Raw genomic sequence first — 66,558 nt, forward strand, 5'->3', positions numbered from 1 at the left:
CCCCCCAGGCACATGGCTGGCAAGCCATTCCCACAAAGCATGCCACACCTACAGAAGAGGTTCTTAAAAAAATTGAAACCACCACTGCTTTGAACGGTCACTAAATGAATCATCGTAAGTCGAGGACTACCTGTATTTATTTACTTGCATCCCACCTTTTTTATTTCTACAAATAACGCAAAACCTTTTTTCAACGATCACCACCAGTGCGCCTTGTTTAGATTTCAGGCGTTGTACAAATCCAGCCAGGAAAACCGACCCACTGCTGTTTTTAAGCCCCATACAGTGGCTTGTTTTTGCAACTCCCCCTAACTTGGAGGTGCAATGCCTTGGGGTGACAGGGGTTCCCACATCAGGCTAAGTAACAACCCGCCTTCCCTGGTTTGTGCTTGGCAGGCGGTGGAAAGCAGCTGCTGTGGTTGATAAGCCTTCGTTTGTGGTTTCCCACAAGGAGAGCTCCGGCCAAGGTCACCAGTGTTGTCCAACTCAAACCAACTGTGGTTTATCAACTGTGGAGATGGTTAGAGGCATCACATTTCTGGATGTGCAGCTAACAAGTAGGCTGGCTTGGCTGCTCAACATCGAGACGCTGGTGAAGTGGGCACAGCAACGCATGCATTTTCTGCAGCGCATGAGAAAAGCACCTCTTCGTCCCCCTGTCCTCACCACTTTCTATAGAGCAGGGGTATCAAACTCGATTTCATTGAGGACCACATCAGGGCTGTGTTTGATCTTGAGGGGTGGGTATGGCCAGGGTGGGCTTGCCCAGCTCGACGTTATTCATGTCAGGGGGGTGCCTATGGTGGCACAAGTGCTCTGCCAGCGAAAATGGAGCTCTTTCCTTTGGTCCTTTGCTGTCTCAAGGGCAGCCCTGCGGGCCACATCTAAACACCCCATGGGCCAGTTTGACACGCCTGCTGTAGAGGGACGATCGAGAGTATCCTGTCATATTGCATGACAGTCTGGTTTGGAGGCATTACTGCCTCGGACGGAAAGAGCAGAGAGTGGTGAGGACAGCAAAAAGATAATTGGCAGTTCGCTCCCTTCTATCCGACGTGGCATATAAGCGATGCTTGAGCAGGTCCCAGGATTGTCTGGGACGCTACACCTCCTCTTCACGACCTGTTGACCTTCTGGGAGGAAGTACTTTGTGGTACCCGAAGCAGAATATCTAGAATTCAGTCACAGTTTTGTTCCATATACCATCCACCTTGTGAACTCTCAAGTTTCCTCTTTCCACTATGCATTCAAGATGAACGCTGATTAACATTTATATGTTAGGATATAGTATATACATTAGGAGGGTAGCAGTTATCCCGTTTGCCTCACATGTGAAAGGTCCCAGCTTCAAACACTTTGGTTTTCCCTGCTTGAGCAAGGGGCTAGACTAGAAGACCTCCAAGATCCCTTCCAACTCTTCTATTCTGTTCTGTTCTAATTCCTATTCCTATTCTATTTTATTCTATTTACTATTCTACACCTGTGGCAAGAATAGAATTAGAATAGAATTAGAATAGAATAGAATAGAATTAGAATAGAATTAGAATAGAATTAGAATAGAATTAGAATAGAATTAGAATAGAATAGAATAGAATTAGAATTAGAATAGAATAGAGCAGAGCAGAATAGTATAACAGAGTTTGAAGGGACCTTGGAGATCTTCTAGTCCAATCCTCTGCCTAGGCAGGAAACCCTAAACTACTTCAGACAAATGGTCATCCTCCAACATCATTGGGGCATTCACAACTTCTGGAGGCAAGTTGTTCCACTGATCAATTGTTCCCACTGTCAGGAAATCTCTCCTCAGTTCTAAGTTGCTTCTCTCCTTGATTAGTTTCCACCCATTGCCTCTTCTCCTGCTCTCAGGCTTTGGAGAATAGTCGGACTCCCCTATTCTTTGGAAAATTTATAAATCGGGGCAAACCCGCTTACCAAATGTCTCACTTAGCAACATACATTTTGGGCTCATTGTGGTCAAGGACCACCTGTATATGGTAACAAAATTGTTCACAGGAAAAAAAAACAATAAGAATGAACATATTCTATAAAAGCGCAAAAGTAATAAAACGGTGAACAAGAATAAGAGAAAGACACGATTGAAATCCCAAAAGCTTATCTAAACCCACGAAGAGCACTGGGCAAATCAAGTGTAATACTCTTTTTCCGTGGATAACTTAGCAGCTCGGCAAAATTTAAGAGTTTTGCAACAAAAAGGGGACAGAAGGAGATAGAAAGCTTGGGGCGATGTTTTGCTTAGTCCTAATAATTCTGTGCCCATATATCTTTTTTCTATTTTTAAATCCCCTCCATTTGAAAGACTCCAAGAAGTCTGCTGTGTAAAATATTGCAATATTATCTCAATCTCTGAGAAGGCTGGTGCCTGGCGTTCCAGCCAAACTTGCATCCCCCTGGACATTTCGATTTAATCCCCTCTCCAAATTTGCTTCTCCTTGATTAGAAATCAATTTTCTAAGTCCACCAGTGTGCTGAGCCTATATTGTGGTATGTATGTGTGTATATATATATTTAAAGTCACAAATACAACATATATTATATATATATATATATTATATATATCTATATATATATATATATTATATATTATATATCTATCTAATATATATATCTATATATATATCACACACACACCTTAAAGTCACCAACCCCTGGTATTCCCAGTATGGAGGAAGGTCACACTTCCACTCTCTGTCATTAGGCTCGTCACAAGAGTCCATCCAGACAGAAACCCATATTTTTTACTGTTGCCTTTTTTGTTACATTTGTTATATTTCTGCTGATAAATAAATAAAGGAGACTAGTATAGATTCTATTCAAGCTATTTAGCTCTCATCAGCTAGCCATACCCAATTTTTTGGGAATCGAACCTGTGCTCCATTGCCTCCCAGGGAAATAGCTTGAAATAGATCTATACTAGTCTCCCTTTATTTATTTATCCCATAAATATACATATATATATATATATATATATATATTATATATACTATATATATATATATATATATATATATATATTTGTGATTTTGTGATTTATTGACATTTATAGGCCGCCCTTTTCCCTTACAATCAATGGGAAGGGAGTGTAAGACAAAACACAATAAAGAAAAAAAAATGTGAATAAAAAAAAATAAACCGATAAAACACAACATTCGTTCAGCATTCGGGTGGGGCGAGGTTCGGATCTCATCCCCAGGCCTGACGGGATAGCCAGATCTTGAGGCTGTGCGGAGGCCTGGACGGTGGTGAGGGTACGAATCTCCACGGGGAGATCGTTCCAAAGCGTCGGAGCTGCAACCGAGAAGGCTCTCCTCCGCGTAGTCGCCAGTCGGCACTGACTGGCGGATGGAATTCGGAGGAGGCCTACCCTGTGCGATCTGATGGGACGGAGGGAGGCAATTGGCAGAAGGCAGTCTCTCAGATAGTCAGATCCACTACCATGGAGGGCTTTGTGAATGGTGAGTAGCACCTTGAAGCGCACCCGGAGATCAACAGGTAGCCAGCGCAGCTCACGGAGGATCGGTGTTATGTGGGCGAACCGTGGTGCGCCCACGATCACTCGCGTGGCCGCATTCTGGACTAGCTGAAGTCGCCGGATGCTCTTCAAGGGCAGCCCCATGTAGAGCACATTGCAGTATTCCAGCCTAGAGAGTCACAAGGGCTCGAGTGACTGTTGTGGGGCCTCCCGATTCAGGTAGGGCCGCAACTGGCGTACCAGGCGAACCTGGGCAAATGCCCCCCCTGGTCACAGCTGACAAATGGTGGTCAAAAGTCAGCTGTGGGTCCAGGAGGACTCCCAAGTTGCGGACCCTGTCTGAGGGGTATAAATTTTGACCCCCCAGCCTGAGTGATGGATATTGGCCAAATTGTTGGGAGGGAAGCACAACAGCCACTCGGTCTTGTCCGGGTTGAGTACCAGTTTGTTAGCTCTCATCCAGTCCTTAACGGCCTCAAGACCCCGGTTCATCACGTCCACCGCTTCATTGAGTTGGCACGGGGCGGACAGATACAACTGTGTATCGTCCGCATATTGATGGTATTTTATCCCGTGCCTCCGAATGATCTCACCCAGCGGTTTCATGTATATGTTGAATAGTAGGGGGGATAAGACCGAGCCCTGTGGCACCCCATAAGTTAGGGGCCTCGGGGACGATCTCTGCCCCCCCCACCACCGACTGCGACCTGTCCGAGAGGTAGGAGGAGAATCACTGCAAGACAGTGCCTCCCACTCCCACCTCCCGCAGTCGTCGCAGAAGGATACCATGGTCGATGGGGTCTGCTTCAACCTCCTGGTGGGGTGGCTTCGGGCGAAGGCTGGAGGGAAGCACTGCTGGTGGCAAAGAATCGGAGGGCCTCGTTCCAGTGGGACTGCATCATGGCCCGAGTGGCTGACCATCTCAGCCTGCTGAGCCTCCAGGTGCTGGAACCTGATCTTGCACTCCCGCAGGTCTTCCCTCTGCTTGGAAAAGCCTATGCTCCTAGTCCTCAGTGAGCTGCTTCTGCTGAGCCTCCTTCTCGGTCAGATCCAATTTGAACTCAGCTGTTTTGCCAACTCTTTCTCATGGGGGCTGCTTAGCTCCAGCAACTGCTTCCTGTTGGGAACCTTAAGGAGCCCAGGAGGGCAGGTGAGAAGTGGCTGGGAAGGGAGGGGCAAGTAGAGACTGGCGAGGGCGCCGCTCAACGTGAGTGACATTGAGTTGGCCAACACCCTCCAGTCACATGCCCATCTAGCCACGCCCACCCAGCCGGTCATTAGGCAGATCGTATTAGTGGTCTGCGGAATTTGAATTTGAGTGGTCCCTGAGATCAGAAATGTTGGGGATCCCTGGACTAGAAGACCTCCAAGGTCCAGTGGTGGATTCCGGGCGGTACGGCCCGGTACGGGTGTACCAGTGGCCGCTGGGAGCAGCGGCCACCGTACCAAAACGGTGGCTCGTTGGGCCCACCTGCCCGCCCACGTTCCTTACTGGTTTTTGGAGGGAAACGGGCCAATTGTGCATGCATGCATAGCATACGGCGCCTGTGCGACCTCGCCGAACAGCTGGGGCGTTGCAGGGGCAGTGGCGTGCGCATGTGTGCGCATGCCCGAGGTGGACGTCTGGCCCCGTCGCAGCGTACCGGTTTCCAACAGGATCCAGACCCACAACTGCCAAGGGGCCCTTCCAACTCTGTTATTCCGTCTCTTCCTGATTTGACACTCATAACAAATGCTCCTTTCCCCAAAGAACTGGGCAGGGAAATCCTTCCTGGCGGGCCGGAAGACACAACCCAGAATCTGGTCCTTTATCCCACCGACGCAGCCGAAAAGCCGGCCGTGAATCTTCCGGTGTGCCTAAGCTTCCTTGCCGGCGTACCTAAGCAGTGGCTCGGCCTTCAGAGATGCCATGGGCCTGCCTGCTTGTGCCGAGGATAGATTTGCGAAAATTGTTCACAACGCTTGAGAGAGAGGCTGGCTCGGCGCCCAGTCAGGAGTCCTGCTCCCGAGTTGGCAAAGGCAATTGGCAATTTATCTTGCCTCGCTCCCCACCTCGCGCTGCTGCGAAGGCCTCTTGAGTGGGGTTTCAATTATTGATGATCCCTGCCTTGCTGCCTCCCCCCCCCTACCCGTTTTTTCCCAGCCAGCATTTGCATTAGCCACGTTGGGAGAGAGGAAGGAAACCAGGCCGCCCTGCGTTATTTCAAGCCAAAGTTCCCGCCGTCGCCTTGCTTCCAGAAATGCCCCCCCTCTCTCCCCCCCACCCCCCACATCAAGCCATCAAGGCAGGGCACAAATCCAGGAGGAAGAAAATATTCTGCAACGCGGCTGGATAGGTTTCAGATGTGCATCCTTGGTCCAAGAGGGATAGCCGAGCCTTTGTCTTCATGGCCTTCCTAGGGCCCAGAGACCTGTGCTTGGCTACACTTTGTGTCAAAATTGGGGTCACCCTTGCAGACAAATGATGGGATCATTGCTTGCTTGGATCATTCACAAAGGGGTTTTTCTTTCCCTGATGATTTTGTTACGATTTTTTTGTCCGACCGTTGTTACTTTAGAAGTTACTCGAGGGTGGTAAATGTGCTATAATACTCCTTCCTCCTCCTCCTCTAGAGCCGAGGGGCGCAGTGGTTAGGGTGCAGTACTGCTGGCCACTTCAGCTGACTGCTATCTGCAGTTCGGCGGTTCAAATCTCACCGGCTCAAGGTTGGCTCAGCCTTCCATCCTTCCGAGGTGGGTGAAATGAGGACCCAGACTGTGGGGGCGATATACTGACTCTGTAAACCGCTTAGAGATGGCTGAAAGCCCTATGAAGCGGTATATAAGTCTAACTGCTATTGCTATTGCTCTTTTCCCCATAACAACAATCTTGCGAGTAGGGTTGGGCTGGGAGAGAGAGGGATTGGCCCAAAGTCACCCAACCAGCTTTCATGGCTAAGGAAGGATTAGAACTCCCAGTCTCCTAGTGATTGGCCCAAAGACTCAGGCCAGCTTCCATGCTTAAAGTGGGACTAGAACTCCCAGTCTACGGCAATTCGCCCAAAGTCACTAACTGGTTTTCATGCCTACAGTAGGATTAGAACTCACAATCTCCTGTGATTGGCCCAAAATTACCAACTGGTTTTCATGTCTACGATGAGACTAGAACTCCAGTCTCCTGGCGATTGGGCCCAAAGTCATTAACTGGTTTTCATGCCTAAGGTGGGACTAGTACTCACTATCACCTGGTGAGTGGCCCAAAGTCACCCAATTGGTTTTCCTGCCTGCAGTGGGGACTAGAACTCCCAGTCTCCTGGCAATTGGCCCAAAGTCATTAACTGGTTTTCATGCCAAAAGTGGAACTATATAATTCACCGTCACCTGGTGATTGGCCCAAAAACATCTGGCCAGCTTTCATACCTAATGTAGAACTAGAACTCCTGCCTCCTGGCGATTGGCCCAAAGACATCAGGCCAGCTTTCATACCCAAGGTAGGACTAGAACTCTTGGTCTCCTGGCGATTGGCCCAAAGACATCAGGCCAGCTTCATGCCTAAAGTGGGACTAGAACTCTCTGTCTCCTGCGATTGGCCCAAAGACATTCAGGCCAGCTTTCATACCCAAGGTAGGACTAGAACTCTCGTTCTCCTGGCGATTGGCCCAAAGACATGCAGGCCAGCTTTCATGCCTAAAGTGGGACTAGAACTCCCGTCTCCTGGCAATTCTCCCAAAGCCATTAACTGGTTTTCATACCTAAGGTGGGACTGGAACTCACCATCGCTTGGTGATTGGTTCAAAGTCACCCGGTTTTCATGTCTACGATGGGACTAGAACTCCCAGTCTCCTGGCAATTCTCCCAAAGCCATTAACTGGTTTCCATCCTTAAGGTGGGACTGGAACTCACCATCGCTTGGTGATTGTTCAAAGTCACCCAGCTGGTTTCATGCCTACGGTGGGACAACAAACTCCCAGTTCTCCCTGGTGATTGGCCCAAAGACATCAGGCCGGCTTTCAAGACTAAAACAAAAATTTGAACACACCATCTCTCGGTTTCTAGGTTAGCCGCTTAAGCGTACAACTAATTCATTGATTTCATGGCTGCTTTGGTCTATTCCGGCAAGCATTTTAAATATTCCTGACAAAATTGGGCTGCGGGGGAGCAGAAAATGTTAAAAATAACTGGAACGCTAAGACGCAATTAATGAATAATGAGATTTTGCCTTTAGTATTCCGTCTGATGGGACAACTCTTGAATCGATTATTATTCCCTAAGTCCCTCTTGACCTTCTCTCCCCTAAGCAGGATTGCTGAAACAGATTCTCTTGAGCTGTAGGCAGATGAAAAACTATAGCATGATAGAGCCGAGGTGGCACAGTGGTTAGGATGGAGTACTGTGCAGGCCACTTCAGCTGACTGTTATCTGCAGTTCAGCGGTTCAAATCTCACCGGCTCAAGGTTGACTCAGCCTTCCATCCTTCCGAGGTGGGTGAAATGAGGACCCAGACTGTGGGGGCGATATGCTGACTCTGTAAACCGCTTAGAGAGGGCTGAAAGCCCTATGAAGCGGTATATAAGTCTAACTGCTATTGCTATTGCTATTGCTATTGCTATCTTTAGGTAGGAGAATATAGGTACTCAAGTTACAGCCACCTTTCTTGGGCCTCAGGCTGATTTTTGACCAAAACAGGACACAAGAATTCCAGCTGTAGCCTCACTAGAGTTGGAAGGGACCTTCAAGGTCATCTAGTCGAACCCCCTGCCCAAGCAGGAGTGTTTCTCAACCTATACCAGGTTTCTCAACCTTGGAGGACTTGAAGTCCTGTGGACTTCAACTCCCAGAATCCCCCAGCCAGCACAGGACTTCAAGTCTCCAAGGTTGAGAAACACTGCCCTATACCATTTCTGACAGGTGGAAGTCCTGTCTCTTCTTGAAAGTCTCTGACAACTTCCGAAGGCAACTTCTGTTCCATGGTTGATTGTTCCTTGTCAGAAATTACTTATCTCTAGTTGAACCTCTCCTTGATCAGTTTCCATCCATTATTCCTTCTCTGGCCTTCAGGTGCTTTGGAGAATAGCTTGAGCCCCCTCCTCTCTGGGACAGCCTCTCAGACCAGTACTATCGTTTACTAACTCACACCCTCGTGACCTCAAGCCTGGACTACTGTAACGCGCTCTACATGGGCAGCCCTTGAAGAGCATTCGGAGACTCCAGCTCGTCCAGAATGCAGCCGCGCGAACGATTGTGGGGTGCACCTTGGTTCACCCACGTAACACCTATCCTCCGCGAGCTGCACTGGTTACCGATTGGTCTCCGGATACGCTTCAAGGTGCTAGTCATCACTTATAAAGCCCTTCATGGTATTGGACCTGGGTACTTAAGAGACCGCCTCCTGCCAATTACCTCCCAAAGACCCATTAGATCACACAGATTAGGCCTCCTCCGGTTCCATCTACTGACCAATGTCATCTGGCTACTACCCGGGGGAGGGCCTTCTCTGTGGCTGCTCCGGCCCTTTGGACGAACTCCCCGCAGAGATTCGGACCCTCACCTCTCTCCAGGCCTTCCGGAAAGCCGTTAAAACCTGGCTGTGCCGGCAGGCCTGGGGTCGATGAGTTCCCTTCCCCTCTCGAATCGTGTGGCTGTTGGTTGTTTTTAAATGCCCTGTACTTTTGTAGTTTTTGTGTTTTTCCCTTCCCCTCCTTGAGTTTGTGCGCCGCCCTGAGTCCCGCCGGGAATAGGGCGGCATATAAATAAAATGAAACTCGAAACTCGTTTCCTGTTACTCTGGAACTACCCCTTTGTTGATGCAATCTAGGATTAGCATTAGCTTTTTTTTTTTAGGCCTCTAGCACATTGCTGGCTCATATTTAAGCAGGGCTTCACTAGGACTAGGGGACGCAGTGGCTCAGTGGCTAAGCTTGTCGATCACAAGGTCGGCAGTTCGAATCCCTAGCGCCACGTAATGGCGTGAGCTCCTATGACTTGTCCCAGCTTCTAGCAGTTCAAAAGCACGTAAAAATGCAAGTAGAAAAATAGGGACCACCTTTGGTGGGAAGGTTAACAGCGTTCCGTGCGCCTTCGGCGTTGAGTCATGGCGGCCACGTGACCACAGAGATATCTTCGGACAGCGCTGGCTCTTCGGCTTTGAAACGGAGAGGAGCATCGCCCCCTAGAATCGGGAACGACTAGCACCTCTATGCGAGGGAAACATTTACCTGTACCTGCTACATTTCTGAGTTACTATAGTTGAGCTAGGTACCACATATAATGTACCTGTGCTTTTTGTTATTCTTCCCCAAGTGTAAAACCTGACTTTTCTAACCACCAAATTTCATTTTGCTGGATTAAGGGTCCAGCGTTCCAAGTCTGTCGAGATCCATCTAAATCTTGAGCCTATCTTCTGGGGTGTTGGGTGTCCCTGCCAGGGTGGTATCTGCAAATTTGATGATTTCTTCTATCCCCTCAACTAAATTGTTTATGAAGGTGATGAGTAGTCGGCTTGAGACAGAATTTTGCTTCTTTCTATGTAGATCTTGTTGTGGACAACCATTTAAATATGAGCCAGCCGTGTGCAGCAGCTGCCAAAAAAGCCAACACAGTTCTAAGCTGCATAAACAAAACTGCATCCAGTTTTGTTCGCCACGATGTAAAAAAGATGTGGAGACTCTAGAAAGAGTGCAGAGATGAGCAACAAAGATGATTTAGGGAGTGGAGGCTGAAACATATGAAGAACGGTTGCAGGAACTGGGTATGTCTAGTTTAAGAGAAAGAAGGACCAGGGGAGACATGATAGCAGTCTTCCAATATCTCATAGGCTGCCATAAAGAAGAGGGAGTCAAACTATTCTCCAAGGCACCTGAGAGTAGAACAAGAAGCAATGGGTGGAAACTAATCAAGGAGAGAAGCAACTTAGAACTGAGGAGAAACTTCCAAACATTGAGGACAATTAACCAGTGGAACTTCCCTCCAGAAGTTGCAATTGCTCCAACACTGGAGGTTTTCAAGTTGTTGGATAACCATTAGTCTGAAGTGGTATAGGGTTTCCTGCCTAAGCAGGGGGTTGGACTAGAAGACCTCCAAGGTCCCTTCCAACTGCGTAGACCTGTGTCTATAAAACTACGAACAACTCCCATTGGCTCTTTTATATCACCTGACCACTGATCTGACTGCAGTACCACCCCCTGCCAACAGAGGCACTTACACAGAACACGTGATAAAGCCACAGTGCCCTCTAATGGTGTCAATAGTCATAGAGGATTCCAAACACTGGATCTTTATGCGAGTTTTTTCTTCCACTGGAGACTTTAACCGATATATTTCAACCATCATTTTTATTTTCCAGCCGCAGAGGGTTTTGCGTGCTTTGGCCAAAGTAAACAAAACCGAAGGAAATGAAGGAATCTACGAAGGCAATAATGAAGCGGTCACAGTTTAACCAACAATCTGATTTCTTTTATTTGAAAAGGCACAGCTATTACATTTTCAATACAGAATTTGTCTCAGTTCCTCTTAATATAGGGTCAAGTGATTAATAAACACACGGAGCCAACAAGATTTTTCTCTTCTCTCTTCTCTATCTCTAAAGGAATATATACAAACACGGGAAAAAAAAATTCTCTTTGTCGTAAAATTTTATTCGGGAAATCGGAGGGGTGGGGGAAGAAGTCGAGAACTAGCATTACGGAAAGATAGAATAGCTGCAGGATCCTTGGGGGGGGGGGTTTGTTTTAAGAAATGGGAAGGGGCATCCAGGAGCCCCCTTCACATCCTTTTCTACCACCCTCCAACCCCTCAACCCCCTGAATTTCAAACCATCCGGCTGAGAAAAAAGGGAGCCGAGCCATCGTTGGAGATAAAAAGTTTCCAAATTCCAGGTTTTTTTAACCCGAAAAAAAAATAAAAGAAGGGCAGGGAGAGGAAACAGCAAGGCAGGTTAAAAAAACAACACGCCATTGAGAGGTTCACCCAGAGGCAGAGATACCCAACTAATATATTTATATATTTATATATATTTATATATATATGTATATATATAAAATTTTTGCTTCTGTGCTACCTTAAAAACGAGACATGCATAATGACAAAGGTGCTTGCTTAGCTAAAACAGTGCTGGTGGGAGCAGAGGAGGGCCAGCAAGAGAGGAGTCGAGCGGGGCGGGAGTTGGGGGGCTGGGGGGGGGGCTTTGCAAAGCCCAGATGCTGCTTGCTAGTGTTGGGGGTGGGGGTGGTCAGTGGCGATATGGAGCAAATTTAAAGCAAAAAAGTTCTGCAGAGGAGTCCCGTCCCCCCCCCCCAAATCGGCAGATGTGAGCTAAGTGCCGCCAAGGAGGGAGAAAAGCAAATGAAAACTACCGACGTGGAATCCGGTGGGATCTGGCGGTTTGCAAATTATCCAATGCGGAGGTAGTCCGACAGGGTCGGCCCCAGCCAGAACCCTTGTAACCCCCCCCAAGGAATCAATCGGGCTTGCTTTTCAAGGGAATCATCGGTGGGACGTTATCCGTTCACGTCTAGCTGCTTATGTGACCGCCCCAAATTCAAAACAGACAACCTTGCAGTGCAGGACAAGTGTTTAAAAAGGTTTATCCCATTGAGCGCAGGAGGTATGTACGGCCACAATGGAGGACAGAACTTCCACAGCTAAGCGAGACAGGGAGGGGTTAAGGGGGGGGGGAAGCACCCCATGTTATTTACCCGTTTGCCATTGTTGTTAAGCAAATCACCGCGGGGTTCTTAAGCGAATCTGGCTTTCCTTATTGGGTTAGCTGGTTGGATGTCAGCTGGGAAGGTGGCAAACGGGGATCACGTGATCCCCGGGGGCGCTGCAAACTTCATAAATACATGCCCATTAACACAGCGCCCGGATTCTGATCACGTGACCACAGGGATGGCTGCGATGGTGGTTGTGAGTGGGAGGGCTGGTTAGGTTAAGTTTTTTCACTTCCATTGCCATTCGGAATGGTCACTAAATGAACGATTTTAAGTCGAGGACTAGCTGTAATGAGTTTCCTGGCTGGACGTAGCTGCTGAGGACTTGCAAGTAAGGGTGAGTTAATGGATCTAGATTTTGCTTTTTTTAAAGGGGGGGGGTTCACAAGGAGTCTAATCCACATGGGGAAGTTGTGCTGTTGGGGGAGTGAGCTTGGCCCTTTATGGGACCTCCGCTAGAATACAGGTAGTCCTCGACTTGCGACGGCAATTGAGTCCCGCATTTGTTGTTAAGTGAGACATTTGTTACATGAGGCCTGCCCCATTTTACGACCTTTCCTAGCCACACTGCAACTGTCAGAAATACGAACCAGTTGTCAAGCGCCTAAATTTTCATCACGTGACGTTGGAGATGCCGCAGCGGTTGTTAACTGTGAAAAATGGCCATAAGCCACTTTTTTCCAATGCTGCTATACCTTCAAACGGTCACTAAATGAACTGTTGTAATTCGAGGACTACCTGAAGATTGGGGAACGGAAATGTGGGGGCGGGGGGATTTGTTCTTTGCATTTCAGCCATTTCTCTCTTTTTGGGGGGCATTTTTAAGAGGTTGGCAGGTATCAGAAAGTTTGCCAACCCATTTTGTACCTCGCTCTGTCGGAGTGCCCTCTACCAATGGGGTCTGGCCTTGCCCATTGGGAGAGGGCTGCCCTCCATGAGCACAAAACTGTGGTGCCGCCGTGCTAGGGAGCTGAAATCAGACGGGGAAGGTCAGAATTATGGTTTTCTTGGCGCTGTTTTTCAACGGCAGCCATTTTAAGACGTGCGGACTTCAACTCCCAGCATTCCCCCCCCTCCAGCGGTGATTGGATTAGCAGCCGCGGGGCAAAACAGTTCATCAGGCGCGAGTCACTTAGCAAAGGGAAATTGGATCCATCAGTCGACGAAAACCTGTACACAACCATCTTAACCTCCACACTACCCACCTAAGGGGTCACAATTGAGTCAAATGGGGGATTCTGGGAGTCGAAGTCCACCCGTTTTAAAGCAGCTGGGAGGGTGCCAGTGACTGGTCCTCCCCAGCTGTGGATGAAAACTTTCCAGCTGTTGGATGGGATGGGGATTTTCCAGGATCTCTGGTTTTCCCACAAATCTAGGATCGGGCAAACCCACATCCTTTCTTCCCCCCCTTGGATAACTAACCCAATTTGTTAGTTTTTTGTGCGACAGGGCCAAGCAATCGCAAAAAAAAAGCCTGGGAAAGGATGGAAGGATGGATGCATGGAGGGGAGGAACCCAGTTTAACAATGCATCGTGGATATTCTGATGCTGGCTTAACCCTTTGGAATTAATTTAAAGGGAAGAGGGGAGATAGAAAAGGGCGGGGGAGGTCAAACCCCTTCCTCACCTAACCCCCCCTCCCCAACATGCATGCAAAAGGCCCCCAATTGCTTGGGGAAAACCGTTCCTGCCTGCTATCGAGCTGGAATGAAGGAAGGGCAGGAAAAGAGAGGGGGCTAAAATGTTATTGCTGCAATTTTGTCTCGCTCCTCGTGCCCCACTGAAGAACCATGGTTTGCCTGCCAGCCCCGGAATTGGATTAAATGCGGCATCTTCTGCCCCCACCGCCAGGATCGCCTCCCGCTGCACCCCCCCCCCCAACCCGAGATCCACCTAGTCGGATTTTTCCCCGTCATCTTCTTGGTGGGCGTCTCCGTCGTGACCGTTCTTGTCTTCCTTGCAGAGGTGGGCCTGGGAGCCCAGCGCCGAGAGGGAGAGCAGGCCGGTGCTGGCGCTCACGGCGGGCAGGGAGGGGGCCTGCAGGCCCACGGAGAGCGGGGTGAGGGGCAAGGCCAGTGCCTGCAGCTGAGAGAGCTGGTGGGCTTGGAGTTGCTGCTGTAGGGGAAACCCGGGAGAGAAAAAACAGACGAGAAATAAAAATAAGACACTTCCATCCCCACCTAGGCAGTCCTCGACTTACAACCGTTTGTTAAGTGACCGTATGATTACAACGGTACTGAAAATAGCAACAGGAATAGCATTTAGACTTGTATACCGTTTCACAAGGCTTTACATCCCTCTCTTAAGCGGTTTACAGAGTCAGCCTCTTGCCCCTAACAATATGGGTCCTCATTTTACTGACCTTCGAAGGCTGAGTCAACCCTGAGCCAGTCAGGATCGAACTGATGGCAGTGGGCAGTCACCCTGCAATATTGCATTCTCACCACTGTGCCATCATGGTCCGTCCTTCCTTCCTTCCCTCCCCCCCCTCCCACTTAACACCTATTTTACAGCCCTCTCTAAGCAGTTTACAGAGTCATCCTATTGCCCCCAACAATCTGGGTCCTCATTTTACCGACCTCGGAGGGACAAAAGGCTGAGTCAATTTTGAGCCTGGTGAGATTCGAACTGCCAAATTGCAGGCAGCCAACAGTCAGAAATAGCCTGCAGTAGTGCACTCTAACCACTGCGCCACATGGCTCATAGAAAGTGTGACATAACGACCGTTTTTCATACTTGGGACCGTTGCAGCAACCCCAATCCTCAAAATTCAAGTCCACATCTTAAAAGCACTTAAAGGTAGTCCTTGACTTACAACAGTTCATTTAGTGACCATTCAAAGTAAAAGCGCCCCCCTATAGAGAAACATCCGCCAGCTGCTTAAGATTGAACGCTTAACCTTCTGAGTGTGAGGTTGAGTGTCTTCAATTCTAGGCCAACACACTACTCAATATCAAAATACATATAATTATATAATATACAATTATTAAGTTTGCATGCTCAGATGTGGTTCTTGCCCAGTAAAGTAATATATTTGTTGATATGACTGGACACATCAATCAAATTAAATTTGGAGTTTCCCACCTAACCACCCGCTTCCATACAATTCTGTTCTCCGTTTTTAAATACAGTGTTTCTCTAACAAGCATATATTTTAATTTTAATTTTCTCTCTCTTTTTTTCCTTCCGGAAAATCCACAACTGCGTCTGTTTCTAATCTTGTCGCCCATTGTTCGCCTTAGAGAAGCTGTGTCTGGCCATGATCATAATATGGATTACTTCTCTTTGTAAAATTGGGAGATGAGTTCAAATCCTGCATGGAGAACTCCAGAAATTAGGAGACAGGCCTAGATTTTCATCTAACAAGCATATATTTTAATTTTTCTCTCTCTCTCTTTTTCCTTCCAGTATTACAAGATGTCCTATGGCCTCAACATCGAAATCAATAAGCAGGTGAAATTTTAAGATTATTCTTCTTTCTTCTGGGGGCTTTTAAGGCCGCCTCACACAGGTAGTCCTTGACTTACGACCACAATTGAGCCCAAGAACTCTGTTGCCAAATGACACATTTGTTAAGTGAGTTTGACCCCATCTTACGACCTTTCTTGCCAGTGTTGTTAAGTGAATCGCTACCATTGTTAAACTAGTCGGTGGCTCAATGAATCTAACTCCCCCATTGACTTTGCTAGTCAGAAAGTCGCAAAAAGGGATCGCGTGACCCCAGGACACTGCAGTTGTCATAAATATGAGTCAGTTACCAAACGTCTTCAGTTTTGATCACGTGACCATGGAGATATGGTCGTTAAGTGGGGGAAAGGGCCGTAAGTCGCTTGGCCTTATTTTTGGGGAGGTCTTATTATTTTTGAGGTGCAGGAGGTGAGCATGCTCACCTCACGGGTGCTGCTGTGTTGCAAAATTTTCACGGGAGGGCTTATTTTAGTGCATGCACTCAAAAGCCCGATGGGGCTTATTATCCAGGGAGGTCTTATTTTCGGGGAAACAGGGTAGGCACTGCTGAACATAAACCTCCCTTTTTCCTCCACGGAGAAATTCAACAGCATTCCCGATTCTTTGCTATCGTGCTCACAACAGCCCTGTAAAGTAGGCCAATCCACGCAGGAAAGCATTCTGATTTGGAGGTCAGCAAGATACTGTCAGTATTTCTCAATCTTGAGTCCTTTAAAACAGGGGTCTCCAACCTTGGCAACTTTAAGGCCTGTGGACTTCAACTCCCAGAATTCCTCAGCCAGCTTTGAGGTCCACAGGCCTTAAAGTTGCCAAGGTTGGAGACCCCTGCTTTACAAAATGTGCGGACTTCAATTTTCTCCCTTAGTGCGGGGGAATTCTGGGAATTGAAGTCCACAAATCTTAAAGCCAACAAATCTATGGAGACTCTCAGTCATCCAGGTCATGGTTTTCCCAAAGGTGCTGCCAACTTCGAATTGGATTGGGCCTGCTGCAGCCATTTTCCTCCGTTTTTCAGCTTGTCACACTTTAGTGGGGGGAAAGGGAGCTTAGGAATGTCAGACCAGATATCAACTACTAACTATCTCGTGGGAACGAAGGTCATCCCACCAGGTGCTGGCCAGAGATTGGAAGCAGTTACCAAGGAGATGCAAAAAACACCTAATTGGACAAAGTGACCTGCGATGATGGAGGGAGGAAGGGAGGGAGCTATATAATCTTTAATTTACAATAGCAGAGTTGGAAGGGACCTTGGAGGTCTTCTAGTCCAACCCCCTGCCCAGGCAGGAAACCCTATACCGTTCCAGACAAATGGCTATCCAACATCTTCTTAAAGCCTTCCAGTGTTGGGGCATTCACAACTTCTGGAGGCAACTTCTGTTCCACTGATTAATTGTTCTCACTATCAGGAAATTCCTCCTCAGTTCTAAGTTGCTTTTCTCCTTGATTAGTTTCCACCCATTGCTTCTTGTTCTACCCTCAGGTGCCTTGGAGAATAGTTTGACTCCCTCTTCTTTGGGGCAACCCCTGAGATATTGGAAGACTGCTATCATGTCTCCCCTAGTCCTTCTTTTCATTAAACTAGACACACCCAGTTCCTGCAACCGTTCTTCATATGTTTGAGCCTCCAGTCCCCTAATCCAGTCCCCTGAGTCCCCTTCGGGGAAAAGGGTGGCATATAAATGTAATCAATCAATCAATCCTCTTTGTTGCTCTTCTCTGTACTCTTTCTAGAGTCTCCACATCTTTTCTACATCGTGGCGACCAAAACTGGATGCCGTATTCCAAGTGTGGCCTTACCAAGGCATGATAAAGTGGTATTAACCCTTCACGTGATCTTGATTCTACCTCTCTGTTTATGCAGCCTAGAACTGTGTTGGCTTTTTGGCAGCTGCTGCACACTGCTAAAATTTGTCAAAACCATATTTTTTAAAAGAAAAATATATTTGGCTTTTAATTACACTGAAAAAGTGCGGGAAATAGCCAGAGCTGGGTTGCATGTCAAATGTGCTGAAGAGATGTACTCAATAAAGTAGTTATTTGAGAAAGCCGAAAGTCTCGAGAGTTGCTGGGGTTCATTACGTGACAGGTGATTTTTCAAAATGGATACCTAAAAATGACATTAAAAATCCACGACAAAGAATGTTTTTTCTGCGCCAACTCAGGAAGCTCAAATTGCCCAACAGAGCTGCTGATTCTGTTCCACGGAGGAATTATTATTGCAACTCTTATAACTGTCTGGTTTGGTTCTGCAACCCAACAAGACAGACACCGACTTCAGAGGATAATCAGAACTGCAGAAAAAACAATGGCTACCAACCTGCGGACTGAGGACATGTATATTTGCACGAGTCAAAAAGAGGGCTGTGAAAATATTTATAGACCCCCTCGCATCCTGGACATAAATTGTTTCAACTCCTACCCTCAAAACGACTGCACACCAAGACAACTAGACACAAGGACAGTTTTTTCCCCCCAACGCCATCACTATTAAACAAAAAAAATTCCCTCGCCACTGTCAAACTATTCACTAAGCCTGCGTTACTATTACTATTAATCTTCTCATCGTTCCTATCACCCATCTCCTCCCACTTATGACTATAACTTTGTCGCTTGTGTCCTTACAATTTATAGATTGTTTCCTAGTATGATTTGATTGCTTATTTGTACCCTATGACTATCATTAAGCGTTGCATCTTATGATTCGTGACAAATGTCTATTTTCTTTTATGTACATTGAAAGCTTATGCACCAAAGACGAATTCTTTGTGTGTCCAATCGCTTGGCCAATAAAGAATTCTATTCTATTTGTTTTTTCCTTATCAGATATTTCGCTTCTCATCCAAGAAGCTTCTTCAGTTCTTACTGAGTGGTGGAAGTTGGAAGGACTATTTCTTGCAGTCACCTGGACATTAGCACGCTTTCTGAGTGTCGTTGAGGTCACTTGGGACGTTCACTTGTGCCCTCGAGATCACCTGAGTAGTGCAAATGGATGTGGAGCCTTCTTGGAACTGGTCTGTGTTGTAAACAGGAGAATCCCTCCCCCTCTGTGGAGAGAGGGCTGTTGACCTCTTTCAAACCAGTGGTCATCTCTGTCCAGAATATGGACTTTGTCTACCTTGAAAGGGGAGTCAAGAGGCCCTCTATGTCAAAATTGACTAGCCCTCCCTCAACAGAGGGGGAGGGATATGACACCACCTTAGCAATAGCCCTTAGACTTTTATAATACAATACAATAGCAGAGTTGGGATATTGGAGGTCTTCTAGTCCAACCCCCTGCCTAGGCAGGAAACCCTATACCGTTTCAGACAAATGGCTATCCAGCATCTTCTTAAAGCCTTCCAGTGTTGGGGCATTCACAACTTCTGGAGGCAACTTCTGTTCCATTGATTGTTCTAAATGTCAGGAAATTTCTCCTCAGTTCTAAGTTGCTTCTCTCCTTGATTAGTTTCCACCCATTGCTTCTTGTTCTGCCCTCAGGTGCCTTGAAGAATAGTTTGACGCCCTCTTCTTTGTGGCAGCCCCTGAGATATTGGAACACTGCTATCATGTCTCCCCTAGCCCTTCTTTTCATTAAACTAGACATACCCAATTCCTGCAACCGTTCTTCATATGTTTTAGTCTCCAGTCCCCTAATCATCTTTGTTGCTCTTCTCTGCACTCTTTCTAGAGTCTCCACATCTTTTCTACATCGTGGCGACCAAAACTGGATGCCGTATTCCAAGTGTGGCCTTACCAAGGCCTTATAAAGTATTAACACTTCCCGTGATCTTGATTCTATCCCTTTGTTTATGTAGCCTAGAACTGCGTTGACTTTTTGGCAGCTGTTGCACACGGCTGGCTCCTATTTAAATGGTTGTCCACTAGGACTCCAAGATCCCTCTCACAGTTACTACTACTGAGCAAGGTACCACCTACACTGTACCTGCGCATTTCGTTTTTCTTGCCTAAATGTAGAACCGTACTCTTTCCACCATTGAATTTAATTTTATTAGATAGTGCCCAATGTTCAAGTTTGTCAAGATCCTTCTGTACCTTAAGCCTGCCTTCTGGAGTGTTGGCTATTCCTGCCAGCTTGGTGTCATCTGCAAATTTGATGAGTTCCCCATTTATTCCCTCATCCACATCATTGATGTTGAAGAGTACTGGGCCCAAAACCGAGCCTTGGGGTACTCCACTGCATACTTCCCTCCATGTAGATGCAGTTCCGTTGAGGACTACATGTTGAGTGCGGTTGGTCAGCCAGTTACGAATCCATCTAGTGGTGATGTTGTCTAACCTGTCTAAATGCTTTACAGCTCTCTCTAAGCAGTTTAGAGTCAACCTATTGCCCCCAACAATCGGGTCCTCATTTTACCAAGGATAGAAGGCCGAGTCAACCTTGAGCCTGGTGTGACTTGAACTGCCAAATTGCAGGCAGGCAGAAGTCAGCAGAAGTAGCCTGCAGTACTGCACTCTAACCACTGCACCACCAAGGCTTATCTCCTATTTACGACGTTCCCCATCGACTTGGCTTGTCAGAAGATCACAAAAGGAGATCACATGATCCTGGGACATTGCAACCATCCTAAATACGCGTCGGTTGTCAATCATCCGAATATAAATCACATGAGCATGGGGATGCTGTTAAAAGCTACGTGAAAAATGGTCGCAAGGCACTGTTTTCAGCGCTGTTGTAACCTCGGTCACTAAGCGAACTGTTGTTAAATCGAGGACTATCTATGCACAAGGGGTTTCCAAACGTGGCTACTTTTAAGACTTTAACTCCCAGAGTTCCACGCTGGCTGGAGACTTCTGGGAGTTGAAGTCCACAAGTCTTATAAAGTGGCCAAGTTGGTTGCCCTCCCCCTGCTCTAAATTAGCAAAGCCACATGCCCATCAAACTTAAAAGATGTATGAAAATGGGGAGCGCTCCTAATGGTTATATGCCCAAGACCCCCCCCCCCCTCCCATCAATTCTAACAAAAAGAGCATCACAGACCCGGATGATGGAATTCAGTTCGGGGGCTGTCACTTGCTTGGCCCGCTCAATGGCTCCCAGGACCTGCTGTTGGTGCTGGGGGGGCAAAGGAGAGGGGGGAGGGGAAGGAGAAAAAGAAGAAAATTAGAAGATGATACGAACCAATCTGCAGGAGGATGAACGACAGGGTGGGAGGGGGAGAAGGCAGTGCGGTTAGATGAGCCAATTTGTGCCAGAAAACATCATTTCCATTATTATAAGATGTTATCCAGATGTTCGGACTGGATTTGGCAATTTTTGGTCCACCTCTGGAGTCCTTCCCCAAGGACCTGGGATAGGCAGATGGGGAACGTTGGACGGTGTTGAAAGCCGGATGTTTCGCAATTGACAGATGGGGATTTTGTCAATGCCGATGATGGTCAAGAGATGCTCCAGATGTTTTTGGGGCTGTACTCAAGATGCCTACGACGATGGTAGGTCCTATCTTTGCTTTGTAGCATTATTATTCTGCCAATTCTCCCTTGCTCACCTCCACCAGAAGGTCCCAGGAAGCACCGTTATCTTTGTCCTCAACAGGGACCCTGCTTGAACCCACCTCCCAAAATGCCTGCCATTATAATCCGAGAACTTCTCAACTTCTCACCCTACACTCCTCACCTGAAGCAGAGAATGGGGGGGATCTGAAGGGGTAAAGGTTCAGATAGTGGGGCAAACAAGTCCCTTAAATAAGGCAAGCAGAGACACCCGGTTTTTCAAAGCCAAATTAGGGCATAAAAGGTGGCTGGGTGATGCTGAGCCAATCGCCAGGAGACCGTGAATTCTAGTTTCACCTTAGGCCTTAAAGCCAGCTGGGTGATTTTGGACTGTCCACCTGGAAATAGTGAGTTCTAGTTCTACACTTAGGCATGAAAGGCAGCTGGATTATTTTGGACTGTCCACCAGGAGAGAGTGAGTTCTAGTTCCACATTTAGGCATTAAAGCCAGCTGGGTGATTTTGGACTGTCCACCTGGAAATAGTGAGTTCTAGTTCCACATTTAGGCACGAAAGCCAGCTGGGTCTCTTTGAGCCAATCATTAGGAGTCTGTGAGTTCTAGTCCCGCCTTAAGCCATGAAAGCTGCTGGGTGAAGTTAGGCTAATCACTGGGAGAAGGTGAATTCTAGTGCCGCCTTAGGCATGAAAGCTGCTGGGTGACTTTAGGCCAATCATTGGAAAACTGTGAGTCCTAGTACTGCCTTAGCATTAAAACTGGCTGGGTGACTTTAGGCCGTTCAGTAGGAGACAGTGAATTCTAGTCCTGCCTTAAGGCATGAACGCCCACTGGGTGATTCTGGCCCAATCACCAGGAGACTGTGAGTTCTAGGCATGAGAGCCCACTGGGTGGCTTTGAGCCAATCATTAGGAGACTGTGAATTCTAGTCCCGCCTTAGGCATGAAAGGCAGGGTGAACTTGGGCCACTCATGTTTCCTGTTTTGGGGAAAACCAGAAGAAGGAGGGATGCTGGATATTTTTGCTGCCTTGAGTTATTTGTAAAAACAATGAAGACGGGATGTAAATGAATAAAAATCAAAGGAATAAAAGGAAAAGTTCCAGAGGAAAGAAAAGGGAATTTACCGTACCTCTTGCGACAGATAGGGCAAAACCTGGGCGCAAATGCCATTCAACCGCTTGACAATTTCAGCCTGAAATGGAAGATTACACACAAGGTTAACCCAGAGAAGGGTACTCCAATCAGCTACTTGGCAGCAGGAGACAAAAACACAATGTGCAAGTGCGTTTATGTGGTAGCAACCACCCAAACTCCAAAGCCAATTACATCACTGCAGCCTTTTGCCAGGGACATCATTAACAGGCTGCAAATGACCCAAAAAATGTGCACGGGTTGCGTCTTTTGCATGGTGCGAAGGTGACACACGCTTCCTGCCCGAACGTTGGACGACGTTTCTGCCTTAATGCACTGTTCAAAGACGCATCATGGGGGTTTGTGGTTTTCACACAATACTTCGAGCTATCACCCAATTTGTGGAGGCTGGATTGTGTGAATCCGTGCAGGCCCGTGTGCTATGTGGACTGTTGTGGCCCAGCAGGCGCCGTTGGAGCTGCCGATGGACTCCGATAGCGAGGACCCCTATGAGTCTGCTATGGAAGATGTTGAGGACCCTGGGCAGGGTTCAGACTCAAGAGCAGGGACCAGAGAGGCTGGTTGGCCACCAGGAGGTGCCTGAGGCATGGAGCAGTGGGGAAGATCAAAGGGAGTTTGCCCCTGATGCCAGGCAACGGTGGGCAGAGAAACGGAGGCAGCAGTTACGGAGACAGACTCGTAAGAGATAATCAAGCCCAGGTGGTTGTGGCTTGGCCCCTCCCAAGAGACTATATAAGAGGAGACTTTGGGAGGAGTCCTTTTGCAGGACACAACCGTTCGTAATAATCTGGAGAACTCCTTGTCTGGTCTGCCTTGTGTTCCTGTGTCTGTTGCGAGTCTGGGTTACTGCCAACGTCTTGCCAGTGAGTTGTGTTTGGGCTTTCAGCCAACAGGATTATAATTGCTGTGAATAAAGAGTGGCAAACAGCTAAGCCTGTGTCTGTGTTCATTACCGGATGGAGGGGAGCCAGAACAGTGGACCACGCCAATTTTAAACAGAATGAAAACAACTGGAGGTAAAAATGAGCAAAAGCCAAAGAAAAGGTGGGAATTATGTAGCCATTCTCAAATTGGTGGTTTTAAGATGGGTGGACTAACTCCCAGAATCACAGACAGCCATTTTGGCCAGGGAATTCTGGGAGCTGAAGTCCAGCTACTTTTAAGGCATACCAGCTCGGGCATTTTGGGAATTGAAATCCCCCCATTTTAAAGCATACTCGCTGGGGAGTTCTGGGAGTTGAAGTCCACCCATCTTAAAGTCACCATTTTGAAAAACACTGATGCAGTTAGCGACAAGTGTAATTTGCCAGCGTTCCCAATGAAAAGGGGAAATGAGTCTTTGGGGGATTCTGGTTCTCCTAAGAATGGGGTATGGGAATTGTAATTGTTACTTCACACAAATTCAACCTCACGGTAATTTCTCAAAAAAAAAATGCAGTCAGCTTCATGGTTTAACAACAGGTGTTACAAGAGCTGGCAGAAGTTTACTAGGCTACACCAGTTGTGGGTAACTATGGCCCTTTCACAAGTAATGAACATAACTCCCAGAATTCCTGAGCCAGCATGATGTGGACTTCAACTCTCAGAATTCCTGAGCCAGCATGATGTGGACTTCAACTCCCAGAATTCCTGAGCCAGCATGGCTGACTCAGGAATTCTGGGAGTTGAAGTCCAGAGGTCTTAAAGGAGCCGTAGTTAATCATTCCTGAGCTGCACAGTAGCCTAAAATTGCATTTCAATCAAAATAATAACAATATTAAGACAAGAATAAGGAAACGAGCTGGGTGGAGCTAATAAACCTGGCTTTTAATTAAATTTGTTTGCCTTTAGCACGGCATTTTGACAAGAACCAGGTGTGGCCTGCAGAGTTTTTGCAAAAGGAAGTCAGAACAGGTAGATGATGAACACGCAGGAGGAACAAATCGGATTAAGCTGCAATTTAATTTAAATGTCATTTAAATGAAATTTCAATTATATTTAGCGAGTGTCTGGTAGACACGCCCGGTTGCTTGTGAGGGCTATGCTTGGTTGAAGGGGTGGGGCAGCGGCCCTGGATATAATCTAAAACAGCCCGTAGTGGATGACCTGAAATGCTCCTCAAAGCATAAGGTAAGAAAAACCCACTCCGGCTTCAGCTCCAGGTACAGCAGTGGTAGGTTGCAGGCGGTACACCCCGGTACGGGCCTACCGGAGCCTGCCCGGAGCACCGGATACCGTTCCAGTACGGTGCTCCGTAGGGCCCACCCGCCCGCCCTTCTTACCTGTCGTTTAAAGCCTTTGGTGCTTCCACGCACGGCTTGTACGGCGCCCGTGCATCGCTCCGCCGAGCAGCTGGAGTGTCGCAGAGGCGCCAGTGGCAGGTAAGATGCATGCACGCTTTCATGTGGAGGATGCCGGGCCCCGTTGCAACCGATCCAGAACCCACCCCTGAGGTACAGGCAGTCCTCGACTTACAACAGTTTATTTAATGACCGTTCAGAGTTACCACGGTATTGGGGGGGAAAAAAAGTGACTTACGGCCCCTTTTCCCCACTCAACGACCACATCTCCATGGTCACGTGATCAAAACTGAAGACGTTTGATAACTGACTCATATTTATGACAACTGCAGTGCCCTGGGGTCACGCGATCCCTTTTTGCGACTTTCTGACTAGCAAAGTCAATGGGGGAGTTAGATTCATTTTGCCACCGGTTGACTAGTTTAACAATGGCAGCGATTTGCTTAACAACAGTGGCAAGAAAGGTCGTAAAATGGGGGCAAACTCACTTAACAAATGTCTCATCTGGCAACAGAGTTCTTGGGCTCAATTGTAGTCGTAAGTCGAGGACTACCTGTGTGAGGCAGCCTTAAAAGCCCCCAGAAGAATAATCTTGAAATCTCACCTGCTTATGCATTTCGATGTTGAGGCCATAGGACATCTCGTAATACTGGAAGGAAAAAAAGAGAGAGAAAATTAAAATATATGCTTGCTAGATGAAATCTAGGCCTGTCTTCTGTCTGGAGTTCTCCATACAGAATTTGAACTTATCTCCCAATTTTACAAAGAGAAGTAATCCATATTATGATCATGGCCAGACACAGCTTCTCTAAGGCGAACAATGGCCCCCTGGGCGACAAGATTAGAAACAGACGCAGTTGTGGATTTTCCGTCTCTGGAGGATTTTAAGATTCCATGATTGCAAAGAGCTAGACTAGATGACCCTTGGTGGTCCCTTCCCAGTTCCCAATTCTGACAGTAACCATCTGTCCTGCTCATTGCAAAGGGGTGGATTAGATGACCCTTGGAAGCCCCTTCACAATTCTTGACAGGACACTTTCTGATTTTCCTGCCCGTTGGCAAAGGGGTGGAATATAGATGACCTTTAGGGGTCCCTTCCCATTCCACAATTCTGGCACTAACTGGTTTTCCTGACCACTGAAAAGGGCTGGACTAGATGATATTTGGAGGTCCCTTCCCAGTCCTCAATTCTATCACACTAACTGGTTTTGCTGCCCACTGCAAAGGGCTGGACTAGATGACTCTTGGAAGTCCCTTCCTACTTAATGATTCTATGATTCTCAGCAACATGAAACAAAACACCACCTTTTGAATTTTGGAAGAGTAATAGCACACAATACAATTTCTCTGCCCTTTCCACACGCCTGCAATTTTGCCACACCCACAATTAAAATTCCTTCCTGGCACGGGATTTAAATCAAAGCTCCCCAGTGTGGCCAGCAAATTATTATTATTATTAAAATAGTTTTACTGTCGGGGCAAGAGAGGATGCGGAAGTGGGAAAAGGAGAAACAAGATTTACGAGGAAAAGAAATGGGTGAACCAAAAAAAAATTTGCCTAGTTAATCCTCACAACAGTTCATTTAAAGTTTCAGCTGCATTGAAAAAAGGGACCGTTTCTCACACTTACGACTAGCACCCCTGTTTTCATGTGATAAAAATTAGTGTGCTTAGTAACTGGGATGTATTTATCTTTGCAGGGGCCCAAGGACGTAGATGGCAAATCTAGACAGCATCCTAAAAAGCAGAGACATCCCCCTGCCAACAAAAGTGTGTCTAGTCGAGCCTCTGGTTTTCCCAGTTGGATGGCTGTGAAGGTTGGACCATAAGGAAGGCTGAGCGCCAAAGAATGGAGGCCTTTGAACTCTGGTGCTGGAGAAGATTCCTGCTCTGAGTCCCTTGGACTGCAAGGCCATCCAACCGGTCAGTCCTAGAGGAGATTAAACCCTGACTGCTCTTTAGAAGGCCAGATCCTGAAGAGGAAACTCAAAGACTTTGGCCACCTGATGAGAAGGAAGGACTCCCTGGAGAAGAGCCTCATGCTGGGAACGATGGAGGGCAAAAGAAGAAGAAGGGGACGACAGAGAATTAGGAGGCTGGATGGAGTCACTGAAGCAGTCGGCCTGAGCTAAAATGGACTCCGGGGGACGGTAGAGGACAGGAAGGCCTGGAGGAACATTGTCCATGGGGTTGCAATGGGTCGGACATGACTTCACAACTAACAACAAGGGACACGTGATCATCAGTCAGATTTACTTAAAAGCCACGTTACTAACTTAATAACTGCAGTGGTTCACTTAACAACTGTGACAAGAAGGATCATAAAACGGGGCAAAATTCACTTAACAAACTATCTTGTTTACCAACAGAAATCTTGGGCTTGATTGTGGTGGTAAGTCAAGGATTACCTGTATATAATGCGTGCATTATTGATTTTGGCCACATTGGCTCCTGCTCCTGGCCCCACCCACTTTGACTTTGGCCCCACCCACTTTGACTTTGGCCCCGCCCACAAGCCAGCTTTTGCTTGAAGAGAAGGCAATTTCCTCCTTTCTCCCAAATTGCATTTGGGAAAGGGAATTAAGATGTCAAGATCACGTGTTAATATCACTTTATAATGCCTTGGTAAGGCCACGCTTGGAATACTGCATTCAGTTTTGGTCGCCACGATGTAGAAAAGATGTGGAGACTCTAGAAAGAGTGCAGAGAAGAGCAACAAAGAGGATTAGGGGACTGGAGACTAAAACATATGAAGAACAGTTGCAGGAACGGGGTCTGTCTAATGTTTAATGAAAAGAAGGACTAGGGGAGACATGATAGCAGTCTTCCAATATCTCAGGGGTTGCCACATAGAAGAGGGAGTCAAACTATTCTCCAAGGCACCTGAAGGCGGGAGAAAAAGCAATGGGTGGAAACTAATCAAGGAGAGAAGCAACTTAGAACTAAGGAGAAATTTCCTGAGTGTTAGAACAATGAATCAGTGGAACAGCTTGCCTCCAGAAGTTGTAAATGCTCCAACACTGGAAGTTTTTAAGAAGATATTTTATAACTATTTGTCTGAAGTGGTGTAGGGTTTCCTGCCTAAGCAGGGGGTTGGACTAGAAGACCTCCAAGGACCCTCCCAACTCTGTTTTTCTATATGTTCTATACATAATTTTGCAGATCCTGTTGGAGGGCTTCCAAACAAGTTAAGACCAAGCCATGATTTTAGACACAACCAGGATGAATTCGGTTTGATCCTATCTCTGCCTTCCAAAGCAAACCAAAAAGAAATTTAAGTCATTAAAAAAAACCTTTTCTCTACCCAAAACCTCTGTTGCATTCATTTACTGAGAATAATATTTTCTCTGCTTTTCATTAAATCGTTCCTTGCACAACCTACACATTTAAGCAAGAAAACAAAATCACCAGCAACAGATGATCAAAATTCACATACCACTAGTCCTTGACTTATGTCCACTCACAGTGACTATTCAGGCCCCCCGCAACCAGGCTGAATTTATGGCCATTTGTAGCTTCCTGGGCTCACATAACTATTTCTTGTGACGTTTTTGGCAAAACACGGCATTTTCTTCTGATTTTTGGCAAAACCAAAAACCAGAGTGAATCATTAGTTCCTTTCATGACTGTGACCTTCATTTAATGGCTGCAGTGCTTCGCTTAATGACATCACAGGAAAGGTGTTGAAATCATGAAATAACACAACCCATTTGTTTTACTGCCACAAGTTATGACTGCGGTGGGCAGGCTCCATTAGCATTTATTGTCATTGTGTATCACGTATCTGATGAAATTGCTTACAATTTCATTACCATCGCAACTCAAAGGGTTGCCTTCACGGTCGTAGATCACATGGAGAAATATTAATTCCAAAATCTTGTGCCCAGAAAATTCAGGTTTTGTAGTCGAAAAGCCTGAATAGCAATAGCAGTTAGACTTATATACCGCTTCATAGGGCTTTCAGCCCTCTCTAAGCGGTTTACAGAGTCAGCATATCGCCCCCACAGTCTGGGTCCTCATTTCACCCACCTCGGAAGGATGGAAGGCTGAGTCAACCTTGAGCCGGTGAGATTAGAACCGCCGAACTGCAGATAGCAGTCATGAATGTATCCCTTCTACAGGTAAGTCCTCAACTTACAAATATTTGCTTAGTGACCATTCAAAATTAAGACGCCACTGAAAAAAAGTAATTTATGAGATTTTCACCCTTAAAGCTAACATCCCCGTGGGCAACTTGGCAACTGACTCGCATTTATGACAGCTGCAGAGTCCCTGGGTCATATATGATCCCCTTTTGCGACCTTCTGACAAGCAAAGTCAATGGGGAAACCAGATTCATTTAACAACCATGTTACTAACTTAACAACTGCAGTGATTCACTTAACTCTGGCCAGAAAGGTCAACTGTCTTGTTTAGCAACAGAAATTTTGGGTTTGACTGTGATCGTAAATAGAGGACCAACTTAGTAGATTGGTGTTTGTTATATGGTTTGAGGAGCCCGGAACAGCTCCCAAAATTCATTGGGGGGGGGCACAAAGTCAAAATGATTTGCTGGATATTAAAAATATTGTAAAAATATTAAATGTCATCAGCCTTTTCATTGGTTTTTTTTTTTAAACTAATGGGTTTTTTTCACGAGAAATATTTTATTGATGCCAACCTCCAATGAGTTTCATATTTGTAGTTTTAAGCCGATTCAATAAATAATTTTTCTACAAATGGGTCCATTTAAATTTTTAATACTGTAAATATAGCCTATGCCAACGAAAGCTCTGTTTGGGGTCTTCCATGACTTTCAAAATTGGGAAGGGGGCCCAAGAGCAGAAACGCTGACCTAGATTAAAATTAAAACTGCAATCCCGCACATTTTAATCCTCTTAACATCAGAGGGAGCCAAAATCTCTCCCCCCCCCCTTTGCTCCTTGCAACCACACACATTTATTTGAGTTGCCACCAGGCTGATTTGGAGCTTCTGGAATTATCTTGAGGAAGGGATAAAGGAAAACAAAAAAAAAAAAAATGAATTCAATCATTCCGGCCCGCCTTAACTGCTCTTGGAGGCCTCGGGAGAATTCAAAAACGCTCCTTGTTAAGGACTAGAAACTTGGCAAGGCAGAGGGCTTGGCTCCCTGGGGGGGTTCTGCCTTCTAAATGGAAGATGTGGGCGCCGGAGGCGGTTTGTGGCTTTCCTTGACTCTCACGAAAGGTTAGTATGTGCTTACAAGAACTTTTCTTCTTTTTTTTTTGCCCTTTTAATTTTAATTGAATTTCCTAGGAAATACAAAGCATTTTTATGCCTTATCTCTGTGCGCCAGAGGAGGTGCGGCAGCCTCTCTCTGGAAGGCCTGGGAACTGGTTTCACTCAAGGCCAACGACATCCATCACCTTGAGTTTTGGCAACAGCGGCAACAGGCACAGCTGGCCACCTCCAACTGGCACGTCAAGGAGAACCAGCTGTGTCCTGATAAAAGCTAAATAAATAAATAAAAATAAGCCAGGGAGAAATGCAGCTGCCTGGGTGACTTATGCAAAACAGTCAAGCCTCGGTTTTTTTTGCAAAAAAACCACCCCAAAACAAAACCACAAAAAACAAACCCTAACACACACGATAAGAGGCTGTACGGAGGACACAAAAGGAATTCGTTCCAGAAGGCAGCAGAATCCTTGTTCTCGCTTTTGGGGTCTCTACCTAGGGCGTCCTTAAGCTTCTAGTCCTCAAGAGAAAGGAAGGGAAGGAAAAAAGAAAGACGGAACGGGAACGGAGAAAGAAACAAAAAGAAAAAAGAAAGAAAAAAAGAAGAGAAAGAGAAGGAAGAAAGGAAGGATGGAGAGAAAGAAAGGATGGAAAGGAAGGATGGAGAGAAAGGAAGGATGGAAAGAAAGGAAGGAAGGAAGGAAGGAAGGAAAGAAGGGAAGGATGGAAAGGAAGGAAGGAAGGAAGGGATCCCCAGAACTGATCAATGATGAGATGGGGTAGTATCTAAATTTAATAAAGAAACAAAATTAAAATGGAATTCGGTTTTTGGATGGAGGGGAAGGAATCCAAAATCGGAATCCAACTGAGATGAACACCTTTTGAACGGTGTGAGAGAAGGAATGGATTTTCAGAGAGAAAAAACTGCAGACTACAGAAACCAGAAGCACCACTCAGATGACCCCGAGGACACAGAGAAACCTCCAAGTGCCCTCAACGACCCTCTCAAAGGATGCAAACGACCAGCTGTCTGCAAGGAATATAAATCCTTCCTTTCCCCACCATCCCAGTCAGAGCTGAAGAAGCTTCTTGGAGGAGAAGGGAAACGTCTTCAAAAGAAAAAACAAGAAAGTCCAGTTGCCTCTTGAAAAAAGAAAAAACAACTTTGGGACAACCATGAGCTGGAGGACTGAGAATCTCTACAGAATCCAACCAAGGCAGTAATTTGGGGATTTTTTTTTTTGGGGGGGGGGGGGAAGAGTCTTTACTTCAAAGGATTTGATTCCTTGGGGTGGGGGAAATTTGGTTTATATAGCCTCGAGCTTCCTGTCATCTGCATTTGAACAGAGGGTCCTGAGCTCCGCTTTGGTTTACAACGGAGGGGACTGTCCCCCCCCCCGCCACTTTTAATGTTTGGGAGGGTGCAGGGGGAGGGGGAGGAGGAACCATCTGCAGTTTTCCCTCAAGGGACTCGCTGCTCTTCTCGGCGGGAACACCCGCCCCCCCCCCCCCCGATCGCGAGTGCGAAACTTACCATCACGTAATGGCGCTGCATCTCCGACTTTTCGCTGGCCAGCTTGTCGCATTCCAACTTCAGGCTGTTAAAGAGAAGAGGGAAATTGGGTCGGTGGGCATGGGGAGATGAATCGGGGCTGGGGGCTTCTCTGCCGTTGGAAACATTGCCCGGATTCTGTTCAGTGACCAAATTTAAAATAGCACCGGGGAAAAAAGTGCCTGGCAACTGAGTCCTCGCGCTTACGACCATTGTAGCATCTGCCAGTCAGGTGATCGAAACCCGGGCACCTGTTGCTGAGCTTGAGATCTCACACCATCCTCTCTAAAAAAGTTATTTATTTAAAAAAAAAAACCAGAATGCAGTTTATTAAATATGCCTCCGTTTCCAACTGCATCCAGATTTTTAAAAATTTTAAGGATCAAAGAATGAAGATTTTCAGATGTTTAAGATTATTGCAAAATAATGGTTGGGTTCTGCAGTCCTTCGCAAAATACATAGAAAAGGGATCTCAAAAAGAGAGGAGAGGCAGATCCGGAGATCAGACTGGATCTCTGAATGATCTGCAACAGACTGGCAAGCATGTTTGATTTCAAATGAGGACTGCCTCACGTGGCAACTTGTGGACTTCAACTCCCAGAATTCCCACTCCTGATTTAAAGTATCAAACCATAAGCTTGCTGACTGAGGAATTCTGGGAATTGAAGTCCATCCATCTTAAGGTATGTGTGCTGGCTGAGGAATTCTGGGAACTGAAGTCCACCCATCTTAAGGCATGTGTGCTGGCTGAGGAATTCTGGGAATTGAAGTCCACTCATCTTAAGGCATGTGTGTTGGCTGAGGAATTATGGGAAATGAAGTCTTACAGTTGCTGAGGGTGAGAAACACTATTGTATCGCAGTGGTCACCTAATGGTGATCCATGGACCTCTGTGGTCCGCTAGAAAATTTTGGTGGCCCACAGAAAAATTATTTGCATTTTTTATATTGCACTAAATTAGGGGTCCTCAAACTATAACCGATAGGATGGATACGTGCAATGAACACTTGTGTTGCTGCAGAGTCTCCCCCCACCTTCGGGATCTTTTGTGTGGGTCGGAGGGGGGCAGAAATTCTGACTTGGGGTCTGCTTCAGCCTCCTGGTGGGGGGCTTTGGGAGAAGGCTGGAGGGAAGCACGGCTGGTGACGAAGAGCCGGAGGGCCTCGTTCCAGTGGGACTGCATCATGGCCTGGAGCTGGCTGACCATCTCAGCCCAGTGAGCCTCCAGGCGCCGGTACCTAGCCTTGCATTCCCGCAGGTGTTCCCTATGCTTGGAAAGCCTGTGCTCCTAGTCCTCAGGGAGGTGCAGTCAGACCCAATTTGAACTGAGCTGTTTTGCCAACTCTTTCTCATGGGGGCTGCTTAGCTCCAGCAACTGCTTCCTGTTGGGGCCCTAAGGAGCCCAGGTGGACATGTGAGGAGTGGCTGGGAGGGGAGGGGCGAGTCGAGACCGTTGAGGAGGTGCCCCTCGACATGAGTGACATCAAGTTGGCCACGCCCACCCGGTCACATGACCACCTAGCCATGCCCACCCAGCCGATCATTACGCAGATCCTATTCGTGGTCCGCGGGATTTAAAATTATGAATTTAGTGGTCCCTGAGGTCCGAAAGGTTGGTAACCTCAAGAAATCCCGGTGATCAAGAAATCCCGGTGACATTTTAACACCGCTGCACCAAGACTGAACACTGCTGTGATCCTCATAAGCAAAAATTGTGCAAATACATTCTTCAGCGATCAATCACGCCGAGTGTTTCTTCCCATGGGATCCAACCTTCTTTTCAATTTCAGCAGCTCCCACATCCTGGCCTAGGAATCATCGTTCGCACAACCGCGGGCTAAAAACTGGAGAAAACTGGGCGGTTTACCTGTGATACTGGGCCTGGAGCAACTGGAATTCATCTTTAATCCGGTCGCAGGAATCGGAAGTTGTGAACTTCAACTGCTGAGGCAGATGAGAAGAGGCCTGAAACAGAATTTGGGGGTTGGGTTGGTTAGGGGGTGGGTGGGAGAAGTATCCTTTTAGCCAATTAAAAACGACCCTGGGAGCCTGCTTTTAATTGTGCTTGATTTGGTATGTTGTTAACTGCCTGCTCAGGACGCTAGTCCTCAAGACTCCCCGAAGAAACCGTCCACTGCACTGTCAGGGAAACGGCATAAATGGTGGTTTAGGGGGTACTGTGATCATGCTTACACCCTACCTTATGATGTGGTTTGCCTTGGTTTCATCTTAATGAGACTACTCAAACTATCATTCGACATAATCCAAGAATCAGTCCTCAATACATTTCACACAGCAACATTTTAAGAACCGGTTTTGGACTAATAATGAACATTTTGAACTAGAAAACCAGGAGATTAGGATCTCGTGGATTTTAGGCCAATCCCTTTCTCAGTCTAGCCTACCTCACAGGGTTGTTGTTATGAGGGGAACAGGAGGTGGGGGCTGCCTTGAGTTACACAGATAAATCTCACAATAAAATAAAACGTTTTGGCTACCTGAAAAAGCAAGCGAACAAATAAAGAAATGGAGAATAAAATATAGATCCGAACTCATGCCTAAAAGTGATCCTCCACATGCGCCACAATCGAGCCCAAAATTCATGCTGCTAAGTGAGAAATCCGTCAAGTGAGTTTTGCCCCATTTTACGTCTTTTCTTGCCACATTTGTTAAGTGAGTCACTGCAGTTGCTGAGCCTAATAACGGCAGTTGTTAAGTGAATCTGCCTTCCCTGTTGAATTTGCTGGTCAGGAGGTCACAAGAGATGTTCGTGAGATCCTGCAACCGTCATAAACGCGAGTCAGTTGCAATTGCATCCCAAATGTAAACTGGGCGACCGTGGGGATGCTGCAACAGTCGTAAGAGTGAGAAATGGGTCACTTTTTTTTCAATGCCGTTGTAATTTCGGTCACAAAGTGAACTGTTGTAAGTCGAAGAGCACCTGTATTCTGCATGTAACCATGGGATGTACCATTTCCGAGTTTGAGGGGGGAGGGAGTTGTTTGCAAGTTCAGAGAAAGAAACCCAACTTCTGAGTTTTTTCTTCCTCTTCATCAATGTCAGAAAATAAAGCTATTTTGAGACATGCCTTTTCTTTCTAAGAAATAAATTTTATACATGGGGTGAGCACTAAAATGGGAAAATTTCTACCTGCAGGTTGGACTGCATCTAATCAAATACAACTCATTCACCTGTTGTGTAAAGCGATGCATTTACATTATTGTGTATCCATCCGGGCTGCAATAATCTTTTATGGCCACCAGCTGGCAGCAAAGAGATCCAGAAAGATCTCTTTGCTGCCCTCAAGTGGGTTGGATTATTTCTAAATTTTGTTGGTCCTTCCCAATTCCAATGGATTCTGGATGGCAGTACAAATAGTTCACCCCTTGTGAATATTTATTTCACAAATGTCTGTTACAACAATGGCTTATCACCGGTCCTCACACTTACGATTCCGTTGTAGTGTCCCAATAGGTCATGTGATTAAAATCCAATGGTTTGCCACCTGGTATATTTATGGGATCTGTATTTAGGGTGGTTTCAGATCCCTGGGGGATCATTTGTAACCCTCTCAGAGAGCAAAATCCATGGAGGAAGCTGGATTCACTTAATAACTGCACAATTCACTTAATGACCACAATGATTTGTTTAGAGCCGAGGTGACGCAGTGGTTAAATGCAGCACTGCAGGCTACTTCAGCTGACTGCAGTTCTGCAGTTCGGCTGTTCAAATCTCACCGGCTCAAGGTTGACTCAGCCTTCCATCCTTCCGAGGTGGGTAAAATGAGGACCCGGATTGTTGGGGGCAATATGCTGACTCTGTAAACCGCTCAGAGAGGGCTGAAAGCCCTATGAAGCGGTATATAAGTCTAACTGCTATTGCTATTAACAACTGTGGCAAAAAGTTCATACAATAGGACACAACTTGTTTCATGCCTGCACTGCTCAGTGACAGAAGTTTAATCCCAATTGTGGTCAGAAATTGAAGGCTACCTATACAGATCTGACAGAAATTTGGCTATTATTATTTCTTTTATTCATTAAACATAAAACTCAAGTCAAGTGAACATTTAAAGATTTGTCGCAAATACCACTGACTGGTGCTAATGGTTGATACGGGTTGCTGCCAGCGTCCTAGGTATCAACCAAGTACCTTTTTAAAATATATGTTCCAAGTAACGCAGTTTTTTGCAGTTCCTCTGGTGTTATTGCAGGAAGCTGCAATTAACTTGATGTGTTTTGTGAAATTCTTGAAGGTGGTACCAAGTGCCCTGATGACAATGGATATCACTGATTATTATTATTGTGTGGTTAATCTTTGGTGAGATTCACAGCCGTTGAGGCTGGTTGGTAGCTCAACAGCTCGAGTCCTAACCAAGGACGTAGAAACTGTTAAGGTAACGTCAGAGGATATAAGCTGTTCCAAGTAGGGTGGTTTTTTGTAGAATCAGAATGTTCAAGTCCAATAAATTTAGAATTTCGAAATAGCGAGGTAGCCCTTGAGGTATTGCTCCAATTATTATTATTATTATTATTATACAATTGTATCACAGCGGCCAGTTGTTTCGTCGGATTTGGTTACTAGTCGGGCCCCACCCAGGGACCTAGGACGTCGTAACGTATTTTTGTAATATGCGTGCAGATCCAAGCAGTGCGGCTTTTTGCATTTGACTGATGGTGATTTTGTCAATTTTTAACTGTTTTAAATGTAATTCCAGTGCTTTTGGAATAGCACCCAGTGTGCCAATTACCACTGGAATTACCACTGCTGGTTTATGCCATAGTCGTTGAATTTTGATTTTTAAGTCCTGGTATTTTGCGATTTTTTCATGTTCTTTCTCGGCGACCCTGCTATCACCTGGTATTGCAGGTTGGTATCACCTGGTATGATTGTGACCTTATTTTTCTCAACCAGTGCGATGTCTGGTGTATTATGCGCCAGTATTTTGTCCGTTTGTAGGCGAAAATCCCACAAGATCTTGACCATCTGATTTTCGATGACTTTTTCAGGCTGATGTTCCCACCAGTTTGTTGCTGTTTTAATATTATAATTTTTGCACAAATTCCAATGGATCATTTGTGCTACTGAATTGTGCCGCAATTTATAATCAGTCTGCGCGATTTTTTTACAGCAGCTGAGTATGTGATCAACAGTTTCATCAGCTTCTTTGCAAAGTCTGCATTTGGCATCATCAGAGGATTTTTCGATTTTGGCCTTAATGGCATTTGTGCGGATAGCTTGTTCTTGCGCAGCCAGGATTAGTGACTCTGTTTCTTTCTTTAATGTACCTGCTGTTAACCATAACCAAGTTTGTTCACTGTCCACTTTATCTTTTATTTTTTCCAGAAATTGGCCATGCAGTGCTTTGTTCTGCCATTCTTGATTTTATCGCATCTTTTCTGTATTCTTGTTTCGTCTTTTGGGCCTTCATTCCAATGGATCAGTGTTTTTCAACCACTGTGCCGCGGCACACTAGTGTGCCGTGACATAGTGTAAGGTGTGCCGTGGGAGAATTACTTTATATATAGTCAATATAGGCACAGAGTTAAATTTTTTAACATTTTCTAATGGTGGTGTGCCTCGTGATTTTTTTTCATGAAAAAAGTGTGCCTTTGCACAAAAAAGGTTGAAAAACACTGCAATGGATCATTTGTGCTACTGAATTGTACCGCAATTTATAATCAGTCTGCACGATTTTTTTACAGCAGCTGAGTATGATGATGATGATGATGATGATTATTATTATTATTATTATTATTATTATATACTTTATTCATTAAACATGAAACTCAGCCAATTGAACATTCAAAAATGCATTATAAATACCAGTGACTGGTGCTAATGGTTGATAAGGTTTGCTGCATCTTAGGTCTCAACCAAATACCTTCTTAAAATATAAGATGTTCCGAGTAGCACAGTTTTTTGCAGTTCCGCTGATGTTATTGCAGGAAGCTGCAATTTGTTGATGTATCTTGTAAAATTCCTGTATGTGGTGCTAAGTGCAATGACAATGGGTATCACTGTTACATGCTTCATCTATAGCCGTGTAGTTTCAATGGCCAGGTCGCAATATTTTGTGATTTTTTCTAGTTATTTTTCTTTGACTCTGGCATCTCCAGAAACAGTGATATCAATAAACTGTACACTTCGGCCCTCTACAACCACGATATTTGGCGTGTTGTGCTCCAAATGACGATCCGTTTGTATTCGAAAGTCCCACAAGATCTTCACTTTCTCATTTTCGATAACTTTTTCCACTTTATGTTCCCTTGACTTTCTGGATATGGGTAAATCATATTTTTACATAATGATCAGTGGATTAATTTAGCAACTCGGTCATGTCTAGCTTTGTAATAAGTTTGTGCGATTTTGCTGCATTCACATATTAAATGTGAAACAGTTTCGACTTTGTTATTGCAAAGTCGGCAATTTGGGTTGTCAGTGGATTTTTGTATCTTCGCTTTCATGGCATTAATTTTTAGTGCTTGTTCTTGAGCAGCCAGTATTAAACCTTCCGTCTTTTTCTTGATAGTTCCCATCTTAAGCCATGTCCATGTCAAGTTGTCATCACATTTTCCTTCAATATTTTTTAAGTGCTGTCCATGCAAAGCTTTGGTTTTCCATCCATTTAATCTGTCATCCAGCTGTTTTTCCTTATATTCTGCCTTTGTTTCTGTTGTTTTTATGCTGTTCTCCGTTTTCACAGCCTGCAGTAATTTTTCTGTACTTTGGTTCACATAATCATTCAAACTTCTTTTTTCTTCTTCTAGTTTGATGGATTTATTATTATTGCTGTTGTTGTTGTTATTATACAGGCAGCTGTCCATCCACAGGTGGCTACTTAAAACGCTCACCACATTGCCCAGAAATATCTGAGGCCTTTTAATATCCTGAAAACTACGTTTCCCAACTTCCAGACAGGTGGACTTCAACTCCCGTAATTCTCCACCATTGGCCACGCTGGGTGGGGGATTAGTGGAACAGAAGTCTCACCCCTGCCAATGGCTCAAGCTGGAAAACCTTTGGTTGAAAGACCTTTTAAAGGTAGCCAACTCACAATCATTCCTTCAGTGACCATTCAAAGTTACACTCATGGAACTTTTCACCCTTATGACCATTTTGGGAGTTTGGCAACTGATTCGTATTTATGACGGTTGCCGTGTCCAAGTAGGGGTGAGAGGGGGGGGTTCATGTGACCCCCATTGGTGACCTTCCCAGCCAGTTTCCGACAAGCAAAGTCAAAAGGGGGCGAGCCAGATTCGCTTAAGGACCACGATTCACTTAAGAATGGCGGCAAAAAAGGTTGAAAAATGGGGCAAAGCTCACTTAACAACGGCCATGCTTAGCAACAGGTATTTTGGCTTCAATTGTGTTCTTAAATTAAGAACTACACTGTAATTTGATTTGTTTTGATATAACACAGGTCCACCTGGATACATTAGTTTTATATCTCGACAGCTGCAAACGGATGTTTTAAAGGAAGCATCAGATTTCAGCAATCCAGCTAGTCCATTTGCCTTTAGCAATTGCCAACAATTAGTGGTTTTGGGGGGGGGCATCGGTGCGTCTCCTATTTTGGGTGGTGAACACCAGTATTACATCTAGTCCTCGACGTACGACCACAATTGAGCCCAATGTTTATGTTCTTAAGTGAGAAATCTGTCAAGTGAGATTTGTCCCGTTTTACGACTTTCCTTGCCGCATTTGTTAAGTGAAAATCACGACAGTTGTTAAGTTAGCAACACAACTTAACGTTAAGTGAATCGGCATTTCCATTGACTTTGCTTGTCAGAAGGTCGCAAAAGGGGATCACGAGATGCCACCGTCACAAATACGAACCCTTTGCCAAACATCCAAAGTTAAATGATGTGACTATGGGGATGCTGCAACGGTCGTAAGTGTGAAAAATGGTCACGGGTCCCTTTTTCCAGCGCTGTTGTAACTTTGAACAGTCACTAAACGAATAGTCGTAAATCGAGGACTACTTGCATTTTTTCCCCCTCATCTACCCCCATTCACTGTTGCAGGCCTCCTGGTAATCCACAGGCTGTTTTAACACAAATTTGTTAAATTAGTCACAATTGGAGTGTCCAAACATCACCCACAGTTAAGTTGTGACACAGTGCAAATCACAAGGTTATTGGAAAGGGGGAAAAAGCCCATTATGGCTTAATAGGATGTGGACATCGCCAATTCCAAACACATCTATGAATGCTACACATACATTAATTTCATTTATTTAATGCATCAATTTTGGTGCCAGCAAAACTTTTATTTTTATTTTCTTCAATCATGTCTACAAAATCTCTTTGGGAAAAAAAACTCTTCAGTCTCCAAGTCAGCTCTTCCTTCCTTCCTGGTTTTTCTACACAAAATTAGCCAGCACAACCTGGGGACGGAGACTTGCAATCTTTTTCCATGTTTGTTGACCTGGGGCTTGGTACAAGGAAAGTTTTGAGTGGGTGGGACACAAACCAAGAGTTGGCTTCCGGTTGAAGTCTGGGCCTTCTCCTTTGGAACAGCAGAATTTAAACCTGCTTTCCTGTAATCGGAAATCCGGTGACCTTCCCCCCCCGCCCAAAAAAATTCATTCTATTCTTTTACATCCTATAAAAATTGGCTCCCCCCCCCCCCGCTTTCCTGCAGAGGCTTATTTCCCACCAAGCAGAGGGCAAGATGGCCTGTTTTTTTTTTTTGGGGGGGGGGTTCATTGTAAGGGGGAGATCCTGTTTTGCTTTCATCTATTTTTCAACCCATAGATATCAGAGTGCAAAGTAAGGGGGGGGGGGAGAAACTGAGTTTAATTTATTTATATAGCCCCTTCCGGTTCCCCCCCCTATTTTGCAAATCCCGTCATTTCTTCTAACCCAATTCCACTTTTCTTACTCTCAAATCCATCTGAACCCCCCCCCCCTATTATTCACGGCCCTGAATGGGACTTTCCGCTGGCGCTCCCAAGCCCACGTTCTCACCCCCAACTGGAACTCCCCTCCTCAATGAGGACTAGTTTCTTGACCCACACTCATCTTCTCCACTCATCCTGCCACCACTGGGGCTTCATGCACTTTTCTTGGAGTCCCCCTTCCATCCAGGCCTACTCCCCCCCCCCCGCATCTTTGACTGGAGGGGGGGCATCACTGGGGTGCCCATTCCAGCCCCCTTCTCTCTCTCTCACCAGCCCCAGGTCCACACCCTTCCTTCTATGCCCCAATTCTTGGCTTTCCCTCCACCCACCCACCCACTAAGAATTTTTTGTTTGTTTTTAGGAAGGGGGGGGGAAATATCTCTTGCAAGTGGAACCCCCTTCCCCAGAAACCCTCTCCCTTCTGGCTGCACCTCCCGCACCTGGTTCCCCCAATCCTCTTTTCCCTCTTCCCCACCGCCCCCCCCCTCCCTCCCTCCTGCATTTCCCCTTCCTTTATATGCCAAAGGCTCCTTTGCAAAACTATGGAGTGGGAGGTGCGGGGGGGGGGGGGGGGAGAATCACGGCTTGCAATCTCCAATATATGCCCCCCACCCACGCTTAATATTGGAGGGGGCTCTCCGAACTCTGGCCACCCCGATGCCCATGCTCCCCTGCTCCCTCCGCCTTTTTTTTCCTCTGCCCCCCTTTTCTCCCCCCACTCGTGTTTTTTTCCTGCCCACGAGGGTCCGTGGCTTACCATCCGAGATTCCTCACCCCCCCCACCCCGAGGGTCCCCGATCCTCAAGGCACCCGGCGGTATTTGACCGCCCTCCCCCTCCTGCACCCAACCTCCCCCTCCCTCCCGCATTCCCACGACGCTCCTCCCCGGGCCCCGAGCAAGCAAACCCCCCCCCCGCCGCCATGCAGCACCCCCCCCACAATCCTCCTCTTCCTCCCCCTCCTCTTACCGAGTGCCGGCTTTGCGGAAACATCATGCCAATCGGGCAGCCGAGCCGGAGGCAGGCAGCCGGCCGCTGCACCCGCCTGCAAGCCGCCCCCCTCCTCCCCCCGAGCGGGCAAAGGCGGCCGAGGAAGCGCAGGAGGCGGACTTCGCACCCGAGTGGCCTTTGTGGGGCTAAATCCCGCCGAGAGCCGGAGCTGCTGCCGCCTCCTCCCACGGAATCCCGGCCGGGAGAAAGCAGCGGCGGGCGGTGATTGCAAAAGCGGGGAGGCCCCGGCTGCTGCTTTGAGGGCCTGGCCGGGCTTTTCCCTTCTTTGCAAAGGCCGGAAGGACGGGAAGGGCAAAGCGGCGCCGTTTCCCCGGGCCTCGCCCGCGCTTCCCTCGTCCGCTGCTGCCGCCGCCGCTCCTATTGTCTAATGGCGGCTGCGGACCCCCGCGCTCGCTCCTGCGGCTGAGCGGCAGCACCACCTGCTGCTCCGCCGCTGCATTTCCCAGCGCGCCCCCCCCCCGCCCCGCCCTTTGCACGCCGCCTCCCTCCCCCCCCCTCGCACGCGCCTCCCCCCCCGCAGGCCCCGCCTCCCCCTCCGCCCCGGGGCTGTGCGCGTTCCGGCAGGCGGATGCAAAAAAAAAAAAAAAAAAAGGTGGGGGGGATTTAAAAGGGGGGGGGGGAGAGAGAGAGGGAGCTGGAGAGCCGCCGCGTGGCTTGGCCTCGCGCCCCGCCCGCGGGGAGGAAAGCCTCTTTGCAAGGGTGCGTGGATGGGGTTCGATCCCGCGTATCGCCCCCCCCTCCGCTCCCCTCTTAGAAACCCACGCGTGGACGGGGTCGGTCTCGCTCAGATAGTTTCCCCTTTCTACTACTACACACACACACGCACGCCAGTCTTTGCACCAGTGCGTAAACGAGGTCGATCCCGGATGTCCTCCTCCCCCACTCTTTCCACCAACGGGGTCGATCATGGATTTCCCCCCCCCCCCCACTGTATGCACCGACGCGTGGACGGGGTCGATCCCGGATATATTCCCTCCTACCCCCCCCCCCCGGGCCAGTCTTTGCATCAGCGGACGGGGTCGATCCCAGGTATCCCCTCCTCCACCCTTTCCACCGACGGGATCCATCCCGGATATCATATCACTCCCCCCATTCTACCCTCCACGGACGCACCGATGCGCGGACGGGGTCGATCGTGGATATACCCTCCCCCACTCTTTGCAAGGATGTGTGGAGGGGGTCGATCACGGATATTCGATCACTTCCCCGCACTCCGCGGATGCACCGATGAGTGTGTGTGTGGGGGGGATCACGGATATCCCCTCCCCAGCTGTTTGCAACGGTGCGTGGACGGGGTCGATCCCGGATATCTTCCCCCGCTCCCCTCTTAGAAACCCACGCGTGGACGAGGGCGGTCTCAGATAGTTCTACTCCCAACCCCTGCCTGTTTTTTCCCCAGTGGGTGAACGGGGGTCGATCTCGGATATTGCTTCCCCCACTTTCCACCGATGGGGTCGGTCGTGGATATCCTCCCCCACTCTCTGCAATGGTGCGTGGAGGCGGTCGATCCCGGATCCTCCCCTCTTAGAAACCCACGGTGGACGGGGTCGGTAGGTCCCAGATTGTTTCCCCCTCCTACGCCCCCCCCCCCCGTCCTGCACGGACGCACCGATGCGTGTACGGGGTCGATCCCGGCTATCCCTTCACTATCATGGATATCACCCCATCCCCTCTTAGAAACCCACGCGGGCAAGGGGTTGGTCCCAGGTAATTTCCCCCCCCTTCTGCCCCCGCCCCCCGGCCAGTTTTGTATCAGTGCGTGGACGGGGTCGATCATAGTTACCCTCCCCCACTCCACGGATGCGTGGACGGGGTCGATCACGGATACCCCCCCATCTGCCCTTCCCCCACTCCTTGCACCGATGCGTGGACGGGGTCCCAGATAGTCTCCCCCCCACTCTGTCTCTCTCCTCCCCAGTCTTTGCACCGATGCGTGGACTAGGTCGGTCCAGGATATCCCCTCCCCCACTCCTTGCACCGATGCGTGGACGAGGTTGATCACGGGTATCCCCCCCATCTGCCCTTCCCCCACTCCTTGCACCGATGCGTGGACGGGGTCGATCACGGATACCCCCCCTCTGCCCTTCCCCCACTCCTTGTACAGATGCGTGGACGGGGTCGATCACGGATACCCCCCCATCTGCCCTTCCCCCACTCCTTGCACCGATGCGTGGACGGGGTCCCAGATAGTCTCCCCCCCACTCTGTCTCTCTCCTCCCCAGTCTTTGCACCGATGCGTGGACTAGGTCGGTCCAGGATATCCCCTCCCCCACTCCTTGCACCGATGCGTGGACGAGGTTGATCACGCTTATCCCCCCCACTCTGCCCCTCCCCCACACCTTGCACCGATGCGTGGACGGGGTCGATCACGGATACCCCCCCATCTGCCCTTTCCCCACTCCTTGCACCGATGCGTGGACGGGGTCGATCACGGATATCCCCCCCATCTGCCCCTCCCCCACTCCTTGCACCGATGCGTGGACGGGGTTGATCCCGGATATCTCCCCCTCCCCACACTCTACCCCTCCCCCACCCCTTGCACCGATGCGTGGACGGGGTCTATCCCGGATATCTCCCCCACACTCTGCCCCTCCCCCACTCCTTACACCGATGCGTGGACGGGGTCTATCCCGGATATCTCCCCCACACTCTGCCCTTCCCCCACTCCTTGTACAGATGCGTGGACGGGGTCGATCCCGGCTATCCCTTCACTATCATGGATATCACCCCATCCCCTCTTAGAAACCCACGCGGGCAAGGGGTTGGTCCCAGGTAATTTCCCCCCCCTTCTGCCCCCGCCCCCCGGCCAGTTTTGTATCAGTGCGTGGACGGGGTCGATCATAGTTACCCTCCCCCACTCCACGGATGCGTGGACGGGGTCGATCACGGATACCCCCCCATCTGCCCTTCCCCCACTCCTTGCACCGATGCGTGGACGGGGTCCCAGATAGTCTCCCCCCCACTCTGTCTCTCTCCTCCCCAGTCTTTGCACCGATGCGTGGACTAGGTCGGTCCAGGATATCCCCTCCCCCACTCCTTGCACCGATGCGTGGACGAGGTTGATCACGGGTATCCCCCCATCTGCCCTTCCCCCACTCCTTGCACCGATGCGTGGACGGGGTCGATCACGGATACCCCCCCTCTGCCCTTCCCCCACTCCTTGTACAGATGCGTGGACGGGGTCGATCACGGATACCCCCCCATCTGCCCTTCCCCCACTCCTTGCACCGATGCGTGGACGGGGTCCCAGATAGTCTCCCCCCCACTCTGTCTCTCTCCTCCCCAGTCTTTGCACCGATGCGTGGACTAGGTCGGTCCAGGATATCCCCTCCCCCACTCCTTGCACCGATGCGTGGACGAGGTTGATCACGCTTATCCCCCCCACTCTGCCCCTCCCCCACACCTTGCACCGATGCGTGGACGGGGTCGATCACGGATACCCCCCCATCTGCCCTTTCCCCACTCCTTGCACCGATGCGTGGACGGGGTCGATCACGGATATCCCCCCCATCTGCCCCTCCCCCACTCCTTGCACCGATGCGTGGACGGGGTTGATCCCGGATATCTCCCCCTCCCCACACTCTACCCCTCCCCCACCCCTTGCACCGATGCGTGGACGGGGTCTATCCCGGATATCTCCCCCACACTCTGCCCCTCCCCCACTCCTTACACCGATGCGTGGACGGGGTCTATCCCGGATATCTCCCCCACACTCTGCCCTTCCCCCACTCCTTGTACAGATGCGTGGACGGGGTCGATCACGGATATCTCCCCCCCCCCACACACACACTCTGTCCCTCCCCCACCCCTTGCACGGAAGCGTGGACGGGGTTGATCTCGGATCGCGGAGAGAGACCGAGTGGGGGGAAGCGCCGGATCTTCCTTCCCTTCCCCGGGCAATGGTGCCAACTCGGTGGAGGGGGGAGGGCAAAGCGATGGCTTGGAGGTGACTGCACGAACCTCCCCTCCTTCCCCCCCCCCCCCGCTTCTTTTTCAATCAAACTCCTGGGTGCGGCTGGCGGCTTGCAAGTGCGGGGGGGGGGGGCAATCGGGTTGTGCAATTTGGGTTTTTGAATGGCAGGGAGACGCGAAAAGGAAGGGAGGGCAGCGATCGGGTCTCCGAGCCTGCTGGGTGACGTCGAGCCTTACGTCACGGGGGGGGGGGTTGGCAGTGAAGTCATGGATGCCACCTTGGTTTCCCCCTGCCCCCCCCCTCTCCCTCCAAGCAAGCAGGCAGGGAAAATGTAAGAAATACATAGAGTGCACCTCACTTTGTATCCATTGTAAAGCATTGGCTAAGCAGCGGAGCCCAACATTTATGTCGTTAAGCGAGGCATTTGTTAAGTGAGTTTTGCCCCGTTTTACGACCACAATTGTTCAGTGAATCAGTGCAGTTGGTAAATTAGGAAGCACGGTTGTTAAGTGAGTCTGGCTTCCCCCACGGACTTTGCTTGCCAGAAGGTCGTGAAAGGGGATTTGCGTGACGCAGCCACCGTCGTAAATAGGAACCGGTTGCCCATCGTCTGAATTTTGATCACGTGACCACGGGGAGGCCACAACAGTGGGGTGAAAAACGGTCCTTAATCACTTTTCCCGCTTTTGGCGTTGTTACTTTGAACGGTCGCTAAATGCGATCGGCTTTTCCAAACGTCTGACAAGCAATGGGGAAGCCAGGTTCACTTAACAACCGTGTTACTAATTAACAACCGCAGTGATTCACTTAACAACAGTCTCACTTGGCAACAGAAATTTTGGGCTCAATTGAGGTTGTAAGTCGAGGACTACCTGCAATACATGCAAAAACATGTTTTTTTTATGATTGTTGTGAGCTGCCCAGTGTGACTGAGAGCTGGGCAGAACAGATGTTTAAGGCAAGAAATAGAGGCAGGTAGTCCTCGACTTACGACCACAATTGAAACCGTGTTTATATTACTATTACTGTATATCTTTTAACTCTCTGCCATAACTCTGCTAAACAACTACTTCCCGCAACACTGTTTGGGTATATTATTATTATCCTTCCCATCTTTCTTAATATCTTTCTTAATATCTATCTCCTTATCTCATGGCTATAACATTGTTGCTTGTATCTTACGATTTATATTGTTTTATTGAGTATCCTAGTATGATTTCTGTTGATTGCTTATTTAGTATCCTATGACCTATCAGTGTTGTATCTCATGAGATCTTATGCACCCACACGTACCCAATAAAGAATTCTGTTCTATTCTGTTATTCTAACGCTATTCTATTCTATTCATTCTTTATCCCCTATTCTATTCTGTAATTCTATTCTATTCATTCTTTATTCTATTCCTTTATTCTCTATTCTTTCCCTTATCCTTTATCCTCTCCTATCCCTTACCCTTTATCCTTTATTCTTCTATCCCATCCCTTATCCTATCCTATCCTATCCTATATCCTACCCTATTTATTCTATCCTATTCCTTACCCCTTATCCCATCCTATCCTATTTATTCTATCCTATCCCTTATCCCATCCTATCTTATTTATTCTATCCTATCCCTTATCCCATCCTATCCTATTTATTCTATCCTATTCCTTATCCCTTATCCCATCCTATCCTATTTATTCTATCCTATCCCTTATCCCATCCTATCCTATTTATTCTATCCTATTCCTTATCCCTTATCCCATCCTATCCTATTTATTCTATCCTATCCCTTATCCCATCCTATCCTATATATTCTATCCTATTCCTTATCTCTTATCCCATCCTATCCTATTTATTCTATCCTATTCCTTATGCCTTATCCCATCCTATCCTATTTATTCTATACTATCCCTTATCCCACCCTATCCTATTTATTCTACCCTATTCCTTATCCCATCCTATCCTATTTATTCTAGCCTATTCCTTATTCCATCCTATCCTATTTATTCTATCCTATTCCTTATTCCACCCTATCCTATATATTCTATCCTATTCCTTATCCCTTATCCCATCCTATCCTATTTATCCTATTCCTTATTCCATCCTATCCTATTTATTCTATCCTATTCCTTATTCCATCCTATCCTATTTATTCTATCCTATTCCTTATTCCACCCTATCCTATATATTCTATTCTATTCCTTATCCCTTATCCCATCCTATCCTATTTATTCTATCCTATTCCTTACCGCTTATCCCATCCTACCCTATATATTCTATCCTATTGCTTATCCCTTATCCCTTATCCCATCCTATCCTATTTATTCTATCCTATCCCTTATCCCTTATCCCACCCTATCCTATTTATTCTATCCTATCCCTTATCTCTTATCCTAGCCTATTCTAACTCTGCATTCCGTTCCCCATTCCATCCTCTGTTTTCTATCCTATCCTATCCCTATTCCATTCTATTCTTAATCCCTTGGAAAGATCCATTAGTCAAAAGTATCTAGTCTAGTTAGATGGAAGTACAGTACAGATAATTGATTTACCACCACAATTGAGCTCAACATTTCTGTTGCCAAGAGAGACATTTGTTAAGTGAGTTTTGCACAATTTTATGACCTCTTTTGCTGTGCTTGTTAAGTGAATCACTGCCGGGGTTATGTTAGTAACACGGCTGCTAGGGCGAATCCCGGTTTCCCCACTGACTCTGCTTGTCAGAAGGTCGCAAAAGGGGATCGCATGGCCCCATGATGCTGTGACCGTCGTAAGTATGAGTCAGTCATCAAGGATCTGAATGTTGATCACGTGATCCTAGGAAGGATGCAAGGGTTGTTAAGTGTGAAAAATTGTCATTTTTGGGGGGTGCCGTTGCAACTTTGAATGGTGACTAAATGAACTATTGTAAATCATCTTCGTTGCTCTTCTCTGCCCTCTTTCTAGAGTCTCCGCATCTTTTTTACATCGTGGCGACCAAAACTGAATGCAAGTGTGGCCTTACCAAGGCCTTATAAAGTGATATTAACACTTCACATGATCTAGATCAGTGTTTCTCAACCTTGGCAACTTGAAGATGTCCGGACTTCAACTCCCAGAATTCCCCAGCCAGCATTTGCTGGCTGGGGAATTCTGGGAGTTGAAGTCCGGACATCTTCAAGTTGCCAAGGTTGAGAAACACTGATCTAGATTCTATCTTGATTCTATCAGAAATCTGGGAGTTGAAGTCTACACATCTTAAACAGTTTCCAAAGTTGAAAGTCTGTAGAGAGATTCTCAGTCATTCAGGTTGTCCCAAAAGGTGCTTTTTCAAGGACTTTCTTGCTTTTTTCTTTTCTTTTGAAAACATTTCACTTCTCATCTAAGACATTTCTTCAGCCCTGGCCATGACCTGGATGACTGAGAATCTCTACAGACTTTTAGCCATACAATTTGGGATCAACACCCTTGGAATGGTGTAGGAGTAGGACTGGATTTTCAGAGGAAAAAATTGCAGACTACAGGAACCAGGAGTACTGCTCAGGTGACCCAGAGGCAGTGGTGGGATTCAGCCGGTTCGCACCTATTCGGGAGAACCGGTTGGTAACTTTCTAAGCAGTTCGGAGAACCGGTTGTTGGAAGAAATCTCCTTTTGGTTTTTCCCCCCACTTTATAGGGCTAATCCTGTAAGGAAGGCAGGAAGGAAACATTCTGGTGTTGTTTCTAGCCTAATCTTGATTGCCCTGCTTACAGAAACGGCCTCTCTGGTTAACCCTTATTACCATTGTAACAACTAAGGCGAAGTGCCCATTGACCTGAGTGACATTGACTTGGCCACGCCCACATGATCACGACCACCATCAAATTTTTGTAGTCCAGATCCTTCCTTCCTTCCTTCCTTCCTTCCTTCCTTCCTTCCTTCCTTCCTTCCTTCCTTCCTTCTATTCTCCCTCTCTCCCTTCCCTTCCATCCCTATAACCACAACATCTGTCTGTCTTTATCTCTATCTCTGCCACTCCTTCCTTCCTTCCTTCCCATCTATGTATCCATGAACCCATGCATCCATCCAGTCACCCACCCACCCACCCTCCTTCCTTCCCTCCCTCCCTCCCTCCCTCCCTCCCTCCTTCCTTCCTTTTATTCTCCCTCTCTCCCTTCCTTTCCATCCACGTACCCATGCATCCATTCACCCTTCCTTCCTTATTTCCTTCTTTCCTTCCCTTCTTTCCCTCCCTCCAATCCGTGCAGGCACCCAAAATATCCCGTCTACCCAGCTGGTCATTAGGGCAGAGAACTGGTTGGTAAATTATTTGAATCCCACCACTGCCCTGAGGATACAGATAAAGTACTTCAAGGACCCCCTCAAAGGATGCAAATGACCAGCTGTCTGCAAGGGATATAAATCCTTCCATCCTCCACCATCCTGTCAGAGCTGAAGAAGCTTCTTGGATGAGAAGTGAAATGTCTTCAGGTCCAGTGGCATCCTGGAAAAAAAAGCACCTTTGGGATTTCTTTGGGAAGAGCCGAGGTGGCGCAGTGGTTAGGGTGCAGTACTGCAGGCCACTTCAGCTGACTGTTATCTGCAGTTCGGCGGTTCTAATCTCACCGGCTCAAGGTTGACTCAGCCTTCCATCCTTCCGAGGTGGGTGAAATGAGGACCCAGACTGTGGGGGCAATATGCTGACTCTGTAAACCGCTTAGAGAGGGCTGAAAGTCCTATGAAGTGGTATATAAGTCTAACTGCTATTGCTATTGCTATTTCCAAAGTCGAGAAACACCGCAGTCATCTATTCCAGCCGCTTCCTGTCCCGCTTTCCCAAGGGAAGATGGCAGGGAGGACATCCTTTGGTGGGGCAGGAAGAGAGTGTAGCCTAGCAGAAAAAGTAAGGACATTTTTGCTCATGGGAAGGAGGAGGATGAGGGGGGGACATCACCTCACAACAGGAAGTGCTGAGAATAGGGGACGAAAAAAATCTCTTTGCAGGAAATAGGCCAACCCACTGGAACTGTCTGGAAGAGATTTTATTTTTCCCCTTGTAGCAAAGCTGTGGAAATCTAGACAGCATACTAAAAAGCAGCGATATCATCACCCTGCCAACAAAAGTGCGTATAATCAAGGCTGTGGTTTCCCCAGTTGCAATGGATGGCTGTGAAAGTTGGACCATAAGGAAGGCTGAGCGCCAAAGAACGGAGGCCTTTGAACTCTGGTGCTGGAGAAGTCTCCTGCGAGTCCCTTGGACTGCAAGGCCATCCAACCGGTCAGTCCTAGAAGAGATCAACCCTGACTGCTCTTTAGAAGGCCAGATCCTGAAGAGGGAACTCAAGTACTTTGGCCACCTGATGAGAAGGAAGGACTCCCTGGAGAAGAGCCTCATGCTGGGAACGATGGAGGGCAAAAGAAAAAAGGGATGATGGAGAATGAGGTGGCTGGATGGAGTCACTGAAGCAGCAGGCGTGAGCTTAAATGGACTCCAGAGGATGGTAGAGGACAGGAAGGCCTAGAGGAACATTGTCCATGGGGTTGCGATGGGTCGGACATGACTTCACAACTAACAATTATAAGGGACGTGATCATCAGTCAGATTTACTTAAAAGCCACGTTACTAACTTAACAACTGCAGTGATTCACTTTAACAACTGTGGCAAGAAGGATCATAACACGGGGCAACATTCATTTAACAAACTATCTTGTTTACCAACAGAAATCTTGGGCTTGATTGTGATGGTAAGTCAAGGATTACCTGTATATAATGAGTGCGTTATTGATTTTGGCCACACTGGCTCCTGCTTCTGTCCCCGCCCACTTTGACTTTGGCCCCACCCACTGACTTTGGCCCCGCCCACAAGCCAGCTTTTGCTTGAAGAGAAGGCAATTTCCTCCTTCCTCCCAAATTGGGATTCCAGTCTGCCCCATGTTGTGTGGATCTGGCTTGTGGTCTGAACACCAGGCTGCCTCACAAAGGCTGTGAGTGCGGCTTCGCGCACCAACAGCATCACACCTTGGCTCAGCTATGAACGTATCATTAACCCAGATTTCTGTGTCTCGGATGGATTCAGCCTGGCTGATTTAATTTGCTTCGTCACCCTACACAAACACACCCAATGGTGTGCGTGTGTGTTTGTGCGGGTGAGCGGCTCGCTACCTTGCGTGACACAAAACTGGAGGATCGGCCCAGTGCTGTTCTAAAGTCGGTTACCGGTTAAAAACCAGGTTTATAAGGCCTAATGTTATAGATCAGTGTTTCTCAACCTTGGCGACTTTAAGTCCTGTGGACTTCAGCTCCCAGAATTCCCCAGCCAGCATAGCTGGCTGGGGAATTCTGGGAGTTGAAGTCCATAGGACTTAAAGTCACCAAGGTTGAGAAACACTGTTATAGATTATAGCTTTATTGATTAGCCTCTGGCAAGTGTCCAGACTGGAACATGTGTGCATGTGTGATGTGTGTGTGTTGGAGCACCAGAAACCTGAAGATCAGCTGACTGGCACACGCATGCCTGTTATTTGGTCATTTGCGGTGCTGTTTTTAGCCCGTTTTTCGAGCCGTTTATGATCCAGAAAACGTCCTGGGGTTTTTGGGGCTGTTTTTCAGGTATGTTTTTGGTCCAAAAAAAACAGCCTGAAAATGTCCCGAAAACAGCCCCATGCGTGCCAAAAACCAGAAGAGCAGCTGGCGAAAGGCACGCGTGCTCACACAGAGGGCTCTGTGTGCTACTTCTGGCACGCGTGCTGTAGGTTTGCCATCCCAAGAGCCGAGGTGGCGCAGTGGTTAGGGTGCAGTACTGCAGGCCACTTCAGCTGACTGCTATCTGCAGTTCGGCGGTTCTAATCTCACCGGCTCAGGGTTGACTCAGCCTTCCATCCTTCCGAGGTGGGTAAAATGAGGACCCGGATTGTTGGGGGCAATATGCTGACTCTGTAAACCGCTCAGAGAGGGCTGAAAGCCCTATGAAGCGGTATATAAGTCTAACTGCTATTGCTATGTTAACTCTGCCCACACCAAGGAGTTCGATCCTGACCAGCTCAAGGTTGACTCAGCCTTCCATCCTTCCGAGGTGGGTAAAATGAGGACCCGGATTGTTGTTGGGGGCAATATGCTGACTCTGTAAACCGCTTAGAGAGGGCTGAAAGCCCTATGAAGCGGTATATAAGTCTAACTGATATTGCTATTGCTATGTTAACTCTGCCCACACCAAGGAGTTCGATCCTGACCAGCTCAAGGTTGACTCAGCCTTCCATCCTCCCGAGGTGGGTGAAATGAGGACCCAGACTGTGTGGGCGATATGCTGACTCTGTAAACCGCTTAAAGAGGGCTGAAAGCCCTATGAAGCGGTATATAAGTCTAACTGCTATTGCTCTCACGGCTATAGGCCATATCAAAGCACAAGGCCTAAAGCGAATGCGTGGTTTTAACACCCCAGCAAAATTTTAAGCAACTTATTTGTTTTAATTCTTTTGCTTTTCAGCCAAAAAGCACATTCTCTCTCCCCCCACCTCCCACCCCATCCCGGCTCAGAGATTGGGGAAGGGGCTAGACTTTTAGGAATGAGGTACTTGGGCACAAACAAGAGATATCATGTCTGGCTCAACTTGTTAAACCAGTTTGGGCCCCTGACTGGAGTTCAAATCTTTGATCGGTTTGGCTTCCTTTTCACGCTTTGCAAATGCAAAGAGAGGAAGCCGAATTCCTTTTCCCCGTTGGGTCTCTCTGGTATACTGCTTCGGGATATGGAGGTTTGCTTTGGCACGCTGTTTATTTTTGGCTGATGAGCACCAGGATGGTATCTCTCACCATCCAGTGTTTTTTTTAGCTTTGCCAACTTTTTTTAAAGACGTGTGGACTTCGGCTCCCAGAATTCCTCAAGCTGGCCTGCGTTGGAAGTCCTCTTAGGGTGGCTAAAGTGAGAAAACGCCCATCTAATTTGTCATTCTATTTTTATCCAACGTATAATGCCGGTGCCACTGTTATTGCTGCACTAGTTAATATTAATAACTAATTAATATTAATAACAGCAGAGCCGTGGTGGTGCAGTGGTCAGGATGGAGTATTGCAGGCTGGCTCTTCCCACTGCCAGGAGTTTGATCCTGATCAGCTCAAGGTTGATTCAGCCTTCCATCTTTCCAAGGTCGGTAAAATAAGGACCCCAGATTGTTGGTGGCGAGAGGCTGATTCTGTAAACTGCTGAGAGAGGGCTGTAAAAGCACTGTGAAACGGTATATAAGTCTAAGTGCTATTGCTATTAATAAATAATTTGCCCACTCACTCACCCATCCACCCTCTTCCTTTCCATCCATCCATCCATGTACCCATAAATCCATGCATCCATTCCCTTCCCTTGCATCCCTATAACTACAACATCTGTCTGTCTTTATCTCTATCTCTGCCACTCCTTCCTTCCTTCCTTCCTTCCTTCCTTCCTATCTATCTATGTACCCATGAACCCATGCATCCATCCAGTCACCCACCTTCCTTCCTTCCTTCCCTTCTTCCTTCCTTCTATTCTCCCTCTCTCCCTTCCCCTCCATCCCTATAACTACAACATCTGTCTGTCTTTATCTCTGCCACTCCCTTCCTTCCTTCCTTCCTTCCTATCCATCTATGTACCCATGAACCCATGCATCCATCCAGTCACCCTCCTTCCTTCCTTCCTTCCCTTCTTCCTTCCTTCCTTCTATTCTCCCTCTCTCCCTTCCCTTCCATCCCTATAACTACAACATCTGTCTGTCTTTATCTCTATCTCTGCCACTCCTTCCTTCCTTCCCTCCTTCCTTCCCTTCTTCCTTCCTTCTATTCTCCCGCTCTTCCTTCCCTTCCATCCCTATAACTACAACATCTGTCTGTCTTTATCTCTATCTCTGCCACTCCTTCCTTCCTTCCTTCCTTCCTTCCTTCCTTCCTTCCTTCCTTCCTTCCTTCCTTCCTTCCTATCCATCTATGTACCCATGAACCCATGCATCCATCCAGTCACCCTCCCTCCATCCTTCCTTCCTTCCTTCCCTCCCTTCTTCCTTCCTTCCTTCTATTCTCCCTCTCTCCCTTCCTTTCCATCCATGTACCCATGCATCCATTCACCATTCCTTCCTTCCTTCCCTCCTTCCTTCCCTTCTTTCCCTCCCTCCAATCCGTGCATGCACCCAAAATATCCAGTACATTTCCTCGAAGTATCTGGACTACAAAAATTTGAGCACATCTAGCCACAACAAATTTGTGTACTCTTGACGCCCCTGCGTGCCAGGTGGTGATCACGAGGATGCTGCGTGCAGCCGAGATTTGATACCTGCAAACGCAATCAATTCCTGCTTTATCCTGCCTCATCCGTTCTACGAAAACCCCTCTCTCTCCTCCCCACCCCACCCCCGGCTCTTTCTCCAGCAGCCAGAAGGACTTTTCCGGGGTAATGAGGACAAGGCGGGGGTGAACTCGAACACGGAATCCCCTTCTTCCCCCCCCCCTCGCATTTCAGAGATCGAAGCCCAGCCTGGAAAAGGGTTTGATGCTTAGGGATTTCTAATGAAGCCCCTTCAGAGGTCTGTCTTCTTCCTTGCTAAAGAAAAGAAGAAGGGGGGGGGGGAACACAGAGAAAGCTGCCAAAAATATAGCCAATTTAATGAAGGGCCTTGGTAAATTATTCAGAGGTTTCTCTCTCTCTCTCTCTCTCCTCTTTAATACCAACTAGCGTGGAGGCAGGTTGGGGAAAGAGAAAAAAAAGAGATTTGCTTTGCATAAAAGTGGGAAATCATTCTTTCTTGCCCACGGGGAAGATAATAAAGCTTGTTGGGGGGTCTCTTGGCTCTCCCCCCCACCCCATGGAGATTTCTGGGAAGAAAAACGGCCTACAAATTGAATGCCTCAGCAGGGAAGCTTTTGCTGCTGGCAAATTCCTGGGGACTGTCCAGACTGGGAATTAAAAAGAGCGAAGGGGAGGGAATCCCAAAAGGAAACCCTTTTTAGGATTGCAACAGAGCCGCATCCCCAGATCCACGTTCAAAGAGACCTGGGGGGGAGGGAGGGAGGTGTCCCCCATGAGGGCAGGGTGAAGATTTCCACCTGAGTTTCCCCTTGTCTTCAAAAGCCCATCCCTCCTTCCCTTTCCAAGGTGCGTTAAGCGCAACCGAGACATCGCACCACCAACGGTGCGATTGAACCAAGGGGTGCGATTGAAAAATGTTAGCAAATGGTTCTCTGCCCAGTTGCTGGGTGGGCGTGGCCATGGTGGGCGTGGCCATGGTGGGGGTAGCCCACCTGCACCACGGCGGTGGGAGGGGGCCCTCCAGAGGTCGGAAACAGGCCTGTTTTGGGGCTTACAGGAGGCCCATTTATAGCCCTCCCCAGTCTCCGGAGGCTTTCCCCGAACCACCAGGAGGGTGAAAACAGCCTCCTCTAGTCTAAAGAGGCCGTCCGGAGGCCAGAAACAGGCCCGTTTTTGGACTTCCAGTACTTCTGGCATGCCCATATTTCGCCCTCCCCAGGTGCCGGAGGCTTTTCCCGAGTCTCTGGGAGGGCGAAAACGGCCTTCCCGTACTTTGGAGGCTCTCCGGAGGCTGGAAACGGGCCCATTTTTCGACTTTCGGTACTTCCAGCAGGCCTGTTTTTTTGGTCTCCCCAGGCCCCAAAGGCTTTCCCCGAGCCTCCAGGAGGGTGAAAACTGCCTCTTCCAGGTTCCAGAGGCCGGAAACAGGCCCGTTTTCAGACTTCCGGTACTTCCGGTAGGCCCAGTTTTCGCCCTCCCCAGGCTCTGGAAGCTTTTCCTGAGCCTCCAGGAGGATGAAAATGGCCTCCCCAGACTCGAGGCCCTCTGAAGGCTGGAAACGGCTTATTTTCGGACTTCCAAGAGGCCCGTTTTTTGCCTTCCCAGAGCCTCCGTGCAGGCCCTGTATGCCAGGTAACTGGCATAACAAACGGTCCGCATGGAGACTCCCAGGAGGGGTGGGATACGGGCCAGCTATTCCTTGCAACAATCGGTTCAACGAACCAGATGCAAAATTAATATCCGGTTCGCCCAAACCGGTGCGAACCGGCTCAATCCATCCCCTGACCCAACCAAAGCTTCCACTGCAACCCCATAGCCGCCATCTTGACTTTTTTGCTCAGAGGATTCACAGTTACGTTTCTCGCCTAGCTCAAGCCAAGGAGACGGAATCTTCTGGATTGACCCAGAATGCAATGGGAGGGGGGCTATAGGAAGTCCTCGACTTACGAACCACAATTTCCGTTGCAAAGCGAGACCGTCGCTAAGTGGGTTTTGCCCCATTTTACAATGGCTAAGTGAATTGCTGCAGTTGCTAAGTCGTTGTTAAGTGAGTCTGAACTCCTGGTCGACTATGGGAAGGTCGTAAAGGGGATCACAAGACCGGGGGTATTGCAGCCGTCATAAGTATGAGTCAGTTGTCAAGCATCTGAATTTTGATCACATGGCCATGGGGTTTTGTACAACAGTTGTGTGAAAAACAGTCCTAAGTCACTTTCTTCACCTTTGTAACTTTGAAAGTATTGTAAGTGAAGGAATAGCTGTATTTATTTCATGTGTACAAGAAATACATTGCTTTAAATGTCTGCTGCCCCCTGGTGGACAATGACAATACAATCCTAGGCATAGCCAACACAGTAACAACAATTAATAAACAATAACAGCCCAATAATTATAATAATAAAGCCCCAAACCCTAATATCCTCCCAAAATACTAATTTGGGGAAACAAAATCCAAAATAGATATTCCTTTAGTTTCGTATAACGCATCTTTTCAATAACCATCTGAGTACTAAGCGTTTTTCCCTCTTTTAAAAGTGAACAGATTTTTATCTCTCCATTCTTCATTAATAATTCCTGGGGAAAATATTCCTTTATTCTAATAAAGAGAATCCTCAGTTTACAGCCATTTATTTAATCATCATCATCATCTTTTAAAGACTCCGTAATCCCTGGCGGGATGGAGTCTTGGGCAACTGAATGGATCTTCGTGTTTACTAGCCGGATGCCCTTCCTGTTGCCAATGTGGAGAGTGTTTCAACAGATATATTCTCATTGTGCCCAGAGAGAGAAATATCTGCCTAGGGGGGACATGATAGCAGTATGCCAGGATTTGGAAGGTTGCCACAAAGAGGAAGGGGTCAAATTATTTTCCAAAGCCCCAGAAGGCAAGAAACAATGGATGGAAACCAATTAAGGAGAGAAGCCTCCAAAAGTTGTAAATGCTCCAACACTGGAAGTTTTTTAAGAAGAGATTGGATAACCACTTGTCTGAAATGGTATAGGGTTGCCTGCCTAAGCATGGGGTTAGACTATAAGACCTCCGAGGTCCCTTCCAACTCTGTTATTCTAACACAGGATCGTTCCTTTAGAAGCAACCTGGAATTAAGGAGAAACTTCCAAACAGTGAGGACGATTAACCAGTGGAACAGCTTGCCTCCAGAAGTTGTTGGTGCCTCCATCATTGGAGAATTCTAAGAAGAAACAGTCACTTGTCTGAAATGATATTGAGATGTTGAGACTCTGGAAAGAGTGCAGAGAAGAGCAACCAAGATGATTAGGGGATTGGAGACTAAAACATATCAAGAACAGTTGCAGGAACTGGGTATGTCTAGTTTAATAGAAAGAAGGACTAGGGGAGACATGATAGCAGTCTTCCAATATCTCAGGGGCTGCCACAAAGAAGAGGGAGTCAAGCTATTCTCTAAAGCAGTGTTTTTCAACCTTTTTTGTGCAAAGGCACACTTTTTTCATGAAAAAAATCACGAGGCACACCACCATTAGAAAATGTTAAAAAAATTTAACTCTGTGCCTATATTGACTATATATAAAGTAATTTTCCCACGGCACACCTTACACTATGTCACGGCACACTAGTGTGCCGCGGCACAGTGGTTGAAAAACACTGCTCTAAAGGACCTGAGGGAAGGACAAGAAGCAATGGGTGGAAACTAATCAAGGAGAGAAGCAATTTAGAATTAAGGAGACATTTCCTGAACGTGAGAACAATTAATCCATGGAACAGCTTGCCTTCAGAAATTGTGAATGCTCCAACCCTGGAAATTTTTAAGAAGATGTTGGATAACCATTTGTCTGAGGTGGTGTAGGGTTTCCTGCCTAAGCAGGGGGTTGGACTAGAAGACCTCCAAGGTCCTTCCAACTCTGTTATTCTGTTCTGTTCTATGCTATATAGGGTCTCCTGCTTGGGCCCGGGATTGAACTAGAAGACCTCCAAGGTCCCTTCCAGCTCTATTCTGATTGAAATTGACCTGTTTGGCTTCAAAACCAAAACCTGGGCTAAAGAGATACAGAAGAATAAAACCAAGATTTTCTGGCAGAAGAGATTCTTGTGAGAGGAGCTGAAGGAGAGAAGGATGCAACATCACAAATCATTTCCACCAACACACACACAAACACACACACACTTTTCTCCCTGCCATCCCTCCTTTCTACATTTCCGGCTTTATCACTGACTCCGACTAATTAAACCCCATAAGTCTTGTGCTGGCGGCCGGGAATTGCACCACCCCCCCTCCCTCTGCCCCTCTTCCATTTTTCTCCATTCCTTTCACCGCCTCCAAAGTATTTGCATTACAGGCTGATTAAGTTGTAATTATCACCGTTTAACGCCTCGGATGCGAGAATCATCCCTCACGCCTGCCTGTCACCGAGAGCGCAGAGGCCTCCCTTGGCATCTCCCGCTATTTTTCCTCTCCCGGGGGCCAGAGTTGAGCTGACCCCCGCGGGGATTAATTTTTGTTCACCACCGTGCTGAAAAGCTGGAGGGAAAAAAAAAGGCAAAATGCGTCTCTTAGGGCCGCTGGCTCCCGGTTCCTGAGAGTGGGGTCCGTGGGTCGCTCCGCAACAGGCCAATGCGTTAAGGGCAACATGGAATGGCTCACATCAGCTTGAAAGCAATCGGCAAAAAATACCTTGTGATTGGGAAAGCAGAAGAAGGGGGCTCCAACTGTACACAGAAGACAGATTAACCGAGTTGGAAGGGGACTTTGGCTGGAAGGCTGGAGGGAAGCACCACTGGGGGTGAAGAGCTGGAGGGCCTCGTTCCAGTGGGACTTCATCATGGCCTGGAACTGGCTGCCCATATCAGCCTGCTGGCGGCGGCAGCGGCTGCTTTAAGCGCTGCCTTGTCTCGCAGCCGGGGCCGCTCCGGGCTGCTGGCCGCTGGCACATGCTCCTGCGAGAGCCTCTGCGTAGTGCTGGGAGGCCACGGAGAAGCTTCGCTCTGCTTCTCACTCAGCCTTCCCCCAGAGGCGATCCGGGACTTCCAGCGGCGGAGCTGGAGAAGCAGGCCGGGGCAGCGGGCGGGTGGCAGCATCGGGGACGGTGGGGCACTTTGCATCGCGGGAGCCGCCAAGCGCCCAGGTCTGCAGCAAAGAGCGAGTCTCCTCCTTCTCTGAAGCACGCCCCGCCCAACGTAAGCGTGCTCAAGAAGACATGATTGGCTGCTTCCATATCAGGAGGCGGGAGAATTAGTGCCTCTTTTGCATCTGAACTTTTTTGCCTTTTAACTCTTTCTTAACTTTTAGAAGGCGAAAAATTCCTTATGGAAAAGAGGCCCCGAGTTCTCTCGCCTCCTGCTTTGGTTAACACTAAGCAGACACCAAGCCACTGTGAGCTGGAATCTGGTAGGAACTATCTTGGCTTTAATTATTTAAAAAAAAAAATTTAAATTTCTTTCTTTCTTTTTCCTGAGGAGACTGGTGAGGCTCCGCCTCCCTTGCCTCTAGTGACTGCACGTCCCTGCATCCTCCCCAGGGTCACGTGATTTACATTCATTGATTGACTCACGTTTATGATGGGGACGGTGTGCCGGGGTCACGTGATCCCCTTTTGCAACCTTCTGACCAGCAAAAATCAATGGGGAAATCAGGTTCACTTAACAACCGTGTCACTAATTTAAGAACTGCAGTGAGTCACTTTTCTCACGGATCACCAGTTGGTGACCACTGTTCTAGTCCAACTCCCCGCTCAAACTCCACCATAGAGTCTCCTCGTAGCGCGGCATCCTTTTTCCTTTGCCAACCAGAAGTCCAGTTCCCCCACCATAGAGTCTTCTCCAACTGCGGCATCCTTTTTCCTTTGCCAAACAGAAGTCCAGTTCCCCCACCATAGAGTCCTTTTTCCTTTGCCAACCAGAAGTCCAGTTCCCCCACCATAGAGTCCTTTTTCCTTTGCCAACCAGAAGTCCAGTTCCCCCACCATAGAGTCTTCTCCTAGCGCGGAGTCCTTTTTCCTTTGCCAACCAGAAGTCCAGTTCCCCCACCATAGAGTCTTCTCCTAGCACGGAGTCCTTTTTCCTCTCTGACCAGAAGTCTGGTTCCCCCACCATAGAGTCTCCTCCAACTGCGGCATCCTTTTTCCTTTGCCAACCAGAAGTCCAGTTCCCCCACCATAGAGTCTTCTCCTAGCGCGGCGTCCTTTTTCCTTTGCCAACCAGAAGTCCAGTTCCCCCACCATAGAGTCTTCTCCTAGCGCGGAGTCCTTTTTCCTCTCTGACCGGAAGTCCGGTTCCCCCACCATAGAGTCTCCTCCAACTGCCGCGTCCTTTTTCCTTTGCCAACCGGAAGTCCAGTTCCCCTATCATAGAGTCTCCTAGCGTGGTGTCCTTTTTCCTCTACCTGTCCTAACTGAAAGCCCTATCAATTGTGGAGCCAACTGGCAACAGGGAGCCGCAGCAGAGGGATGAAAGAGCCACATGCGGCTCCAGAGCCACAGATTGCTGACCTCAGCCCTATACCATTCCAGAAAGGTAAATAGAATCCTTAGTTCTAGGTTGCTTCTCTCCTTAGTTTCAAGGGTGGGCAGAACCCACGGCCTCTAGCAGTTAGGCTGAACCGGGTCGAACCGGCAGCAAACCATCTCTGCCGCAACGGTTGTCAATGTGAAGAACAGTCATAAGCCACCTTTTTCAGTGCCGTCGTAACTTTGAGCAGTCCCTAACCGAATGGTTGTAAGACAAGGACTACCTGTAGAAAGGAGATATAGGTAGCCCTCAACTTACAACCTTCCATTTAGTGACCGTTCAAACTGAAAAAAGTGAATTATGAGCGTTTTTCACACTTAATGACCCTTGCAGCATCCCCATGACCACCTGGTTCTTAATTCAGGGGATTCATATTTATGACAGTGGCAGCGTCTCGGGGGGGGGGGGAGGGTGTCACGCGATCCCCTTTTGCGACCTTCTGACCAGCAAAGTCAACGGGGAAGCCCGATTCGCTGAACAACCGTGTTACCCACTTAACAACTGCAGAGATTCCCTTAAGAACCGTAGCAAGAAAAGCTTCAGCCGGTGAGCTTGTGGGAATGAAGAGAAAAGGTTGTAAAAAATGGGTCAAAAAACCTCACTTAACGCCTGTCTCGGTTAGCAACAGAAAGTTGGGGCTGAACGGTGGCAGCAAGTCGAGGACTCCCGGCATATCCAAGGAGGTGGCGATCAAACCCCCTCAGAGGCCTGGAATGGAAGAGAGCTTCCAGATGGAGGTCTGGCTCAGCTCCCAGACGCAAACCATGAGTCGCCCTCAGATCATACGTCTGGTTCCCGGGCTCTCTCCTCTTTCCTGCCCGCTGGCATTTCGAAAGCTCTGTGCGGAGGTCCAGAGGGCAGGCCGCCTGCCGTCAGAGACGGGTGGCCCTATCCATCGCCTTAATAAAATAAAAAAAATCAAATCAATGGCGGCTTGTCAGCCTGCCAAGAGCAACCGGGAGGAATTTTATGGGGGATCCGAGGAAGAAGAAAAAAAATAAAACGGCACGAAATGGGTTACGGAGCTGCCTAACGTTGTGGTTTTTTGCACTTTCCACGCAGCCCCTCTGTGGGTTTTGAAAATGAATATCAGGTTGGCTCCGTGCCGCTTCCTAAGACACGAATGTGTGGAAATTTGGGAAAGGGGGGGGCAGTGAGTGTGATAGAAGAGTCCCAGTTTTGGGGACAAAAAAGGTGAAAATGAAAAACGGATCAAAAATTGGCTGGAGGCAATAACAGGGGTTAAAAATAGAATGGAAACCTGAAGTTTTTTTTATTAGGAATAATGTCTGCGAAATACAAAAAAGAAATCCAGTATTTAATACTACATATAATTACGGTGGCAAGGATTGCCTTTGCCCGGAAATGGAAAAATAAATTAACTCCAAGCGAAGATGAAATAATAAGAAAGGTTATGGACTGTGCCGAAATGGACAAACTAACTAAAGAAATCCAGGGGAAAGAAGAATCAGAATTCTACCAGATATGGGATAAATGGTATAGGTGGATGGAGGAAAGAAGCAAGAATCAATGAAGGAATATAACAAAACTCAAAAAAATAATAGTTATGAGTAAAATAAGAGGGTTAAGAATGGTGAAATCCAAATGAAATACAGTAGAAGGGGAAATAATATAAGGTGAGCGGTATCGATTGATAATTGCTATTAGAAAGAACAGGAAGCTCCTGTTCGTATTGTATTGTATAAATGTGGTGTACGGTCTAATTTGTGTGTGTGTGTGTATTTTACATGTTTGTTAATAAAAATCTTTTTAAAAAAAGAAAGAAAAACGGAGTGTGATTGCCCAGCCGATTTTAGCATGGTTGTCTCCTCAAAGACCAATCAATGGTGCTTAGGTGCTCAAACAGCTTTACTGGAACTCGCAGATTTAAATGGTGATAAAGGTGAGTTTAGCAAGGACTCCCTATTACACTGGGCCTTAAGGTTAGCAACTGTACATGGGTGGACTTCAACTCCCAGAATCCCCCAGTCCACCTGCCTTAAGATCTGTGGACTTCAACTCCCTGGGATTCTCCAGCCAGTATGCTTATGGTTTCATGCCTTCAATTGGAGTGGGGAATTAGGGCCCTTTAAATGGCTAGGGAATTCTGGGAGCTGAAGTCCGCTGTTCACAAAAGGGGCCCATCCTGGCCTTAAATAAAACAGGGTGAATCTGAAAGGGGATCGCTTCTGATGATACAAGAGGATCAGCTGCAGGAAAGTCTGTGGAGTTTATTGAGGTGCTGGGAAGTTGTAGCCACTGATAACGGAATAACAGAGTTGGAAGGGACCTTGGAGGTCATCTAGTCCAACCCCTTACTCAAGCAGGAAGCCTCATATCGACCATCCTTTTTAACTCCAGCTTCTCCTTCCTCCCAGAACTCGCGAAGTGATTGCAACTTATGACAAATGTGGTCGCCCCTCATCACCAATGTTTCTCCCAGCTCTGGGAATCAGGCTGGGCAGTCCCGGTTTCCCCACAATGCCTCAGAACAGTGTTTCTCAACCTTGGCGACTTTAAGTCCTGTGGACTTCAACTCCCAGAATTCCCCAGCCATAGCTGGCTGGGGGATTCTGGGAGTTGAAGTCCACAGGACTTAAAGTCGCCAAGGTTGAGAAACGCTGCCTCAGAGCAACCCCGGCCCCATGGCATTATGGGAATACCCCAATGGCTGCCCAAAATCTCCCGCTGGTCAGTGAGACCCATAAGGTCACCGCCTCCTGATCCTCCCTCCATATGGAGTAAGACGTCCATGATGGCACCAGATTGGGGCTGCCCCTGAAGAGTGTTCGAAGACTGCAGTTGGTCCAGAATGCAGCCGCGCGAGCGATACTGGGTGTACCTAGATACACCCATGTTACACCCATCCTCCGCGAGCTGCACTGGCTCCCTATTGGTCTCCGAACGCGCTTCAAGGTGCTACTCGTTACTTTTAAAGCCCTACATGGTTTAGGACCTGGCTACCTGAGAGACCGCCTCCTGCCACATACCTCCCAACGACCAACAAGATCTCACAGGCTGGGCCTCCTCCGGGTGCCGTCGACCGGACAATGCCGGCTGGCGCCCCCCCCCCCCGGGGGAGGGCCTTCTCTGTAGCTGCTCCGGCCCTGTGGAACGATCTACCCGTAGAGATCCGGACCCTTTCCACTCTCCCGGCCTTCCGTAAAGCCGTTAAAGAGCCAAGGTGGCGCAGTGGTTAAATGCAGCACTGCAGGCTACTGCTAGATCAGCAGTTCAGCGGTTCAAATCTCACCAGCTCAGGGTTGACTCAGCCTTCCATCCTTCCGAGGTGGGTAAAATGAGGACCCAGATTGTTGGGGGCAATATGCTGACTCTCTGTAAACCGCTTAGAGAGGCCTGAAAGCCCTATGAAGCGGTATATAAGTCTACTGCTATTGCTATAAGACCTGGCTGTTCCGGCAGGCCTGGGGCTGTTGATCAATGTCCAGCCCCGCTTAGACTGAACGGATGGTGTGTAATTTTAACAATTGTATTTTTTACTTTTAAATTCTTAAATGCTTTTTGATCTGTCTGTAAGCCGCCCAGAGTCCCAAGGGAGTGGGCGGCATACAAATTTTATTAAATTGAAAAAATAAAATTGAAAAAAAAAAGGTTGCCTGCGGAGAATTACAGGTAGTCCTTGACTTACAACTATTTGTTCAGTGACCGTTTGAAGTTATAATGTGGACTTATGACCGTCACCAGCATTCCCAGGGGTGCATGGTCAAAATTTGGGCGCTTGGCAACCGACATGGTTGCAGCATCCTAGGCTCACATGACCATCCCAGGTGGCTTCTGGCAAGCAAAGTCATTGGGGGAAGCCTGATTCGCTTAACAACCACAAGATTCATTCAACGACGGCTGATTCACTTAACGATCGCCCCGCTGAGCGTTGGAAATTCTGGCACTGACTGTGGCCATAAAGTCTCTCTGTAAGATTGATCACAATGGCCCTTTTAAGGACGGCTGGGGATGGAGGTTTGAATTGCAGCTGGTGGCAAATTGTATGCACTTTTAAGACTTTTAAGAACGGCTGTGTAAATCTTTTTATGTTTTTCTCCCTAAAAAGACAGTAAAAATACACATACGGGCAGCCCTCGACTTATGACAACTGAGCGCAAAATTTCAAAAGACCGTTGTTAAGTGAGTTTTGCCCCATTTTACGACCTTTCTTGCCACAGTTGTTAAGTGAATCATCACAGTTCTGAAGTTAATGACTGTTGTGGCTTGCCAGTGACCAGAGGAGCCGGCAGCAGATTCGGAGAGTGAGGAGGTTGGGGAGGAACATGGGTCAGTCCTGGAGTCTGGGGAAGGCTATGATGAGGACTCTGTGTCGGAGGCAGAGAGGAGGCCAGGGCCGTCTGACAGTTATCAGCTGCCTTTGGAGATCAGTGAGGCAGAAGAACAGATGGAGCCTGTTCCCAGTGTGCGCATGCATAGAGTTGCCAGACGAAGGGAACAGCTAAGGAAGAGGGGTCGACTTGGGAGTCAGGCCACAGGTGGACGGTGAATGGCCCCTCCCATAGGGAATAAAAGAGGAGCGACAGGGGAGTGGAGTTTGCAGGAGACTATTAGTTCATTCCTGCATTCTTGCCAAGTGTTGCGGAGGCGTCTGAACGATATGGGCTGCCCTGGCCACTCTCCAATTATTGCTGGAGAGGAATTCACTATAAATTAAATAAAAGGGGTTTATTGGGACGAGGACTTGGCTTCGTGCTGCTGGGGTCAGGACAGTAACACAGCTGTTAAATGGATCTGGATCCCCCCATGGGTTTTGCAGGTCGCAGGAAAGGTCGCAGAAAGGGGATCACATGACTCTGGGGACACTATAATTGCCATAAATATGAGTCTGTTGCCAAAACCTCTGAATTGTGAATGGAGGATCGCCTGCCCTGCAATTCAGTCTCTTTGGGATACAGATCAGTGGAAGAACCCACATCTTTCAAAGCAGCTTCTTCTTTCCTCTGGCTCGCTTGTGAGGCTTGTGGACCAGAAAGCGGGGGGGGGGGGGGGATGCAATACTCTTTGAGTGGCAGGCTTTCCTCCCAGCAGGGAAGAGACCAAATCCCACAGTGGTGCTCCAGACAGATTGTTGTGCTTTTCTCGGCTTCCTCTTCGGCTTTTTAAGATGCAGATCCATCGACAGGAGCGTGAGAATTGTGTCTTATCAAGGGGGGGGGGGGGAATAAAACCTTTCCTTTGCTTCTCAGCGTCAATGCTCAGGACTGAGAATGGAGTTTCCCCCGGAGGGATTGAGATCAACACTTTTTGAACTTTGTTCATCCCCCAGAAGGCGGACTGGCTCTGCTTTGATGGGACAAGGGTGGTTACCAGCATGTTCGAAGGCGCCCTCTTTTGCTATTGCCTTATTCCTCTTGTGAATAGAAGAGAAGAGAATGCAGAATAGAATAGAATATAGAAAATAATTACAATAGAATAGAATAATAGAGTAGAATAGAGTGGAGAGGAATTGAATACAATAGAACAGAACAAGGAATGGAATGGAATAGAATAGAATAGAAGGAATAAAGAATGAAATAGAATAGAATGTAATGAAATAGAATAAGGAATAAAGAATGTAATGGAATAGAATAGAATAAGGAATAAAGAATGTAATGTAATGTAATGTAATGTAATAGAATGGAATAGAATAAGGAATATGGAATGTAATGGAATGGAATAGAAGAATGGAATAAAATAAGGAATAAAGAATGTAATGTAATGTAATAGAATAAGGAATAAAGAATGTAATGTAATGTAATGTAATGGA

The 66,558-nt window shown here is 47.7% G+C and overlaps 1 protein-coding gene across 2 annotated transcripts; it reads right to left on the reverse strand.

Moving 5' to 3' along the window:
• Window positions 1-12,706: 12,706 nt before the first annotated feature.
• Window positions 12,707-41,640, reverse strand: TLE5 (TLE family member 5, transcriptional modulator). 2 transcript variants are annotated; one of them, XM_032226443.1, is made up of 7 exons: window positions 41,143-41,640; window positions 33,137-33,234; window positions 31,252-31,315; window positions 25,128-25,172; window positions 22,222-22,284; window positions 20,624-20,698; window positions 12,707-14,289 (listed from the first exon to the last, which is right to left on the reverse strand). In XM_032226443.1, the coding sequence occupies exons 1-7, from the start codon at window positions 41,167-41,169 to the stop codon at window positions 14,071-14,073; spliced, it is 591 nt and encodes a 196-aa protein (XP_032082334.1). In that variant the 5' UTR covers window positions 41,170-41,640; the 3' UTR covers window positions 12,707-14,070. The 2 variants fall into 2 exon arrangements, with proteins under 2 accessions (XP_032082334.1, XP_032082251.1); XM_032226360.1 differs by having other exon boundaries at window positions 12,707-14,292.
• Window positions 41,641-66,558: the final 24,918 nt, after the last annotated feature.

This window comes from Thamnophis elegans, chromosome 1 (genome assembly GCF_009769535.1).
Source record: "Thamnophis elegans isolate rThaEle1 chromosome 1, rThaEle1.pri, whole genome shotgun sequence".
Classification (NCBI taxonomy): Eukaryota; Metazoa; Chordata; class Lepidosauria; order Squamata; family Colubridae; genus Thamnophis; species Thamnophis elegans.

Coding starts and splice junctions, on each gene's coding strand:
- TLE5 (XM_032226360.1), bottom strand. CDS start 41,169: ATGATGTTTCCGCAAAGCCGGCACTCG. Junction 25,173..31,251: donor TGCAGCGCCATTACGTGATG/GTAAGTTTCGCA, acceptor TTTTCCTTCCAG/TATTACGAGATGTCCTATGG. Junction 22,285..25,127: donor ACATCGAAATGCATAAGCAG/GTGAGATTTCAA, acceptor CTTCCATTTCAG/GCTGAAATTGTCAAGCGGTT.